The sequence below is a fragment of the Sorghum bicolor genome, chromosome 3 (genome assembly GCF_000003195.3).
Source record: "Sorghum bicolor cultivar BTx623 chromosome 3, Sorghum_bicolor_NCBIv3, whole genome shotgun sequence".
Taxonomy (NCBI): domain Eukaryota; kingdom Viridiplantae; phylum Streptophyta; class Magnoliopsida; order Poales; family Poaceae; genus Sorghum; species Sorghum bicolor.
The window spans coordinates 19,120,295-19,181,242 of NC_012872.2; the positions used below are offsets into that span (position 1 = coordinate 19,120,295).

Genomic DNA, 60,948 nt, shown 5'->3' on the forward strand with positions numbered 1-60,948 from the left:
CTGGAGTTCTAGTGGGTGGCTCGTGTCAAGCTTATGAGCGATTTTGGGCGATTCACCGCGACGGAGTGTCGAAGAATCAGCCCGTAGAGAGCACTTGATCCTTGCGCGGACCAAGGGGGAGCAAGGCCCTTGCGCGGGTGCTCCAACGAGGACTAGTGGAGAGTGGCGACTCTCCGATACCTCAGCAAAACATCACTGCGTTCTTCTTGCTCTCATCATTTACATTCTAGCATTTACTTTGAGCATTTACATTCTTAGAATTGCCATGCTAGAATAGGATTGGAACTAGGTTGTAAAACTTTTATCCGGTAGCTCTCTAGAACACACCTAGGCACAAGGGGTTGAATTGGAGCTTATAGGTTGCTTAAATTTTAAGAGAAGCCCAATTCAACCCCCCCCCCTCTTGGGCATCTTGATCCTTTCATTAATAGTGGTTTTTTTGTATTACGTAACTGTACAATGCCAAGGCGTGGGAAAGCTAGTAAGCCAAGGTAATCTCTTATCATCCTATTTATATTATGTTTTGATTAATGTGCAACACATGAAAATCTAGGTTTAGGGTATAATGTTATTTGGTTTTGGTTATTTGAATGAGAAATGTTTTAATTGTAGCTATGCTCGGACGACCGGGAGTCCTTACATCCTAAAGCCGCTTCCTATCGGTGTTCCAAGACCCATGTGTTTTTGTGGTGATGCTTGCAAGGTAGAAATTTCTGAAGATGAGGAATCCTATAAGCAGAGATATTGGATGTGTTCCAATTTTGCATGGGAGCCTACGCCGCTACAACATCGCAGTAAATTTATTGTGAGATTTTTTTTGTTGTGCATTACGCATATTATGTTATATGAAGCATGATTCTTTTGTAACAATCTTTTTTGTTGCAGACCCCTCCACCGTTGTGTGATTTTGAGCAGAGGATTGACAATGAGATCAAGGAGTCAGACAAGCAGCTTCTACAAGGCCTGAAGGAGTGGGATGCGGAGTGTGCGGAGATATTGGAGAAGAGACGCAGAGAGGAGGCTCTACAGAAGGAGCACAAGGAAGAGGAGGAAAGGAGGCGTGTTGCTGCATACACAGAGGAGAAGGAGAACAAGCTTGAGCGTGTGCGCCGAGCGAAGGCAGTGATGGAGGAGAATCCCGATGCCCAGAGGAAGGAAAAGTGGTCTCGTTGCACTTAGTAGTTACATTACCTGCTAGTTCTATGTTTGGTTCATTAATAGTATTGTTTACTATTGGACTTTGCAATGTGTTACCATGTAATGCATTTTAGGAATGTGTTATTTTATTTCTATCTAGAATGTTATTGGACCTGTCACTTTGGTTAATGGTTTCGTTTTTAGTACTCATTATATTGAGTTGATTATTTTAGAGTCAATGAAATGTATCGAAGTAGTTGAAATGGAAGTTAACGAACTAGCAGACAACATAACTCATAGCACACAACACATGTAATGGCATGTCAAAACATGCACCAAACTAGGGTACAGAGGTCTCTAGACTAAACCAAACATGCCTTAGGTAATTCAAGTAATTAACAAGCACATGAAATGGCATGTGAGAATATGTACCAAACAAGGGTACATAGTTCTTTTAACTAACCCAATCGACGTCATGTGTGGCAGCCATTTCCTTTGCCCTGTCAAGATGTTTCTTAGCTTTAGGTGCCCATTTCTGATTATTACTTCGTAGTGCCAAAGCTTGAGCGTGTCTATAGTTAAACCATGCAACTAACCTATAAAAGGTAAATGATACAATGGCATTGACAGGCATGGCACGTATACCCTTCAGCACGCTGTTAAATGACTCAACCATGTTGCTAGTCTAAAACTCGTACCTCCATCCACCATCGTCATATGCTCTTGTCTATTTCTCTAGTTCTCTCATCAATCCTCTTAGCCACTGCCTACCTTCTGCGTTCGTTACCGTTCGTAGCTGCTCCAACTTCTCCTTGAAGAATTTAACCTCAAGCATGTGGGCAACCTCCTCGAAAAGAGGAAAGTTGTCCTTGGTTCCATCCTTCCGAAGTAAATTCTCTGCAAGGTACCGAGTGCACCAACGGTGGTGCAAAGGTGCATACCTCGGAATCTTCTCTTGTACGGCACTGAGTATGCCTTGGTGTCTATCAGATATGACACCAACCTCCCTATGAGGGCCAACGACATATATCCTAACAAGCCGCATGAACCATCCCCAACTGTCTTTGTTCTCTCTCTCCACAAGAGCAAAAGCTAAAGGAACCAATATGTTGTCCGCATCACAGGAAATGGCTACCAAAAGTGTGCCCATGTACTTGCCAAGCAAAAAAGTACCATCAATGGATAACACTAGACGACAATGCCTGAAGGCCTCAACGCACTAAGGAAAGCACCAAAATGCTCGGAAGAATATCTGCCTCCCGTCCTTCCATTCATTCGGCTTCGGGATATACTCATAGTGCTTGCTTGGATTTGCTACTTTCATTGCATTGAACATTGCTGGCAATTGTTCATACCCCTCCTCCCAGTCCCCATATATCATCTTCCAGGCCCGTTGATTCGCTCTCCATGCCTTACCATGCTTTATGTCATACTTAAAATTTTCCTAGCCATGTCCATAATTGTCCTGACCTTCAAGTTTAGCCGTTCCTTCAAAGTTGTGTACAATGCTCTGGCAATGAGGGTAGAGGTCAACTGCTGGTGCTTCTATTGCAGATCCGTCTGAGCACAAGTGTGTGGACCAACAATTCTGGTGATCTTGAACTTCCCTGTGGCCTTTTGTTTGCGAGCACAGACCCTCCAATTGCAATCTGACATTTCACACACCACCGTGTAACGACGCTCCACATAGGAGTGCCTCATCTTGAAAGGTCTTTTACGTCTCACAGAATAGTCCTGTAACCACCTCCTTAAAGCGGGCAAGTCCTTGAAGACCATGCTCTTCTGAATCTCCACACTATCACCTGGCTCAGGAGCCTCTACCAACTCATCATCTCTTCCTTCACCATAAGCATTTTGTGAATGACTGAGGGAGCTGAACTTAGGAATGAGTGGATCACGATCAGGACAAAAACGTCTAATGAGCTCCATTTCTTGTTCACTCAAATTTGGAACGGGGCGGTCATCATCAGAATGAACGGCCCTTGTTGTGCCATAAGGCTCCTCATCATCCATAATGTCAACATCCACGCTGTTATAGAGGCTATAAACCCTGGGTCCATGTTGGTTGATGGACGAACAGGAGCACAACCATCATTATCAGGATTGTCTCCTGCATTTAAACCTGAAACATGGCTACCATTGAGACAAGGAAAGTAATGAAGAATAAGAAAAAACAAAGTGTTCAGGGTGCACTTATTAGGATGATTCTGGGTCAAAGGAATCTCCTGAGGGGTAGCAAAACCATCATCACGGCTACATGAGGCACGTACACTAGGACATACACCAACCTCATTCGGACCGGATTGAGCATCAGGCACCACAACCACATCCTCCCCATCCACCTTGCGGTTGGCTAACAGAGGCTCACGGATTGGCATATTATCTCATTCTGGCAACAACCCATGTGGGGGTGAATGTCCATTATGGGATGCATACCCATGAATGGAGAGATTATTGGACAACTTCCGCACTACCAGATCCAAACACTGAAAGTCATTCTTCATGACAGTTTTCACATATTTGTCCCACTAAGCCTCTGATGCAATTGGGACCAACCGCCTAAAAATATGGCCCGATTTACCATAGTGAAGTACCCCCTCAACTGAGATGTCATCCTCATTTGCATTGCACTTAAGCTCATCACGAGCACTGCTAAGAACCTCATAAAACAGTGGCTGATCATCGAACATGAGAGGAACCCTTAGCATTCCAACAAAACTAACATTCCAAAATTCATCTTCCTCCACACTTCCTCCATAAAAAAGGTTCACTATGTTGTCCATCTGGTTGGTTTGCAAAACACCAAAGATATTACTGGTCTAATACACTATAATAACTAACTAATATAACTACATAACTATCTAACTACCTACTCTACATTACACTAAAATCAGTTTAATAATACTAGCCTGTACTAACAATCAAACCCAGCTAATATAAAATTGATAGTGACATTGCAAGGCACATGCCATCCACTATGGATTCCACAATATTTCATGTGCTCCATAGAAACATATTTGTAATCCTACTTCCAAACTAATTATGCCTTAAAAATATGGCATACTAAAACTCTTTTTTGCAGGCAATTTCAAAATATTAATGAACTTATTTTGATAACAGTTCTCAAACAAAATTCATAGCTATATATACAAGGCAATTTTCGCAAAATGTACGGTGTCAAATCTTCAAATGCAATTTCTTAAATTCAAAATTTTTACTTAAAAGTTCAATCAATTTACCTGATCAGCTTAAATCAGATGGCAGAAGAGGTTGGGAGATGGCCCAGCGCAAGACCTGGTCATCCACACCGGATGGCCTTGGGGGAGGGGCTGCCGCAAGGCGCAGCCAACGGCGCCCCGTGGCTGGCCGGCGTCCCCGACCCCGCTGCTGGCCGGTGTGCCCAGCTTTTGGGCGCCCCTTGCCGAACGACAACGGCGCGGACAGAACAGAGTCGTATGGATGATTTCGCCCTCTGCACCGCAAGGGCGTGCGGCCAGGCTTCGGGCGACGGTGCCCTGTGCACCGGAGACGGAGAGGAACGCGGGTGGGCTTCGGGTGACTAAGGCAGGGACGCAAGCTCCGGGTGAAGAGAGGAACACGAGCTCCGTGCGGAACAGGGGCGCGAGGGACGGAGAGAGGGACGCGAGCTCCGAGCGGCCTCTGTAGGGGATGCTGGACGAGGGCGCAAGAGCTCGGAGAGAGGGACGCGGCCTCTCGGCAGCGGTGGCAGAATCAGGCGCTGGGATTGGGAATTGCCTGGGCGTTGACCGTTTACGTTCAATAAGTCGGCGCTAAGATCTGTGGCTCTGAGCTCGGCGCCAATATCTGCGCTCCGAGCTACCAGCCACGTCATCGCCACATATGGTGCCAGCTTGTACGCGAGTGAACACCTCGGAGCCAAGATCTACGAGACGTGTAACCTTGGAGCCACATTTCCTGGCGCCGATCCACTGGGTCCAAACATGAATTTAAGTTTCACAGGGAGGCCAAATGTAATTTTTTTTCAAAAAAAGGGGCCAAAAAATAAAAAATTGGGGTAACAGTAACAGTTTTCTTGTTTTTCTTCTTCTCTGCGGTGTGAGGTGTGTTATGTTTTCATTTGTAAAGGTTCGTTTTTTCCTCCCCTTCTAATAGATTTGCTCAGCAATTCTCTTGCTGAGTTTTTGTAAAAAAAAAGTTTTACCCTTTCTCTATTTTCCTAACTAGTTCTTGGCCCACAAAATTTTAGTACTGGCCCATAACTTATGTTTTTTCTAGATATCTCTAATTTATTAACCCTTATTATAATTCTCCGTAAAATTTCTCAAAAAGAAAAGAAAGACCATATTCTATCATAAGCAATTAAGCATGTACTCCATTCCAATTATACAGAGATTTTGGCTTTTTTAGACATAATTTTAATTATGCACTAAGATATATACTATGTCTAGATGCATATCAAAAGCAGTGTATATAGAAAATCCAAAACGTCTTATAAATTGGAATGTGGGAAGTAGCATATAGCACTGTGCCCAATTGCCAGACTCATTGTCATAACAAAATCCAACCAAACAGTGTGAACTGTTGAGAACTCTTTTTATACAAGAAAGCCTCTTGCAAATACAATAATACAGTTATAAAACTAGAGAGGATACAACCATCATGGCTGCTTGTGTTATTCACATAATTCATCAGCAGTTCAATATCGTACTGGACATCCTATCTGATGATAAGACTTCATCGATTAGTTATCAGACGATATTTATTTACCAGACACACAACTCATAAACACAAAAAACGGCTGTACAAGAGCTTGGTTGCCACTTGACAGGAAAGAGAAGGCAAAAAGGATAACTAACTAGGAACTGTTTATGTCAGATTTCGCAGAGAAATTGTCCACAAAAGATCTGCATCAGATTCTACAGTTACCTTCTCCGACTGCACAATGTTGGATGTGCTTATCATGCTCCCAAATCTCATCTTTGATTCACCTGGAAGCGGGGAAAAGAATCAATACTACCTTTGATCTTAGTGGTCCAAATATAAATGAAACAAAACAAAAACCCTACTCTGTTCATGTACATCCCCATGAAAACCGAGAGGAAAACTGATCATTATGGAATTAAATGCTTATGTAAATGTCAGCAAAGAGTATTTCATTTTGCACTAGATTAATATTTCATGAATGAACTTGATAATATATGTACTTCATTTTATTTCGTCCATTAAGTCTTCAGTGTTTCCACACAATATACACTAATTTGATTTGTTAGATAAGTCCACTAATCCGTGCAGTTGAATCCAGAACTTCCACAAGTTTATGACCAACAGAGCACAAAGAAATTTACTTAGATTCCATTTCAGGCCAGTAGTTGTGGTGCTTGTTGATGGTGCTCCAACAGGAAAAAGCCCACAATGAGGTCCTTCAACAGACGACTCAATATAGAGCTCATGGCGATGTGTTCTCGGAAGAAGTCGAATCAAGCAATCATCTGATAGGAGGACAATCCTCATGTCCGAAAACAGATACAGAACATTGATATTTGCCGCCTCATGATCAAACCTACCACCTAGTGCTCCAGTAACAAGAACACAGAGCTACAGTGTTTGATGGAAAAAGTAAGTTCCAGTGCCGATGAATTTTGTACAGATGTGAGTCTAATATTGATAGAAAATATCAACAAGTAGGAAAAAGAAATAAGAGAAGTATCAAGACCAAATAATACGATTGCTACTTACATTGGGTTTTTCATGATCAGGCGTACGATGATGGATACGGGAAATACATTTGTGTAGATCTGTTGTCTCCTGGTTATGTGACTTATCAGAAATTTTGGATCCCTGAAAATAAGAGAAGTTTACCAAAACCATGACATCCTGATAACGCAGTATGACATTTAGAAGCTCATTTCAGTTCAAGTATGCAATAGATAGATAAAATCATTTTTTTGTTTGAACATAGTAATTAGAAAACAGAAAAATTGTTGACATATAACCAAAAGAAATGACATTTCCTCCAGAGTCACCAAGCAGAGGATCCTAAGGTGTACATAACGATAAAACAAGCTTCCATTCAGAGGATTTCAAAGTTCTGCAGTTAATATAGCAATTTGATTGAAGAGTCACTCATTCACAATGACCGATGGGCTCCTTGAGAAGTTAAGGATTAGTATTTTGTTTCCAAATAAGATGCCATCCACATTAGTCAGTTGCCTGGCGCAAAGTTGATTTTAGTTTTTTTTTTTGCTGTCCATGAGTACAATGGTGCATTAAAAGGTGTTACGGTAAGTGATAGTACTACTGCATGTGCAATTCTTACGGGGGTTACCACTAGCTTAACATCCAGTGTGAACTGATTGCAATGCAGAAACCTGACTAGAATGATTGGGTAAACAATGTAGAAAAAGAGAGCGCAAGTAAAGGAACCTGACTGGAGTAGAACAGTTTTACTTCAGGTCTGATAGAATCCATGTCCCCCTCAATTATTTCTGGAATATACCTGGATAATAGAAATTAATTATGATATTAGGTAAGATGAATCCTAAAAAATTAATGTTTTCCTGTTTCACTGGGGAGAGCAGAGAACAAGCATATTGTTATGTGGCAGTTAGGATTGAGAGGGCTGAGATGGGGAAACAGCGGCTAATGGTGTGCTACAGTACCCGCGGGTACTGTTCATGCTGATGTTGTGGTGGTGGCTAGGGCTGCGAGGGCGAGAGAAGGCCGGCCAGGGGCCTTGCCCACGGCTGGGCAAGAGAGAAGGGTTTTATTTTTTAATTCTTGCTTAAAAGGATTGATACATCTCCTCTCCTTATATAGAGAGGTTTAGATGACTTACAAGCAAGGCTTACTTGATCCCTAAGCAAACAACTCTTATCTCTATTTAACCCTAACATTAATGGGCTATGGCACCAGCCCAGGCCCAATAGGTCCCTTACGTACTCTAACACTACACCCCACCAAGACATGCAGCTCGTCCTCGAGCTGCAACCTAACCAACTTATAATGATGACTCGACTTGACACAAACCTAACACTTAAAAACAAGCCTTTTACATCTTGGCTTATTTTATTATTCCTAACCTGAAATGGACTAGGACACTTTATTTGTGACCCCTGCACGTAAGGTGGACACCATCTGCATGCTGGACCTATACGTGTATAACCTGGATCCCATGGACACCATCTGAATGAAAGGGCTGCATGAGTGTGGCCCCCAGGAAGTGGTCGCCACAGCGACCAGCGAAGACGCCCTCGTGGTGGCCGGTAGAGAAATGTGGAAACGCTAGGCAGTGTGCTCCCGCCGGTGACCCCATGCCTTCTCCCCGCTGCATGGCTGCTGGTCTGCATCGTAGAGAGGAGAGTGGAAGGCTTTCGATGGAGAACGACGAGGGGAGTGCCTCTAGTACCGCTGCCGAAAGCTTTGAGTTCGCCACCTGCGTGGCAAACAGCATGCCCACCGCCCGTGGGGACAACCACAGGCCCAAGATCCCCGACACAGCGGACAAGATCAAGGTCCTCTACGCGGTGAAGAGCAACTTGGAAGAGCTGCGAAGGGGTGCAGGGTTGAATCAGTTACAGATCGCACATCACCCACACCCGCCAACGAGCGAGGAGGCCGCGCGTGTTGGTACCCCTTATCCTATAATTGTAAACATCATTTTAATAAATAAAATAAATAGATGGTAGGGCTTTGAACTAACCTTTCCACAAGTTTTGTTGCAAATATCAATTTCAAGTATGACACGTGGAAAGGCGCAAAAGACACGAGAAAACGCACTTCAAGAAAGCATATTCAGAAAAGGCGCAAATCAAAGATAAATGGAAAAGCCCACCGAAACACCGAACTGGATCCATTGGATCCATCCGTAACCACGGGAAGGATCAGGGCCCAGAGACGAACCGACCACGCGAAGGCGGTGGCCAGGGGGGCCCACCAGTGGTGCGGCCGCACCCTGGTGCGGGCGCACCCCCCGTGGCGGCAACTCGGTCCCACCTTTTTCAGGCGGTTGCATGGCAGCATGCATCGGACGGTTTCACCTCCTACCAAATTTAGATCGCCATGAACCGTCCTTGTTGGGCTATAAATAGATGGCTCCACACCATTCAACACACACACCATATTTGGAGCAATACACCTCACATTTCTACACTTGTTCTTTAGTTTAGATTCAGTAGTAGAGCAAGGCAAAGCTAGCAAGGAGAGCTTGTCTCCTTGGAGGATCTTAGAGCTTCTTGGTATGAATACAATTCAGTTCTCCTCCATGAGCAAGTTCTTATCTTATTTATATGATTATGCAATTGAATTAGAGTATAGTTGTGTTCATATCTTGTTCATAGTATATGAACTAGTTCTTAGTTCTTGTGCTATGTTCTTGATGTGTTCATCCTTGTTCTTCATCGTTCATCGAATTAGTATGAATAGACAAAGGATTAAGATTGGGGTAACAGTTCGTTGGGCTCTGATGGCCACTCTTAGCCGAGCCTGTCAATCCGAAGGGTTGGGGTCCCGGGAGGCTAGGAGGCGTTTTCAATTACATGGGCGAGGTGCTCGGGTATGCGGAGATCAGCGGATGCGCGGGTATCTTTCGGGTAGAGGGGTAGGTGGCAGGGTAGTGACAACCCTGTCATCCCTGGTATTCCTCCACGATCAGATATTCCGGTAGGAGTTCTGTAAAGTCCCTATCGGCTGGATGTCCAGCTGTGGGGATCTCCCCAGAGCCTCAGACTTAGTTCTAACTCTGGTTATATTGATTAGATGTTCTACTAACAATTCCTTGCATAGTTATATAAGATCAATGCCGGCTCAAGTAGTTGTTCTTTATTTCTTTTATTTCCTTATTTTCTCTTTATTCCTTGAGGTTGCCCAGATGAGTGTGTCCACTATCCATATTTTAAGAGCCTGTCGTGACCCCTGAATAGACTATGTCTACCTATGCATCTCAATAAGTGATCATGCTACAAACCAAACTAGATGCATTTGTTACACCCTCCTACGGGATTAAATACGATAACCCTTGAATACTCACAGGTTGAAATGCTACAATGATAGTTCTGTTCGCTTGCAGTTTTATTCTTTATATTCATGAACTATTGATTGGCGTACCTAAGTACCGTTACTTAAGATTGTAAACTCTGTGCATTTATCTAGCGCCGTGCTACAGCTTTGCATATCGTAAGTAAGGATGGTTAGGATGGCCAATCCGGCATTCCTAATTATTGTTACCAGATTGCACTGCTAAGGCTGGCGCTGTTAAAGGACTTGGGTTATCTCTCTGACGTAACGATAGTTATGGTATACCAACACCTGACATTTCTGGTGCCATTGCTAATGATGGATTTATAGTCTATCTTTAGTAGTGACGCTAAGAAATGCCAACAACGCGCAGCAGCCTGTAGACGCACCACCACCGACTCCTGGCGGGTAAGCATCTTCCCCGTCGGCTCCATCACGATGTCCGTCCGCTGCTCGATCTGTTGCGACTTCTCGCCCCTGTCCTGGATCTGTTGGACTGGTGGTGCCATGGCCGTGGGCTGAAACGACTAGACCAGCCCCGCCACGGTGGCCTGTATCGCCGCCATGGAAATTTGCATCGCTGCCATGTTGCGCGACAGCTCAGCGACCACCCCCGCAAGAGAGTCAAGCGTAAGCGGTTAGTCGGAAGACGCGGAGGAGAGCTCCAATGAAGCTGAGTGCGGCGGCGCAGCTATGACGGCTGGGGCTACGGAGGAGGCTGGCGGCTGCATGGAAGATGGAAGGGGGGCCTGACATCTCCGATACCAGATGTTATGTGGTTGTTGGGATTGAAAGAAGATTGTTGAGGGGAGCACAGGCGGCTATCGCGCTACAGTACCCACTGCGCCACAGTACCCGCGGGTACTGTTCATGGGCTAGGCCTGTGAGGGCACGAGAGGGCCAGCCGCAAGGCCTTTGCCCACAGCCGGGCAAGAGGGAAGGATTTTTCCTTCTTAATTCTTGCTTGATTAGATTGATACATCTCCTCTCCTTATATAGAGAGCCCTACTTGACTTACAAGCAAGGCTTACTTGACCCCTAAGCAAGCGACCCTTATCTCTAATTAACCCTAACACTAATGGGCTATGGCACCAGCCCAGGCCCAATAGATCCCTTACGTACTCTAACAAATATATAAACAGTTTAGTATACGAACCCTAACTAAAATGACATTAAAGTATGAAAAGCAATCATGTATGCTAGAATCAAGCTAGAGTCATAACATACAGGCTTCCAGAAATAAACACTAATAATCAAAGTTCATTTTCTGCTCTAACCAGTTACCAGAAAATAAAGATGTAGGAAGGCACAGGCGGGGACTGACGGCAAGCAGACGTATCAAATGCTGCCCCCAATGTGCACAGGGTGTAACGTTGGGAGTTGGCATAAGGAAAGAACAGAGATCGTGCAGCACGGGAGGACCGGCGGCGCAGGTTGGAGAGAGCTAGCGCAGGAATTGGGAGAATTACACCTCACACCCATTGAGGGGGGAGGGGGCTGCCTTTGAATACAACTTGGAGAACAAGTAGGATTACAATCATGATCTATGCATATCTCTAAATTCTCTAATAAAAGACTTCAACTTCTGTGCTTCATTAGCGAGGGATCTGCAATCATCTAATAGCACTTGATAGTAGGACGTATGTGTATTTGACATGAAAAATGTATTTAAAAATTCTTGGGATGTACAACTGCCAGTAATGCTTAGGCACTTGGCATATAGATTGAAGGCTTCAAGCAAGAGCCAGAGGTATCTCCCATCTATTCCGCAACAACCCCCATAAAGGTCGCTCCCCACCACATATTCAGCCATTCTGATTCACTGGGACAAGGGAGCCTATGATATCCTTCTTTTTCCTAAATAAATGTTCAATAAGATCTAGAAAGAACTTAACCTGCCACACGACTTAAGCAAACCCAATGAAACTCAACTGTTTAAGAAACAAAATCCATCTAACCATCACAACTCACCATCAAGGCAATAAGATACTAATCCACGCTAGCTATTTTTTGCATAAGGCACAACTATCCAGTGAAGAAACCTATTTCGGAGTAAATGACAACCATTTTTTAACATCAATAAAAATGGCAACATATGGCAGTTCCTATTATAATAAGAAGATCTTAAGAATGTTGAAAACTCAATAAGCACTTCAGTATGAAATGATGGAGAAAAAACTTCACTTATTTCTGGTGCTTTTTTTGTCTTCATCATTGGTCATCTGATACATCTCATCAAAAATATGATTAGCTCCTCCATCAGCACAGATCCTCAAGTTTGCTGTTCTACATCAAAATGCAAAGGTGTTTTAAGGGTACTTTCCTACAAAAAGTATAAAAGGGAAAGACAAATGAGCTATATCTAGTTACCATGATCCCAGAGTCGAGGCATGAATCGTGGAAGTTGCTGGTTTAGAACAACTAAAGCATAGTTCTTGACTGGTTTGTTGACAGGTTGATGCAGTTTCGGAAGAAGGAAACTCGAAGAATGCATTATTACATCCATACTGCGTACTGTGCGCCACAACATCTTGACCTTTGAAGGGGTACCTCAATCAAGGGCAAATCTAACACTGTCTTTGCTGCCAATACCTATGTACGAAAGCCAACTGTCATTGATGCCAATGCCATTATATGACAATCATTTTTTCTTCTGTGCAGTACTGCTCAAAAAAAGGGTCTCTTATGTTTCATAAAAGGGTCTGTCTTGAGATGTGGGACTCTAGGTATTAATAGGTTTTTAGTCAAGTATCCAACAAAACTGCACTGCACAAATTGATTGACTCTGAGGCAACGATAACCACATATTTTAAGCAGTAACATTTAGTTACATCTAGATATTTCATTCCATTATCTAAGAAAAAGAAGAAGAAAAATACGCCTGTGCCCCCAGTTAAGGAATTCAATTGGTGTAGGATTTTTCAGTGTAACAGAATGGGATAGATTCTTGTTGCGCTTACTCATCTTGAGCATTATTCTTTTGTTTATTCCATCATCTAAAAAAAGTTGAGGTAACGTTTGCTTGCACCAAGACCTATGTTCCCATGGCATTCATATAAATAGTTTAGTAATACTAGCTAACTATCGTGACTATACCCTGATTACTCCTTTTGCTTTCGTACTAGCAAATTCAGACTCTGGAGAACTCCACTGCAGAAACGACATCTTCATCAGTACTACCTTACATTCGTTGATTAGAATGCCAAAATCTCCCCAAAAGGAGAACTTCCCTCCGTATTGATGTGGGGATTATTCTTTAGAACACCCAGCCAAAGAATAACCTGAAATTCTGCACCTCCCCGCCCAAATTCGACACCATATGCCTGGAACTACTCCGCAATCCCGGTGAGATCGATTTGACACAGCAGCTGTAACCCCGGCAGGCACCAATATCGATTCGCAAGGACTGGACTCGTCCTTCGGAACCCAGAATCAAAGAAACTCAAGGACAACAGAAGCAGCCCCGAGAAGGAAATGAAAGGAGAGACCTCACGTACGACATCGCAGGCAACCGCAATCGGCGCAGGAAACACAGAGGCGCATGCAGATCTCACCTGAGGACTGACGCAGAGGCGCCGAAGAGGGAGGACGAGGCTCGGCTCGGAGCTGGCCAACCCGCCGCTGTACAGGCAGAGAGACGGAGGAAGAATAAAAACGGCAAAGGTCTCGGCTGCCGGTATGACGGTGCGTCGCTTTCAGAATTCAGAAGTTTGTTGTAGCCGCTCGATGTGCGAGTGTGCGATGGATGGACGTGGACTGTTCTCACGGGCGCCGTCAAGCGGGACCACCACAAAAAGTTAATTAGTACTAGATCCTAACATCAAATGACAAACAATCAGTTATATATCATTTAGTCTTAGACAAAACGATCACTTAAACAGGTAAAATGGTCATTTAAATAGAAGGTTAAACAAAAACACCATACCATTGTTAGTGTTTAGAAGTTGAGTACAACGAGCTAAATGACCGTTTAGAGTTTAGACGAATAATGATAGAAGCATAGGAGATAAGAAAAGATAATAGGAAGACTAATGCTAAATAATATAGATCACATTGTTGGAGATTAATTCAGATGGATTAAACAAGAAAAACGTTGATTTTCAATTAACTAGCTAATTAGAGTGTGTGGTAGGGGACAAACTGATGTTTGATAGGCAATAATAAAAATAAAAGATATGAAGAAAATATTAGAAAGATCTAAATTCTATTTTTATAAAAAACTATTAGAGATTAATATGAAATAAGAATAAAAATCTTGGTACAGATAATATCATTAACTAGCTAATTAGATAATTAAACATCTAATCTATAAGGTGTATTAAGAGAGTTATGGGAAGGTTGGGGGTGCCAGGCCCCCCTCAGCCCCCCCCCTTCCCTCCGCCACTGCCGGGGACAAGGCTCTTTTCAGATCTTGGAAATCTTCAAAGCTCAACTCAACGTCCCTTTTTTATGGAAATCATCATTATTATATGTTGGAGTATTTGGAAGGTGAGAAATGATCTCATTTTTAGAGGTGTGCAAAATTATCTTCAAAAAGACCTTTGGCTTAGGCCCTGTTTAGATACACCCAAAAACCCAAAACTTTACAAGACTCCCCATCACATCGAATCTTGCGGCACATGCATGGAACATTAAATATAGATAAAAAAGATAACTAATTGTACAGTTTACCTGTAAATCACGAGACGAATCTTTTAAGCCTAGTTGCTCCATGATTAGATAATGTTTGTCAAATAAAAACGAAAGTGCTACAGTGTCAAAATCCAAAAAGTTTTTGGATCTAAACAAGGCCTTAGTTACGCTTCGTGCGAAGAAGAAGTACTCACCTCTCATATCTATATGGCTAGAGCTTTTTGTATAATTCTACCCATCTTCTTCCTCTCTTTCTTTCTCTCTTAATTTTCCCCTGTTACTTCTAGTTAGCTGTTAGCTGTTAGCTTTTGCTTTTCTTTTCTTTAAACTTCTCATGTACTCTTTTTGTTCGTTTTTTATAATAAATTTTAGTAGGGGCACAAGTCCCTCCTGTTTCCTCAAAAAAAAATAGGTTCTGTGTTTTTAATAGACGACAATTCACTAGTAAAGAAAAAATATCAAAGGTAACGGCGTTTGTGCTTTTGGTGTGCTTTCGGTGGTAAACGACGTTCTTATTAATAAAAAAATTATCAAATGACTCGAAAAGTGACTTGATGACATGTGCACATTTGTCTATTGTAGTATTATGGAGGCACTTCAGATCTAACACTCACTCGCCTAATTCCTCAGATTCAGTGATCACCCTCAACACTTCAAAGTGCTTTCACTGATGCTGACTGTGCTGGGTGTATAGATGACCGACGATCAATCGGTGGTTTTACAATATTTTTTGAAATATTTTTTGGCCCTAATCTTATTTCATGGAGCTCTCGCAAGCACCCACAATCTCTCTATCATTGACAGAGGTAGAATACAAGACATTGACTAATAGCTAGGATGGCTGAAGCTACTTGGATTCAATCATTGCTCAAAGAGTTGTGCATCTATCAACCAATAAGACCACCCATATTACGGTGTGATAATCTTGGAGCCACCTATCTTAGTGCAAATACGGTCTTTCATGCTCGAGCGAAGCACAATGAAGTGGATTTTCACTTTGTAAGAGAAAAGGTTGCAATAGGGAGCACTAGAAGAAAAATTGATATCCACCGCCAATCAAGTTGTTGACATCTTCACCGAAACCAGCTACAAAACAGTTGATGGAGAGGTGTAGAATAAGCACCGAACCATCAACTGTTTTGTCTCTCCAGCTACAAACCGTAGTAGAAATGATGAGTACGTGGATAAATTTTTTAATGCTTTGCTAAATCGGATGATTGAATTTGAAATGCTTCCATGTAGCGGTTGAGGGATCTAGTCGTTTTCAAGTAGGCAGAGCGGAATGCCAAAGTAAGCGAAAACGATGTCAGAATTTTAAGAAAGGCTATATGGGCACCCTCAATTCGGAAAAGTATTGGCTCAAATTACACCCGATCTCTCCTATGCTCTAATATATAATAGTGAAACAATTGCAACTTCTGTACACGTCACGCATTCATGCTCTCTGCTTTCAGTAGCCTGGGAAAAGCGGCGGCGGCGGTGACTGGTACTTGGTTCCTCGTACTGGTACGATGATAATCGGTGGCGGTGGCGGCGGCGGCGGCGATGCTCTAGGTGGTGGTGGCGGTGATGGCCACCCACATTGTTGGACCCTGGTACAATCTACAGGTTGGCTGACGACTTGTGTACACTCATCTGCACCCCTCTGCATGGGCCTTGATTGTCCCATGCAGTTTCCATCGTCATGAAACGACTTCCCGTCGTCCGCTGTGCTGCTGCACTCGGCGGCCTCGCTCGTGAAGAAGTTGTATGAGACCGAGAGGTTCGCCAACGCCGGCAGCTTGCAGACACCACTGGGCACATCTCCGGTGAACCTGTTACGCGACAGGTCCAGCTGCTCGACCTTGGACAACCCTGCCAGCGTCGGCGGGATCGAGCCTGTGAGAGCGTTGTCGCTCACGTCGAACACCGTGGCATTGGTGAGGAGCCCCGTTTCGACAGGCAGGCAACCAGTGATGCTGTTGTTGATGAAGATGAACTGGTCCAGCGTGGCGGCGGCCTCGCCGATGCTCCGGGGGATGCAGCCGCCGAGCTGGTTGTTGGCGAGCACGATCACCGTCGCCTTCGTCTTGCCGATGGTCTCCGGGATGCCAGAAGTGAACCGGTTGTTGTTGAGGAAGATGGCGTCGTAGGGCTTGAGGAAGAGCTCCGGCGGGATGGGGCCGTCGAAGTCGTTGAACCGGATGTCGAGGTAGCTGAGCTTGCGGACGCCGAGCACGGCGGCGGGGAAAGGACCCACGAAGCGGTTGTTGCTGGCGTCGAGCTCGTAGAGCTCCGTCATGTTCGTGATCTCCTCCGGGATGACCCCGCAGAAGCGGTTGGAGTTGAGGTGGAGCACGGCGAGGTCGGACATGAGGCCGATCTCCTTGGGCAGGTGGCCCGCGACGTCGGCGGCGTTCATGTCGAGCGACGCCACGGCGCTCTCCGACGCGTTGTGCAGCGACGGCACGCAGGAGACGCCGTTGTAGGCGCACACGTCGGGGCCGACCCAGTTGCCGGTGAAGTTGTTTGGGTCGGAGTAGAGCGCCTGCTTCAGCGCGTGCAGCGCCCTGTGCGCCACCAGGAGGCGCGGGTTGTTGATCTTGATGTCGATGGCGATGTCGATGTGGACGTGGTCGTTCGGGTGCGGCTGCTCCTCGAAGGCGGCCAGCTGAGGGTGGGCAATGGCGGCCGCCTCGTCGGTGGTCAGCGACAACGACGACGAGGGGAATAATAGGAGGGTGGCGACGATGAGTGACATGAAACGAATAAGGGTAGTGCCCATCGTCAGAAATGCATGCATGGATCATCAGCCTTGACCGAAGCCAATAATGTCCGGTGGAGGAAGTAAGGAGCAGGAGAGAGAAAATCCATAGCGAAATGTGTGGCAGTGAAGGTTTTTGTATATGCATGAGAATGCTTGCTTAGAGTAGTTTGGATGGTCGGGAGGATTAAGAGGAATGAAAGTCGGTTCTGTTCTGTGTTGCTTATTGGGTTGCCAAAGAAGATAAAACAGCTGATCTTTCTTTTCATTTTGGGACAGTTTTTTTTTTTTTTGAGAACTTGCTTAGCGCGTGTTTCATTAAGGGTGTGTTTAGTTTCCCATAGAATGTAAAATATAAAATAACAAATACTTTAAAATGATGAAATTTTTTGCCAAAATTCACGTCACAATAAAATGGTATTAGTGATGAGGTTGAACATAAATATAAAAGGTACCACAAGCCGGTGGAACGCATGTTGGTTTGATATTTTGGGGTAGCATAGCATAGCATTCAACTTTTAGGTGCAGCCAGAAAGGACGAAAACAGAGAAAGGGTTGCCAAACTAGTTAACTGTGCCCGTGCATTTTGAGAAACACTGAACGCATGAATTCCTAAGGCCTCGTTTAGTTCCCCTAAAATCCAAAAAGTTTTCAAGATTCTCCGTCACATCGAATCTTAATACACATGCATGTAGCATTAAATATAGACGAAAACAAAAACTAATTACACAGTTTGTCTGTAAATTGCGAGACGAATCTTTTGATCCTAGTTAGTTCATGATTGGACAATATTTGTCAAATAAAAACGAAAGTGCTACAGTAGCGAAATCCTAAATTTTTTCACAACTAAACAAGGCCTAAATCAGTTTGTGCATGCCATGATTCGAGAACGTTGGAGCATCATGCCAAAATCGATAACACTTCGGCGAGCTTAGGATTTTGAACAGTTTGTGCAGAAGACGATTCAATAATTTGGAAAGGCGTACCCCCGAAATTTTCAAATGATTTGTTGAGATAGCAGATTTGAATAGTTGAAATTGTCACGAAAGTTGACTGCTGAGACTTGCTGAGTGTGACCCCCGTGAATCCTGAATTGGGCCTTGCCGGAAAGTACCTAAAGCCCACCTGACATCACCTAAAGCTCACCCGACGAGATAGCCCTCCACCGAGGCCGTTGAGCGGCGACGTGGTCATACATACCGCGTGCCACCAACTCCATTGCTGGACTGCAGTTCAGAGTCGAAACAGAAATATGGGTGGAAATGAGGTCAGTTTGCGTGGCCCTTTGTTAGCAAAGCAACCGCTAAGAGTTGTCGTGTTTCTGAATTTGGAACCTCTAGAACCATGGGTCCATGACTATGCTGACTACTGTATGTCAGATTGCTTGGTGAGACTTGAAGGATCGACTTATACTTAGAGAGGAACCCACGTAGCAAGACCGATCAATGCATTAAGCTGCTCATTGTCTTGTTTCCTAGACAGTTTTAGATACTTATTATTATGTGGGCACGTGGCTCAACCTCACTGTCTCTGAGCAGAAAGGAAACCATTTAACTGAACAGACCGAGCTTATCTAAAATCAAACGCGCCCAGCTTTGGGTCCCCGAGTTCCTTGTTGGCTTGCCTGGCCTGTTGCAGTCAGCAATGCGGCAAGACATGATTTGCACCTGACGACGCTACGTGGTTGGTGCCGGTGGATCAGGGTCAGGGGCGTGAAACTGATGAGAGTGTCATCATCGCCGCGCGCGCGTGCAGCTGAGCTGAAAAGCCTGAAACTGAGACTGAGGCTTGTTTAAATACACCCAAAAACCCAAAACTTTACAAGATTTCCCATCACATCGAATCTTACAGCACATGCATGGAACATTAAATATAAATAAAAAAGATAATTAATTGCACAATTTATTTGTAAATCACGAGACGAATCTTTTAAGCCTAGTTGCTACATGATTGGATAATGTTTGTCAAATAAAAACGAAAGTGCTACGGTGTTAAAATCCAAAAAGTTTTTGGATCTAAACAAGGCCCTAAAAGGCCGCGCGGGCGAACTAATGGCAGACAGCCATAAAGCCCGCAACTAAACCACCATCCCATGAACAGTCGTAGTAAGTATCGTGTTGTATTCGTACTATCACGAAAGCGACGGGGGACCAACCGTGCGGCAACCAAGAGTGCTACGGACGAAACCGTAGCAGTGGTAGTTAGTTCCCAACCACCACCATGCTATGCTATGCTATGCTTGCCCAAGTCCGCAAGTTGGAGTCGCCAACGCCCCATCCATTCATGGTGACAATGCACGCCACAGTCGGTCTATATCGTAAAAACCGTTTGTGCTAACGACCGACCATCCTAATCAGAGCCGCCATCAGTTGCTAATCTCCGGGCAGGAACCCTTTCTCTTTATGTGTGTGTGACAGCGAATTTTTATTTTGCAAACGAGACAGGGCCCAACGGTATGTATTTACTGTATACTAGGCGACATGGTGTCGGTGACTCGAGCTTTCCATTCCCTGGCTTTTTATGAACTGTTGTGCTTTGCTCCCTGCTGGTGCTGGCCAATAGGCTCACGGCTCCGTGCTCAGCTGTCAGTAAAGCTAATCCACTATCCTACGGGCCTTGTTTACCTCCCGAAATGAAAATTTTCGTGACACTGTAGCACTTTCGTTTGTTTGTGGTAATTATTGTCCAACCATAGACTAACTAGGCTCAAAAGATTCGTCTCGTCAATTTCGACCAAACTGTGCAATTAGTTTTTATTTTCATTTATATTTAATACTCCATGCATGTGTCTAAAGATTCGATGTGACAGGTAATCTTGAAAAATTTTGCGTTTTTGGGTGGAAGTAAACAAGGCCTGGCTGAACACGGAGAAGGAAAGCGGATTCTTCTCTTTCTCGGCACTATCACCGGCTGCGGCGTTTATCGCTGACCATTTCGTCACGCCTGCTAATCATGCCAGCCGGCTCGGCTGGTGTGGGGGATTGGTTGAGTATCTAGTCGTTAATCCCAGCTGTCTGCGAATATTTTATTATGGGCACATGAACAACAAGTATCTTTATATTTTGCGTAAAATATTCGTCGGGGAAGGAGCAAAATTCAGTAGCCTTGCTGGAGGGCACAAGCTGCGGCGGATGATGTTATGTGTGACGAACGGGAAATGGGTTGCGTGAGCGTGACAGAGGGTTTATGATTTGATTTCATCCTCACCGAGATTGAATGCGCCACCGCCGCCCATGTGGCGAGCCTGGGACTAGGAGAGAATCAATGGCGCGAAGGAGCAGCAAGGACGACGAAACGAAGGATCAAGGAAGATACCCCAAATCGCGTCCTGTCCTACTACTCCATTACGCGGATGTCGTTTGGTGGACCGCCCAATAAACACGCAATAATTCTCCATCCCGTGCATTGCCGCCAATTGCCATACAAGTAGCAGGTACGTACTACTGGCTAGCTCAAAAGAGCTGAAGCAGCTGTAGAACGACCCCCAGTTTATCACTAGACTACAGGGGGAAGGTTGGTTGGTTACTGGTAGTACTGTTTTGTCACAACTCACAAGATACACTTTACAAATCGTAAGTGGAAGTAGAAGCAAATTGCAATGGAAACAAAATCGTAGACCCAACTGGAATTTTTTTCCTGTTTTTTAAAGAAAAGTGAATTATGGTCGGAAGATATGTTTGCAAAATCATTGGGATTTATCTTGAACAACAAAACTTGTTGACCTCGAGTTGAGAGAAAAAATAAAGGAAAAGGAAATAGTCCAAGGACTGTTCTTCTATTCTTCTGCCCGTTTCGAAATGCCTCGGTAATAATAATAATAATAAAAAAAACTCTAGTTGACCTCGCTTCCTCCAAGGCACGATCTATGGCTGACAGCCGGCAGCGCCCAGCACCAAAGCAAAATTGGCAGACACGCAAGCAGGGCAGGGCAACTGGGCAAGGTCTAGAAGAATTGCAACTTGCTACAGACAAAGCAAAGAATCGCTAGCAGTATACTCCTGCTTGTGAGAAAAATTACGAATAAAGAAACATGAAATCACGGAGCTGGTTGCTGCGACTCGGAACGGTGGCTAGCTTACTTGCAGTCACAATCACACAGAAAATTGACGGGGAAATTAAATCATCATCATCAGTTTGTAGATTATACACCAGTTGCTCATAAATCATGGAATTTACAGGACCAGATCGAGCGAGAAAGAGAGAGGCGAATCCGGGTGGAATCGCGTGGGCGCCAACCCGGCCATCATAACCCACAACCACCACCAATCATTCTTTCTCGTTAAAATCAAACGACAAGAGAAATAAGCAATAGTACGTAGCATACAGGTACTAGTAATCGATTAAAGGGACAGGGAGGGGAAGGAGACGAACAATTTTTTTTTTGTTTTTTTTCCTGTCTCAACCAACAATCAACAACGGCGTGGGATTAACGGATATGAACCTCCTCTTCCTCCTCCCGGTGGACGGCGGCGAGATCATCAGCCGCGGCAGCGCGTGATGGCGGAGCAGCCGCGGGAGTAGGGGTTGGCCTGCCCGCCGGGGCGGCAGTTGTAGTAGGAGGCGCCACGGACGGAGCAAGGCACGTTGTCCCTGCGCAGCGCGCCGTAGCTGAGGTAGCCGCCGCCCTGCAGCACCCGGCGCGCCACGGAGTCGCCGCCGCTGGGGAAGCCGAACTCCTCGTCCTCCCCCGCGCCCACCACGCCGAGGTCCCAGCCCAGGGACGCCGCCGCTGGCACGTCGCCCGACGACGCGCGGGCCAGCGCCGCCAGTGCCAGGAGCATGAGGAGCGGGAGCGGGAGCAGGAGCGCGCGCGTCGGCCTCGCCATCGGCGGCGGATGGGGTGGATGGGGAATGGAGGAGGAGGAGCGGGGCAGGGGAGGGGAGGGGAAAGAGGGCTGCGCTCTGCTCTGGCTTTTGCGTCTGTGGGGTTTGGTGCTGCTCTGCTCTGCTGGCTGCTGTTGCGGCTATGGCGAAGGGTGTTTCTCTCTCTTGGTTTCCGTTCCCGTGGTTGGGTTTATAGAGGAGAGAGAAAGGGGGAGTGGGGGAATGCGAATGCGGGAATGCGCGTGACCTGCTCGCTGTGCCGCACGGCCGGTCGGCGCGGCGCAGCCTGCGTGTGCCGGTTTCCGTGACAGGAGGACGCGCCCGGACCGGCAGGTTTGGTTCACGGTGCACGGCGCCACTCCGTCATCGCCACAAGAAGCTGTGAGAACCGTGTACCGTCGCCGTTTCCGTCTACGGCGCTGGAGATCTGGAAAATGGAGGCAGATAGTTTATTCCTTATTACTCCTAACACTACCGGAAGTAATTTTAGCCGTATGGTGTCTCGCATTAGCAACGCCACCATGTGCCGCGTCGACGACTTGCACACTCGAGGCGAAGTCAATTCGCACAATGTACTGTAGTACCTTCCTGAAGCAGTGCTTCCAAGGTCATGTAGTATGCCAGCAGCGGACTCCGCCCGCGCCCTACTTTATAAAACCTTTTGTTTTCTCTTGTCCCTTTTGCATGACAATATTATAATTCTCTCCATTGAGCGTCTTCAACGATAAAAATTTAGGACGTGTTTGCTACAGAACTGTTGTGAGTTGTTTTTTTTAAATACTTAGTTCCAAAACAGTTTTATTGATGAAGTTATTTTTCTTCTCCTCTCACAAAGATATAAGTTGGGATGAAGCTGAAAAAAAGTAGTTTATTGCAATTCTCTCCCTCATTTCTCTCTCTCAGAAGTAGTTGTTGAAGCTATTTTGCCAAACACTTTTCCCAAAACAGCTCAACTTCATCTAGAAAGTCACTCATAAAGCTATTTTCTAAAAAAACATGTTTACTAGTGAAGTTGAGTTGTGCCAAATAAGCCCTTAAAATTGAAATGTGTTTACACTACGGTTAACAACCAATCGGAGTTTATCGCATCTTGTAGTGACACGACATCAAATCGAGCAATCTCAACTCAGCCTACATTGTCATTCCCTACTGCAGAATATATATCCCTGCAGGTTACACACATCAAACCAACGGTGATAATTCATTATCACTATCAGTTATTACAATCTGTAGTGATACTATCTCTATTAGATCTAATTATCAACTGGGCCCACATTATCGCTATCATCCGACGCTAAGAGCAAGTTTAATAATACAGCCCCACTTGCTAGCTGTAAGGTTTCTTGCAGCCTTCTCCCAGCCCACCCATACAATAGTTAGCTATTCACTATTAATACATGACCCACTTGTCTCTCTCACAAAGTTCCTTGGTTTCTGTGCCTAGGCTGGCTGTAAGCTTACAGCCCGCTTCTCCTCTCTCTCCTCTCTTCTCTCCTCCACCTCAGCATTTAGCCAGCTTATAGTCCACTATAATACTTGCTCTAATACATACACTGAAGTAAAATAAATAAATATTGTGACGACTACGAGCAATAAAACACTAGCAATAAAGAACAAGCCACATCTAACTCTAAATAGGGCAAAAGTAAAATAGGTTCTATCTTCGAATATTATTTTGGGTACTTGTTTCCTACAGTATATTTATATTCAAAATGAATTTTGTTATTGTTTTCTAGAGATTTATTCATATTTTTATTATTTTTTAAAAAAATATATAAATAGGTGAAGACCTTTAGATCCAGCTGAGGGTTCGGTTTTATTAATTTTGATGGCCAATGTATCCGGTTTTGGAGTTTGATGGTTGAGGATTTAAGATGATAGCTTAGTAATGGTCAAGAAATAGATTATTTCTTTTGTGCTATCTCTGGTTAATAGAACTTAGACATTTCAGACCTGAGAAACAATTTATTTTGACTGTTTTGCTTGTCCAAAACATCGAAATTTGCTGAGCGAAGCTAGTATGCATGTAGAAGGTAGAGCATCGTTATTATTTCTAGTATAATATATATGTAGTTGTTGGTATACATGGTTTAAACTTTGGCTTAGCTGACAGTTGATTAATTTATATGGTCTTGGTATCTTGAATATAATTCAATCACCTCCGATCCAATGATATCTCTAATCTATTATTACCAGCCTTGCAATAATAATATGCTTCATCAGTTTCATATCCTCTATTTTCAGAATGTAACAACATCTATTTTTTTAGTTTAAACTTCTCTATTCAGAAAAATTTTGATCAAGTTTACAATAAAAATGGGTTAACTTCACCAATTTTGTCACAATCGGTCAAAGTTAAAGAAATTTGTTGAATCACTACAAAGCTAAAATGACTTGCATACAATTTGGATCGAACGGAGCTAGGCCCTGCTTATTTGAGCTTCTTGCCACTTTTAAACTAGATTTTAGGCTTTTCGAAAGCCAAACCGCTCTGATAAGGCAAAAGTCTAAAAGCTTACAATAGTGGGCTTCTAGCTTTTGGTTCTAAAAGCTCTCGGGAAGCCAAACAAACAGATCCTTAATCATGAGAGCTCTCACGCTGAGATGGAGTATATTACTAGTGTAGAGGTTGTTCGTTGGAAGATTGAGAAGTTGCTTGGTCAGGTAGCCTCTCCTAGACGTTGGATTTGATTAGCCGCCTGAGCTAAAGATTTATGTCTGGCTATTTCTCTGCCTAGTAGGCAGCCAAAAAATAGTCTGTAGTCTCTCCACTCTGAAAAAATGAGACAATTATAGCTTTCTATCAAGTTAATATAGCTCAATTTTAACTGAAAAATAGGTATAATTAGATTTATTATGAAATATATTTACGTAGCATATCTCCTTAGAATCATATATATTAATATTATTCTTCATTAACTTAGTGAAACTTAAGAAATTTGAGTGAATCTAAATCAAGAACTACATATGGACAGATGTAGTAACTTACTCTCTCCGTATAGAATTTAGAAGTCGTTTTGGACAAGGTTTGGATGAAACATTTAGAATATAAATCATCAATAACTTTTAAATTATTGAGTTTGCAAATGTAAAAATTATATGAATAGTTTTGTTTTAAAAAATACTTTAATAAAAGTATACATAGATCTTTTTTCCTAAATATTTTTATAAAATAAGAAGTTAAAGTTGTGTTTTGGAGACCATGTCACTGTCCTAAACGACTTCTAAATTCTATACGGATGGAGTATATTATTGTAGAATATAATGGAAATATTTATTTCCTATTTTTTTTTTGCTCGTTGACCAAAGATTGGCTGCGACATCGTTGTAGTTGCACCAAACATTATGCTCCATATTATTCAGCTCCGCATAAGTCCCAGGAAGAAGTATGGGCGCGCGGCGGCCGGCGGTGCAAACGTGAGTAGGTAGGACGACACACATAGCTGGGCCACCCAATCCATCTACATCTATGGCGTTGTTCAGTTCCAATATTTTTGTACTATAGCATTTTTGTTTTTATTTAGCAATTATTGTCTAATTATGAACTAATAGGCTCAAAAGATTCATCTCACGATTTACAGGTAAACTGTATAATTAGTTTTTGTTTTTGTCTATATTTAATGTTCCACGCATATACCCTAAGATTTGACGTGACAGAAAATCTTAAAAATATTTAGTTTTGGAGGTTAACTAAACAAGGCATGGCATGGCGCACTCCCGATCCAGGTACCGGTGCTCCTTGCATCATACTAGGATAGGAGTATTTTGCTTGCTACCGTTCGCATAATAGCTGTTTGATTTCATTTTCATGGATGTAACAGTACGTACGTACGCGCACGTTATAAGTTGTGTATGTACTCTTTTTAGTCGTGGTCCATATGGGCCGTATTGATGGATGATGATAAATGGCGGCATGAAAAAGTTGGTGCGGCGACGGATGACGCAGCAGGACATGAGATTATTCAGCATCAGACAATGGAAATATGCATGCATTGGCGACCGTCCGATCCGTGGCTGCGACTTGCTCTACATACTAGTCCTCTACGCGTATTATTGTGTCCAATTTGGAACATGGAACCCAACCCCGGCAATAGTCAAAAGTCAAAACCTAGCTAACGTCCTTGTCGCGTTGGGCGCTTTCTCGATCGAGCTGTGTTCCATGAGTTCGTAACGTCCTCTTTGGTCAGTCGCAACTGCTCAAAAAAACGCAACTGCTAAAAAAAAAAAAACAACAACTCGATGCCTTCAGTCTTGAGAATAGAACAACGACTCAACCTGCAGCGTGTTGTTATTAGGCTTTTCCCTTTAATTTATGCTATGCTCCTACTCTACCTACTAGTGGCTCGTTTGGTTCCAGCTAATATACCTCCATTTTCGCCGCTGCACCATCAGCGTCAGCCGCCGCCGACTGGACAATTGGATATATCCTTTTCTTGGTGAATTCATGGCTGTCTCGAGGAAGGCATATTTCTGAATTCTGAGATTCTTTTAGGCCTTGTTTAATTCTGAGATTCTTTTAGCTACTGGCGTCATCTCCTTATTATGGAGTATGTATACGTGCTCTGCCCTCGAGCAATCAGTTTTTTTTTCCACCCCAATTTTGTTGTGGTCATTGTTTCCAATTTGAAAGCTCCATATGAAAAAAAAAGAGATTCAACCAATGCCCGTTGCAGCACTATCTTCGATTAACAAAAGGCAAAGTGCGATGGGACCGGCCCGTACGTTTAACGACGTCGACGAACGCCTAACCTGAAAAGAGAGAGAGAGAGAGAGATCTGGGTTTCACAGTGATAAATCGACAGACCTGATCCAAATCCAACGATCGCTTGCTTTGCTTGCATACGCGTGCCGGGAATCTGGTCAGTGAGTCAGTCTCTTTCGTGCGCCCACTTTGGGCACTCCGAAAATGGTGATCCGATCAAGCCAAGCACAAACGAACCGGCTCCGTTTCCGTGAGCTGCGGTGATCCCTTGGCTGGCCCCGTCCATGGTGCCAGACAGATCCTTCTCGGTTGCAACCCCATCAATCTCTCGCCTTGTTTAGATGCAACCAAAAATCTAAAACTTTACAAGATTCCCTATCACATCGAATCTTGCGACACATGTATGGAGTATTAAATATAGATAAAAATAAAAACTAATTACACAGTTTGTCTGTAAATCGCGAGACAAATTTTTTAAGCCTAGTTACTTTATAATTGGACAATGTTTGTAAAATAAAAACAAAAGTGCTACCGTGTCAAAATACAAAAAGTTTTTGGATCTAAACAAGCGCTGTTGCTCTGCTCTGCTTTGCTACGGACTCTGCGCTCTGCAGACTCTTGTCAGCGACCTGTAGCCAAATCCAGGCCTCTGCATTTCCCTTCCCATTCCAGATTTTCAGCAGTAAAACCGAGTGGTGGGCCCGGACAGGACATGAGCTTCCAAAAGATTAAAAAATTTAACTTAAAAGCAACTCTAGAAATTAAAACATTCTGAGAGAGACTGAGGGAGTAGTACCGTTTCGTGGAACACAAGACCAGCAGTGAACGTTTTTTTTAGGGCTTGTTTAGATCCAAAATTTTTTTGAATTTTGACACTGTAGCAATTTCGTTTTTATTTGACAAACATTGTCCAATCATAAAATAACTAGGCTTAAGATATTTGTCTCATGATTTACGGACAAACTGTATAATTAGTTTTTATTTTTATCTATATTTAATACTTCATGCATATGCCGCAAGATTCGATATGATGGGGAATCTTGTAAAATTTTGGGTTTTTTGGTGCATCTAAACAAGACCTTAGATTTTTCATTTCATGGAACACAATCGATTCTAATAAACGTGTCAGGTATATATGCCGCATTTGCACCGGCACAAGACCAACAAGCGCAATTGAAATATACAAATTGATGGACGTGGAGAGAAATGTGAACTTTGTAATGTGGAGAGATAGATGCTCTCATCAAAATAGATCGAGTGCTATAGTAGTTCTAACAACTCCAAGTACGTTTTGTGAAAAGCATATCATCTGCACTGGAGTTCCAGAAACAGGAGAGCATAATGAAACCCCTTGGCAACCTCGCTTCCACATGGTCCATCATAGTAAACTGTTTGTATTCTAATGAGAGGAAAAAAAAAAACTGTAAGCCAGAAGCAATGACTTGTTTAGCTCACATTAAAGCATACGGGATAATATTACGCTCACAAAAACTTGGGAGACCATGTCACCGGGCAAATAACTGAAAATTTCACATGAACGCGCAATTTCTCTAACAATTCTAAACATTTTAGATCATTTACACATATAATACCTGCACTTTGTTCAATGATGTCCACTTTATTACATACAAACGTGCCCTGTTCTAGGGACAATTCTTTGCAAGAAAAAATGGTATAGTTCCCGCACTTCCACCATTCAACTTAAAGATGTCTAACCAAAGCATCTCCCAAGTATCTAAAATCCATTGGTTTAATACTCCAGTTAAGATTAGTATGAAAGGTGTGGTTTCAGAGGTGCTATTATAACTATTAAGACTCAATTTCAGTGTTACGGAGGTTATAAGGCTATAGGATCCACGGATACTCATGTTATGAGAAATAACGGTTTTATGCGCCACGGCAGTATGTTTTATAACATCACTTAAGTAATTCGTTTTGTGCACTATTGTAAACCATCTGAAAATGAATAGTGCTAGTCACAATAAATTTCGTACTTTTTTCCCTTCTGCTCTTAACATTTTGGTTCTTATTTCATCTGACACATAAATCTACTTATTAAAAAGATCATCCTCTATATTGCGGTTAGTAAATGACAGAAGAACTTCGGCAAGATATAAACAAAATAGCAGAATTTCACTATCTTGTACAAGAACTGCAATGGTCCAGTTCAAGTTTCAACAGATATAAGAGCAAGGAGAATGGAATGGAGAAGAGTAATGGTAAAATTTTAGCTGCACCCACACCTTTTTCACCGTTCAAGTTTGCTCATCAGATCTTCAAGTCGTGGCAGTTCCTGTAATATGTCATTCCAGTTTGGCATACCCTATAACAAATATCACATGTACATAGTCAGTTATTATTATTTCCACTATTATGGAAGATAGATTCGATGTCATTTAGACCCTCTTTGTATGGTTCAGCTATGGAATTATATTGCCCTACTTCAGTACTTCTATTACATATACAAGTAATAAATTTCCTTGTACCAAAGTGAAACTGAGAACGGAGAATAATTACTATTCCAGATCTTCTGACACGGCCATCTAGACGAAGGATTATGTAGACATCCTCACCAGGAGTGACACCTTCGGACTCTTGCTGGTCCCGTATCCAACTGAACCATAATAAGTACGAGTACATGTCAAAACTGAGGATAGTAAATTACCACATTCAATTCAAGCATCTAGAACCATGCTAACAATATCAGAAAAGGAACAGGACTGCACTTGAAGTATTTCTGTAGTGGCCCGTAGAAAAAAGAAGTAATGTAAAGGTACAGACTAGAAAAAGGAGTTAAACAAGTAAATATATCTTGAAATTTAGAAAAACTATGGATTTTTCAGTGTCATACTTGAGACACAGATTATTTCTTACCTTAGGTCCTATCTTATGACTATATGTAGATGCAGTAGAAGGGATAGATGCCATATCCGAACCTAAACATATGAATATGTTTTTTCCTGCAATCATACCTATGGCCTATGGGAGGGGAAGAAACAAAGGACACTGTATCTTTTCAATATTTTGTGGTTTTACAGCTAACAATGTCCACTGTAATGCTGCATTGGCCCAAACCCCCCTACCTCTTTACCTGAGTGGGCAATATGGCTTTCGAGTTTCAAGTATGGTGTGTGCTATAGAGGGTGAAGGAGAATATAATTGGTGGAATATTTGATATATTGCATTGGGCCTCATGAGGGGTGAAGGAGAATATAATTGGTGGAATATTTGATATTGCATTGGGCCTAGCTGATTATATAGGTTACATAGGACTAACACCTCAGGGGTTACATAGTGTAGTACTATTCCTATTTACTCTAACAGAGGGGAAGATCAAAATCCTTTACTTGTAAGGTGGACTCTAAGTTCATATGTCTGTCTAATAATTTCTCTTTTTGTGCTGCTACACAGTCTATGTACCTTAATTATGTTATTGTGCTATGTTAAAATAATAAAAAAATGTATTTGTGAAAAAAAGTCTTCTACTTATTGAAGTTAGATATACAGTATAGGACAAAATGCATATACATCAAATAAAATGCACCTTTCCCATTGTTCAGGGGAGACAATATCAGCCTTAAATCGAACCTCAGACTTCAACCGTGACTTTGCTGCAATAGATTCAGTACGCTTTTCGAAGTCACCCTGTCAAAATCAAACATTGCATTAAACTATCAAAGAAAGGGACCAAGTTTTTGGTACAAAACACAAAACTAAAAGGCAGATGAGGTTTTTGGTATTTAGCCAATATGTAAGGTTGGTCTAACCCCAACGGAAGGAACTGATGCAGCTGCTCTTCTTGTACCAAAACCCCTTGGTTTGGTTTGGTCTTTCTGAGAAGCACCAAAGATCACAGGAATTAGAAGAACGCCTCGTTTAAGCAGTTCAGTCCGGTACCTCTCGGCTCTTTGCAATGCCCGAGTAACAGATGCTTTTGAACCTGCCAATATAACCTAAAATACGCCTCAAATGACAAGTGACTAAATAAAGATTTCGGAAATAAATGAAAAAGAGAAATTAGTTTCAGCAAACACACAGTGGACACTAAAAATGAAGAAAGTTATACTAACAGGCCTAGTGATGTCCCGGAGTTGAACAAGTTCAATAATGCGATTGGTTGACAGGCGCACAGGTAATCTTGAAAGGGTTTCATTACGAGAAATTTGTGTGATCTGCTTCTCTTCTTTCTTGTTTTCCCAGAAATACAAAGCTACTAGCACAACGATACCTGCGGCATACTGATTCAAAAATTTATTATTTTTAATTTAATTGAAAGTGTGAGACAGGTAGCATAAAGTTGATACTCTAATCAGGATCAATGAAATTGTAGAAATAGTTATTCAAGATATTTTGGCATAAGAAAACATTGTTGCCATGTGACAGTGGAGCAAAAAAGATATTTCAGGACATGAAGCATGCCAATTTACCTCCAATATTGATGGCAGCATTTCCAGCAGTTTCCAGAAGATCAGGGGCGCCATCACCCCCTCGAACTGCTAGTACAAGTCGGGGAATGGTAAAGAATGTTGAAATTCCAGCTGCGGCTGTCAAAGCTACATAGAAGAATCTTCGGACACCACGAAATGGTGCTTGTACTTCACTAATGAGTTTCAGGTCTCTTCGGAAACCAGAACCAATATCTTCTCCACCACGCAAAGCCTGAAACAAGATATAGAAGATCTTATTGTGGACATTAAATTGGTCAAAATCAGAACTCAAATCGCCCAATCTTCAACTATAATCTGCAGATTACTTCTTCTCCAGCATGCAGTAATGCAGTGAAGTTCAAAGTCACAAACCTCTTCTTGAAGTTCCTTGAATTCCGGTGATGCTCTGAATGGCGCCAAGTCTGGATCGTTAAGTATGGTACCAAATTTGAGATTGTAGTCTCGCAAAGCTTCCCTTAAACATTCTGCAGCTTTTTTGCTTTCTTCTCTGGTCCAAACAGATGCAGAAATTAAACGAACAATAAAAAACCTTAAAATGTTCTGATGGTGGAACAAGAGATTCCAAATGACTCCACCAAAAATCTCTAAAGACCTTGATTTCTGGCTCTTGTAGTTTTGTTGATGGCAGTTAGTATTTATTTACAGTCTGTCACCTAGATACATTAATTTGAAGCATTCCTACACATGGTCTCACTAACAAATAGATGAAACTTCTGATGAGTGGCCTAAATAAGGTGCATGCATAGTGCAAATCTAAGTCCAGTGACCTCAGGAAAGTGCCCTCACCTATATGCATGGCAGCATGCCTTGTTATACAGTGCTGCTTGGGCCTCAACAGGTGTTGGATTCAGCTCTAAGGCATTCTCAAATTGTTCAAGAGCATCCTTCACCTAAACAAGTGCAAATAACAGAATGCATGTAATGATTGTAGACGTCCCTTCAATGAATGATAACAAAGTGAACCTATGAAGACTGTGCTCAAACGTGCAGTCTCTTGAATGAGCCCTATGAAATCTTAAATGCATCCAGCAGTATAACCACGACACTACTGGCTTTTATGTTTACCAGATTACTGATTCTTTATTCACTAGTTAGTGTACTAATTCCAGCATAATGCCAGACAAACACTAAGGCACTGATTGCCAATAGTTTTCAAGTTGGAGACTGTCATAATCTGCCATTTTTACCCTAAGGCAGGCCAATAGTGAAATCACAATACTACACAGAATCCCTTAGTTTCTTGCTTAAAAACCAATCACTTAATTTGGTTCCAACATTTCCTTAAAGGTACATGGTAAAACATTTCTTCGATGCAATAACGCAGGAACTCCTATCAAGCACTCAGCCTCGATAAACTTAGAAAAATCAGTCCCAAACTCAATTAAGCTCCACATACACATGGTGCTAATCTACCCTACAACTCCTATAGTTGAATTCACGAGCTATATGCTAACATGGACAAGTCTTCCCTGTGAGTTGCTTGTGCACCCGAACTGAAACGTTCCCGCAAAAACTGAAAGAAGTTTTATAAGTTCATGATTCAAAATGACTGAATCCTAATGCTAAGCGTGGCGTATCGCTGCAAGAATGCATTACAGCGCCTCGGCGTCGGGCTTCACTTACCCTGCCCTTGGAGAAGAGCTGGAGTCCGAGGTTGACGCAGGACTCAGCTGTTGGCACCACCTCAGCCGCTGCCTCCTTCTCCTGCGACGGCGGCGGAGACGGGGACGACGAGGCGTTGGAGCGGAGCACACAGCGGCGACGGCGGCGTGTGGGGAGGGGGGAGATGAAGGCCAGTGTTTGGAGGGTGAGACTGGAGATTGTGGCGCCACCGCCGCCAGATAGCGGGGAGAGCTGCGGCCGTGGAGCCGCCGCTACGGCCGCCATTGCCGAGCGAGAAGGGAAGTATGAGGTTATCGTTTTTCTCGTTATCCTAACGGGTTCTTCGTTCTCGACCGTGACTGTCTGTCACAAAAACAAAAAGAACACAATATTTGTGCACGGAGTATACGTGAGAGAGAGAGAGGCATGCGTGTGCAGAATATGAGATATTTTTTAGTTCAATTTTTTTCCCTATCATATAAAATTATTGAACGTATATATAAAAATTATTAAATATAGATAAAAAATAATTAATTATATAATTTATATGTAATTTATGAGACGAATTTTTTAAATTTAATTAGTTTATAATTAAATATTAATCGCTAAATAAAATAAAATACTACAATACCCAAATTTTAAATTTTCGTTAATAAACAAAGCCTAACAATAGAGATGACTCGGCGGAGTGGCGAGCCACATGAACTTCAATAGATTTGAGTCCACGCGCGATATGCCATGGCCCATGGTCATCAGCGGATTCCAAAGTCTTCGTGCAAGCCAAAGCCTCTGACACCAATGCATCATGCACTTGTACCCCGCTACCATTTCCTGCAAAGAACTGGACATCTAGAGTGATCTCTTGTGACGAAGTCCTATGCTCCTTGGCTAGTTTCCTTGATGTAGGCGCTTCATATCATGTACTCGACAAAAGATGGATTTTATTTTCAGAGATAGATCAATTTTCCAGTTTACCCGACAAAAGATACGCAATTATTATTTGTAATTCACGAGCTTGTCTAGACTGCTCACTCTTGGTTGGATGGCCGATACAGAATTTTAATCATGGGGATGGACAAAAACGATACAGTTTATCAACATGGACATAACATATTTAGATCACTAAACGATGATAAAATAATTGTGAATGTAGAATATTAAGGTTGTTATATGAGCTAATCATACTAACAATTATATATAATAATATATTATACATGTATATATTATTAAAGGGTATATATACTATATGTTTTCAAGAAATTTTAGGGGATAGCTCTACCTGTAGATCGGCCTCTGGTTCAATCCTACTTTTTTAGGAGAATATATATTATTTCTCTATTTTCTGCAACTATTATATTATGGTGTCCATGCATTATTTAATTGGGTCAGACTAATTAGACTTCAATCAATCAATTATACAAACATAACATCCACATCCACATTGTAGTGTCGTCAGTCACACAAAAAAAAAAAACATTGCAGTGTCGTGATGGAGACTAAAGTTTGGGCTTTTCAGCCTATGCAGTTCGAGCAGGCTAGAGTAAACCAACATATGTCAGCCCAAAACTGTGGCCTGCTAAGCGCGTGCAGGGACAAAACCGTAAAACAAAACGAAAACCCTACTGCCGCAGCTTATAACCTGTCGCCGTGCTCCTTTCGCCTCCCTTCTTCCAGCGGCGGCACCGGCACGAAGCAGAGCGAACCACCAGGCCTCAGCGTGCGGTGGACGGCGAGAGCTCTGGCGCCCTAGCCCGAGCTCGCAACCATGGTGAGAGACGCTCCCTACCGCCCGTTAACTTTCGGCTCTCTCCTAAGTCCTACCGTTTTCCCTACCCGACAATCCGCCCTAGTATTTCTTTGCTTTTGTTTTCCACACTAGCCCTCTGCATATTGTTATTTGATTAAGGGCCTGTTTAGATTGAAGATGAAGTCGGAAAGATGTCGGGAGGGGTTTTTAGAAACTAATAAAAAAATAAATTACTTGTCAGAGAACTGCAAGAGGAATGTATTAAGTATAATTAATATGTCATTAGCACATGTGGGTTACTGTAGCACTTAAGGCTAATCATAGACTAACTAGGCTTAAAAGATTCGTCTCGCGATTTTCAACCAAACTGTGTAATTAGTTTATTTTTTTATCTACATTTAATGTTTCATGCATGTGTCCAAAGATTCGATGGGTTGGATGAAAATTTTTTGGATGGGGAACTAAACAGGCCCTAATAATGTAGCCTGCTGCAAGCAGTAGACAGCATCAGGGATCGTTTGTGTTTAGTGGTTAATGATCTAACGCAAAAGAGCCATCTAGTTGATTTTTCTAGGAAAATTATGTGGCGTGTCCTGCAGATGCCTATGGAGGATTTGAGAATTACACAATCATGGATATGGCCCATGAGCAGTGGCGGAGCTGGTGAATATTGACGTCTAGGGCCACTATGGGATCGCAGAAGTTTGGAACATACAGTATTAAATTATACATGCCCGCGTATAGAGATGTCACAAAAGTCAAGGATAAAAATGCGTAGTTAACATATGGAAATTATACATACTTTATAAGTATCTAACATTTTTTTTGATTTGGTCATCTTCGCCTCAAATTTCATCAACTTTAGTGAACAAAATTGATAAATGGAACACCATAGTTTTCAGCTCCTGGTTGTTTAAAGAGAGACAATAAAAACAATAATGGACTTCTATTTTGTTAGCTCCCACATCTACTTATTCGTAGCTAGCTGGATGCCATTGGCAGTAGAGCATCCCCTAGGGTTTCAGCGCAAGGATGAGAGAGGTAGAGCGTCAGAGCCAAAGGAGAGGAAGAGAGGCGCGGGGAAGGGATGTATTGAGGCATCAGATGTGGGAGATGAAAAACAGACAAAGAAGAGTATTTTGCCAGGCTGTGGGTAAGGAGCAGACAAGTTTTAGCTGGGTGGCTGGGCCACGCATAGGGCCAGATTGATTTGGGCCAAAAAAATTTAAAGGGCATATTCATGATTTTTGGGTCATGCCTAGGCCCATCGACTCCTGTCTATAAGCTGTAACGTTGTCTGAAATGAAACTATAGGAATTAAATTAGGCTTGGACTATTGGTGTTCATCATTGATTTGCCTGCAATGACTACTTTTGTACTCCCTCCCAAATTATAAGATATTTCAAGAATCTTGGATAGTCAGAACATCTCAAGTTTGACCAAATTTATATGATAAAATAATAACATTTATGATGTTAACTAAGTATCATTAAATTTCTCATTAATTATATTTTCATAGGATACTTATTTGATGTCACAAAATCTTAATAATTTTCTCTATAATTTTGGTCAAACTTGAGATTCTTTGACTCTCCAAGATTCTTAGAATGTTTTATAATTTAGAATGGAGGGAGTATCATTTATTCCTTGGTGCTTAATTCCAAGCCATGCAGTCCGTTTTTACAGCTTTCTCTGTTTGTATGCCATAGTATATGTGGGCATGTGGCTTTGTGTTGAACCCTACTCTATCTTTTCATATGTTGTTATTTTCTGAACAGGCGAGGGGATTGAAGAAGCATCTGAAGAGGCTCAATGCACCCAAGCACTGGATGCTAGACAAGCTCGGTGGAGCCTTTGTAAGTTGATGCATTTTGCTTGTGTGCTTTAAATGGTCTACTTTGGTTTTGTTTTCAGTTTTGTGATGCTTCAAATTCATATTGTGCTATGTGCTTGTCAGGCTCCCAAGCCATCATCTGGGCCTCACAAGTCCAGGGAGTGCCTGCCCCTGATTCTGATCATCAGGAACCGGCTCAAGTATGCCTTGACATACCGTGAGGTGATATCCATCTTGATGCAGCGCCATGTGTTGGTTGATGGCAAGGTCAGGACTGACAAGACCTACCCTTCTGGCTTCATGGGTATGCGCAAATGTTTCTTTCTTGGGTATGGCAGTTTAACATTTCTCATTTACTATCGCCTTATATGCAGTTATGTTGTCTATTTGCAGATGTCATTTCCATTCCAAAGACTGGTGAGAACTACAGACTTCTCTATGACACCAAGGGTCGCTTCCGCCTTCACTCTGTTAGGGATGAGGACGCAAAGGTGAGCACTAGCTGAGGACATAATGTAATCTCACACTTCCTTGGCAAGGAATGCATATGGAAATATAAGTTTGAATGCTGTGCTTTGTCAGTTGATGGTTCATTTTGGTGGCTTGGTTATTTGAACAGTTTAATTTTCCTTACATTCTCTGGAGTTCACTTTTGTAAGGATAGCAATATTATTCCTTTAGAAACATAACTCTGATATGTAGTTGACAATGTGTATTCTTAATTGCACTTTTAGTTAGAACTCAATGTGATGTATCAACTGTTGCTATTCTACAAATAATCGTGATTATTATGTTTCTACCTCTTATTTTCGTACAGAATTTTGTATTACCGAGATTGTAAAAAATTGTCTCTTACTGCAGTTCAAGCTTTGCAAGGTCCGTTCTGTCCAGTTTGGTCAGAAGGGCATTCCGTATCTGAACACATATGATGGGCGCACCATCCGCTATCCTGATCCTCTTATTAAGGCAAATGACACAATCAAGATTGATCTGGAGACAAATAAGATCGTTGATTTCATCAAGTTTGACGTGGGCAATGTCGTTATGGTCACTGGAGGGAGGAACACTGGTCGTGTTGGTGTGATAAAGAACAGGGAGAAGCACAAGGGAAGCTTTGAGACCATTCATGTGGAGGATGCCTTGGGCCATGCCTTCGCCACCCGTATGGGCAATGTGTTCACAATTGGCAAGGGCAACAAACCATGGGTGAGTCTCCCCAAGGGCAAGGGTATTAAGCTCAGCATCATTGAGGAGCAGAGAAAGCGGGATGCTGCTGCTCAGGCTGCTGCGAATGCTTAAGTAGTTTGCATAAAGTTTGCTGAAACATTCAATGAAAATATGCCTTGCATCCGAGTTTGGGACTGAAATGTAACCCTTTTAGGCTAGTAGTTATTAGTATTTTGAAATACTCTAGACATCTATCTATCAGGTTAGCATTATCTCATGGCAAGTCATTACAGAATGTTTAATTTGGTTCCATTCTAGATTTTGTTGTGCTATCTTAATTGCGCTGTTCAATTTGCAACTTAGATCAATGAGTTCCAAGGTTTGGTTTTGTTCTTGACAGCTCATTTCGTGACGAAGGAATGAATTTATCTGTTCATGTGGCTTTGTTTGTTGTTGAGAAGAATCCAATGACTGCACTAAACAATGCTCACACAAGTATGTATCAACGTGCACTGTCAATTGGGCTTTGAGCACGAAATAAGCCAGTAACTGCTGCTTGTAACTCGAAATGTATTTGTAGAATCTCGTTTAACCTAGAAGTTATCTTCTCTGCACAAAGCATCACAGCTGTAATCATTTCAAGCACAAAGTTAGCATCGTTTGATTGTATTATTCTTCAGGTTGTTTTGATGTTGCTGGATTTCAAACCGACTATTTTTGTATGTCGATAGCATTACTGCAGAATCGGTCAGCTACTTGTGTCCAACAGCATTACTGCACCATGAAGTTGGACCTTTGGCATGTAGCAGTATCAGCAATTGACAATAGCAACTAGCAATTTTTCATAAACATTAGAGCCATTAGCCCATTACAAGCCAGTCTCTCTGCCGAGCTCACTTAAAAGAAATGCCATACTTGCACTTCATTTGTGAAATGCAAAACTCGTTATGGGGAGATAATAACAACCAAGATGTATATGTATTCCATGGGAAGTAGTTTCAATATCCCAAGTCTGCATCCATTTGATGCGAAAATAATAGTGTTAAATCTCAAGTTTGCCGAACAGAAATGTGAGAATAAATAGTGTTACATCTCATGCTTGTGGAAGTGAAATTTAGGCCCTAGAGGGTGAACATCATAGGAGGAAAAGTAACATTATATACATGATGTTTGGCTGCTGACAGTAAACAAGGCACATCAGTCCCTGCAACAGATAGGTTATGCGATCAGCACTAATAACTCGAGATGATTGTAATCAAGACCCAAGAATTTAAGAAATGTTGATATGGTACTAACCTGTTTATTAACCTTTCTTGTGCTTTGCGTTATTTCCAATTCCAGCTCACTAAGGGCCTGTTTAGATCTCAAATCTTTACATCTCAAAACTTTTGGCTGTAAACTTTACATTCAAATAGGTGTTTAGATGCTTCCCAAATTTTTTGGTCAACAAGACACATGACACGGGTCCCTAAGCAAGTTTACACATTTTTGAAGCTCCAAGGTCCCAAATTCCAAATCTTTACAGCCAAATTTTACAAGCCCCTGTTTAGATCCATTCTTCCAAAAAGTGCTCATTTCTCCAAAAGTTTTGGCTGTATGGCTGCATCTAAATAGGCCCTAATTTCTACAGCTCGCATATTTCCATGTCTTTGGCTTCAGTAGCTTTGCACCTGGTGATAGCTTATGTTAGGATTTGTGCATATAAATTTATAGGAACATGAAAAAGCGTACAGCAAGAACATTCGGGTATAGCATCTTAAAAGTGTATTGCTACTAAGTTGTACAAACTAATTGTCGAATTCTTTCTGGAACGAAAAACAGACATATTACACTTTTGTGCATCCTATCAGTGAAGTTAATGCTATATATTTCCCTGAACTTCAATTAGTCAAATTCCGTCAGCTAGATAGGAGAAATGTTAATTAAACTGACAAGTACAAATCTTCGTTGGCATCTCTGTTGGGAAGGTAACACCAGTCTTGTGTAAAACTACCTCTTTAGTAGTGTTTGCTATTTAGAAAGTCAAAGTAGCATAATTAAGTGACAGAAAAGTATAGGAACTCGTATGAGCTTCAATGGAAATTCAGGGATTAACGACATGAATAGAAAGGCACCACAATCATGTGTGTGTGCTGGACTTTTCTGCAATCAACATTTGTAGATCCAAATAGGTCTACTATGAAAATATATGATGTAATTAAACTAATGATGTTTATTTGATATCATAATATTAGTATTTTTTCATATATATTTGGTCAAAATTGAGATTGTTTGACTTTTCAAAATTTGAGATCAAGACTTATTTTGGGATAAAGGGAGTATTTGCTATGTAGAAAGTCAAAGTGGCATAGTTAATGGAAATTCATGGATTAATGACATGAACAGAAAGGCACCACAATCATTTGTGGTGTCCTGCACTTCTCTCCAATGAAAAACATTAAGCTCATTATATCATTTAATGGTTCTATTAGGAGCAAAGCAAAAATAGCACACTGGTGACTTCATAGTTGATCAGTGAACATTCGACCACACATGTATATTCAAATGATAAATATATCTCAGGACCTAAACAAGATACTGCATGCATGACTAAGGGCTAAGGTAACTGATATATATTTCTAGATAGCGAGTAGCAGCTTGACGAGGACAATACACACGAGCAGACGATTTTACACAATTGATGGTGAAATGGCAAAGTTATAGTTTAGTGGGTACCTTGGTAACGAGCATCCAGATATTTAACATTGTCATCGAGGCTGCCCAGTTGCTGCCGCAGGGACGAAGGGAGCGACTTTATACCTGGGCAGCCTCTAATTGTAACGTAACGAAGATATGTGTGTGCTTGTGGCCTACTGGACAAGAATGGTGCTAGGATTTTGCAATTCCAAAGAAAGAGGCGTTCCAGCATCTGGAGCTCTCCGGAGGTAGATTCCAGTGATCTCAACCTTGGGCACCAACCAATGTCCAGTGTTCGGAGTGCATCCAGCTGGCCCGAGAGGAGTTGTAGTTTGTCGCAATCAAAAATATCTATTTTCCTGAGGGATGGTGGAAGGTTGACAACCTCTGACAAGCTGCCACACTCGTGTATGAATAGGGATTCAAGGCATGGAAGGAAGCGATCCCAGCTGGCCGATGAAGACAGCTCTGGTACAGCAGCCGTGGATGCCATGACGTCAGTGCTAGGCCCTTGATTCCATGTCGGCTTGTCCTGTTGCTTGCCAAATAAGGACTTAAGTTCAGGACACCTCTGAACCTCCATTGTCTTGAGAGATGCGGGCATGTTGAAGATCTCTACCAGACTTTCACAATCCCTTATGTTTAGAGACTCGAGGTTGGGCAGAAGTTGGCTCCTTTCTGATGTTGGTTGGCCAGGAGCAGCTGGTGCGTATCCAATCAGTTTATTGCAGTCCTCAATTTCCAGATTCCTCAAGGACACCAAGCTCTGGAACTCCTCCACTGGCCAGTAGACAAGCGCATCACAGTCCTGAATTCTCAGAACTTGGAGCTGTACAAAAGATGTCCATAGTGCTAGTGCGCTTGAGTGGAAGAGCAAATTGCAGTTGCTTCCTAGCTGCAGACTTGTCAGAGGGGATTTAATACTGCTGCTGTCCGCCAGCTCAAACGCACCAGCTGGTAAGGCGGCTGCTGCTGCATCGTTGAAAGATATCACTAGTTTGGATAGTGAATCAATAACTCTAGGAATTGCTGCTAAGAAGATCTGCTGGTGGCTATCTATTATTTCTAATGAGCTGAGCTTTGTTACCTCAGGTAGAGTTGTCAACCCTAGGCTTTCATAAATATTAGATTTTGGTAGTGCTATTAGATTTTGGCAACTATCAATTGATAAATTTTCAAGGCACGGAAATATTATCTGTTGTCCTTGAGTTTCTTCATCAGCTGCTCCCCATTTCTGAAAGTTCTCTAGCTTTTCCAGTTCAAGTACCTTCAATTCCGGAAATGCTGAGTGCGCCTTTCCATAATCTCCACCACACAATTCATGGAGAAATGGTCCTTCCGGTAGTGCTATCAGATTTCGGCAATAACCAATTGATAAATTTTCAAGGCACGGAAATATTATATGTCGTTGTCCTTGAATTGCTTCATCAGCTGCTCCCCATTTCTGAAATTTATCTAACTTTTTCAACTTTAGCTCCTTCAGTACTGGAAACGCTGAGAGTGCCATTTTATAATGTACCCCACAAAATTCTTCAAGCAGTGGAGCTTCTGGTAGAGCTATCAACTCTTGGCAGCTGCGAATAGATAACTTTTCAAGATGTGGAAACATTATCTGGTGTCCTCGAGTGGCTTTGATCGTCTCCCATCCATGAAAGCTCTCTAGATCTTTTAATTTGAGTATCTTCAATGCTGCAAATGGTGACCATATCTCAGTACAATTCTGACCGCATGATTGTCCGAGTGGTGCTGTTTCTGGCAATGATATCAGCTTTTCACATTTCTTAACGGACAACTTCTCAAGTTGAGGAAACATTACCTGCTCCCCTTGGAGCCAGTTTACTTCGCACCATCTGTCAAAAGCAGGCATTCCAACCAGCACAAGCTCCTTCAGACTAGGAAAACTGAAGAGTGTATCACTACTACACAAGCATTGCAATTCTTCCAATCCTTTTAAACATAAAACTTGCAGACCTGGTACTTGCCACAATGGTTGAAGATTCTTTGACTTCTTACAATCATAAAGATGAAGCTCGACCATGTTTGGCAGCATACTCATCCACGCTGGGAAACTGGTTCCTCGGTAATCATTTATCCTTAGAGCCTTAAGTCCATAAGGAGCTTCTAGACCTTCAAGGACCTTAAGACAGTTTGGTTTCTCCTCCTCGGTAGTTGTCCATCTTAATGACAATGCTGTGAGTTCCTTTTTATTTTCAAGATGGGCCATCTTTGCATCTATTGCTTCTGTCACATTTTCGAGTTGACTAAGCACCAGTGAACCACTAAGGTTATTTAAATGTTGCAGCTCTCCAATACTACTGCAATCAGGCCCTGTACCCACTACAAAATTAGTGAGTGTTTGCAGGGAAGTGAGTTGCCCAAGCTTTGGAGGCAGGCCCTCCAAATTCCCACATCCGTGAGTGTAGAGATGACGGAGTGCAGTCATGTACTTTATTTCCTTTGGAAGCCGGCTAAGATGCCAACAGAAAGAAACATCCAGCGTATGCAGATGATATAAGATGCTTATATCCTTTGGAAATGACTCTATACCACTATATGAAACATTAAGATACCTCAGGTGACGTAGATACTTTGGTTTCAGTAGGAATGTGCCCTTACTTGGAGGGAAATATAAGGCTCACACAGAGCTGTATTTTTCTACATGATGTAGTGAACTTTTGATTCTTGGACATATTACTGTTTGGATAGCTGGAGACCTTGTCTTCAGAGAACTGTTCAAAATGGCCTCTGGCTCATCACACAACAAAGCTATATGGCGACAAGTGTTTTGAAGAAACTCACTCTGCTTTGGATCATTCAATTATGGTAGCAACTTCATTTTCCATGGCAGACAGTGCCACATCATGCATGAGATCATGGATTTTACATGTAGTGCTAGGGCAATACCAATCCACATCACTGATTTCTCACTATCCCCTTTGACTTGCTTCACATCTTGAAAGAATGACCTCGAGACAAGCTCCTCGAAAATGTGTTTACCAGTGGTTTCAAGACGAATGTCTTTTTCTTTGGGAACAAAGCCATTTGCCATCCATAGTTGGATCAGGCGTTCCATGTCAATCTCAGTGTCCTTGGGATACACAGCACAGAAAGCAAAGCACTGCTTCATATATGATGGCAGGTCATCGTAACTGAGCTTGAGAATAGGCAGGATTTTATCTTCCTTGTTATGGGCGATGCTTTTGCTTAGGACAGCCTTCCATTCTTCTGGACTTGTCTTCCCACGTAGCACAGATCCTAGTGCATTGGCGGCCAAGGGAGATCCTCCACATCTCTCCACAATGCCATCAACCAAGACCAGTAGCTCAGTTGGGCTCTTCTCTTGTGAACCAAATGCTTTAGTCTCTATAATTTTCTTTATGACTCCGGCATCCAGAAGTGCAATATCATGGGCTTTAACTGTACCCATTAGTTTCGCAACTCCTTCCTTGCGAGTGGTTGTCAATACGGCACAACCGTTCCCACCATGCTCAAGGCTGGCTTTTAGCTTTTCCCACTTGTCACTGTCCTCATTCCAGACGTAATCCAACACAATAAAATACCTGTGTGACAAATAAGCCTGGCATTAGTGCGTGGAGAACACAACACAAGAGATTGCAAGTTTTCTGCATGTTGGAGAGGGTAGTAGATCCTGCGTGTCCTTTTCAAAAGGAGTGCAATTCTGGGTTTGGACGATTGGACTAAGTCACATTTTATTAAATTTAACTATATTTGTAGCAATCACAAAAACAATAATATCTATAATTATATCTCTGTAAGTTTATACTCCTCCTGTCTCTCGATAAATCAAATTTAAGAAAGTTATCTTAAGTCAACTTTTAAGTTTGAACGAATTTATGAAACCAAATTAATATCATTATATACACCATAAACTATCTTTTCATAATGTGTTCATGTGCTGTCGTAAATATGTGTGCTCTTTTCATTAAATTTGGTCATACATTAGAAAAATGACCTTAGACAACTTTTTTCATTGAGCGAGAATACAACAAGAGAAGCCCCCGCTATAAGATTTTTTTACTAAATAAATAGAGGAAAAAACACCGTACAACTAAACAACAGACACCAAAATCAAAAGAAGCAACAGGTAAAAGGAAGAACTTCAGACAACTTTCTAGAAATTGATCTATACAGAGACGAAGTGAGTAGAAAATACTAGAGAGTTGTCTGATTATTTACGGAGTAATATATTTCATTGTAATAGGTTTGACTTCCTAGTGACGTTGATGCTTTGGTTAATGTGGAAGGAGCAGAACAGGCGTTCTGGGTCTGTTTGGTTACCTGGCTTTCTTGTAGGCTGGCTAGAAAATAAGCCAAGCTAGCCTAGAACTGTCTCTAGCAAGTTAAGATGGACTTGTTTTGTTGTCTACACTATTAAGCCTGGCTTCATAGAAGTCAAAGAAATGCGTTTATTTGTGGGACGGAGGGAGTATGTTTTATTGTAATGGGTTTGACTTCCTAGTGGCGTTGATGCTTTGGTTAATGTGGAAAGAAGCAGAACACGACGTTCTAGACTTCCTAGAGCCTGGTTAGAAGATATAGTCACCCAACTAAACATGCCCTATGTGGCTCTTTATTGCCACGCGCTTTGGCACTAAGGATTATAAAGATGAGGCGCAATGCTAGGTGCAGGCTGTGGATGCCTGTAGTCGTCGTTTGTTCGGTTCTGAACTTCGGATGTACAATTTATCGTTTACAATAGGTTTATTTTGTCTGTTGTTGAGTAAGGTTTTATTTAGATGTGAATTTTTTTAGATTTCCCTACTGTAGCATTTTTGTTTATTTGTGGCAAATATTGTTTAATTATGGACTAACTAGGATCAAAAGATTCGTCTCGTGATTTAAAGGCAAACTGTATAATTAGTTTTTGTTTTCAGCTATATTTAATGCTTCATACATGTGCCACAAGATTCCATGTGGCGGAGAATCTTGAAAACTTTTTAGTTTTTGGGGTGAACTAAACAAGGCAAAATATTGTAAGACCCACTGTTTTCAGGTCGTCCGATTAATCGCGATTAATCGCGATTAATCGTCCTGGTCGGTCAGGAGTGCTCGATTAGGAGGTCTGACCCGACCAGGTCGACCAGAAACCTGGTCGTCCGATTAGTCGTCCACTTATCGCGATTAATCGTCCGATAAGGACATGGACGACCAGGTTGTGTGCTCTGTTTTTGGGCTTTTTTGACTGGGCAGATATGTGGGGGGTATGGAGATGCTGTTGGTTGTCCCAGTTCTCTAGAAATAGTTAAGAAGGAGATGTTGGTTTACATCAAAAAGAGTTGAAGATGAAGAGGAATGTTGGTTTACAGTAATGCAGTCTTGATGCTTCCTTTATTGTGTATAATATAGTGTATATATAGAGGTATATATATAGGTCGACCAGCTGATATGCCTGGACGACCAGGGACGACCAGGGGGACGACCAGGGTCGATTAATCGACCTGGTCGCTGATTAATCGCGATTAATCGCCTGGTCGGTCCCAGGTCGACCAGGATCGACCAGCCGACCAGAAAACATTGGTAAGACCCTACCCGTTCGCTTGTCTTATAAGCCATACTTCTTTTGCCAGCTAACATTGTTATTTTCTTATAATAAATCAGCGAACAATATTTTCAGCATGGCTTTTCAGACCAGCAAACAATACTGTTCCACCCTAAAACTTTTTGCCCTATGGTATCGAATGTGTAGACACATACAGAGAACATTAAATATAAATTAAAAAATAATTAATTATACAATTTATATGTAGTATTTTGCAAGACGAATCTTAAAACTAATTAGTTTATGATTGAACACTAATTGTTATAGTTATAAATATACTATAATACTCAAAAACTTTTATTTTCATAAACTAGGCTATATTCGTGCAATCCAAGGTAACTAATAGTGAATAGTTGTTTCGTAGCAATGTAGTGTTTGTGTAGTGGATCGCACGGATTGCAGGTGCTATAGCTGACGCTAAGTTCCAGTAGCAGAGTATTAAAAATAATCATTTTTTAGGATACGTCAATACTAATATCATGTTAATTCTAAAAAAATACTGATATCCTGTTTTCTTGAATAATTTAAAGTTTTTAGTTAAATATTATATTTTAATGACATGAAACCACATAGAACCATATAAATGAATAAGGTATTAAGGTATAAAGAAGGCACGTGGGGACAAATTGCCATTAAGTTCTCGTATCAGTTTAAAATGATACGATTAATCATGCTATCATCCTTTATGATCGATTGATCATACAAATTACCATCTTAGTATTTTATTACCCATGGAACCGTCCACATCATCATTTGAATCATCAACACAGTAAAATAGCAGACATGCGTGTGGTCGCATGTTTCCTTATATTTATTAATTAAATGTTTGCTCAGCCACATCCATGAATAAATATATCTCCAAATATATAAGTTTGCTCTGAAAATATATTCCATGGTTCAGTACCAAAAGGATTAGTGTTTGTTATACATTTGGTTAAATTTAAAAACTAGAATTTGATACTTTTTTAGAACAAAGGGTGCAAGTTTTAGAAACATTATTCTCTACAAAAAAATGTTTGAGAAATATATGAGAGAGAATCCACTTTACCTCTTTCCTTTAAGTTCATTCTGGAGCGTCTTCTGTGCCTCTTCAAGGTTCTTCTCAGATTTGTTGCAGATCTTGTTTGCAAGCTTAGGGTCTGTTTAGATTGGGAACGAAAATTTTTTGGGTGTCACATCGAATGTGTCGGAAGGATGTCGGGAGGGGTTTTTAGAAACTAATAAAAAAACAAATTACATAGCTCGTCAGGAAACTGCAAGACAAATTTATTAAGCATAATTAATCTATCATTAGCATATGTGGGTTACTGTAGCACTTAAGGCTAATCATGGAGTAACTAGGCTTAAAAGATTCGTCTCGCGATTCTCAACTAAACTGTGTAATTAGTTTATTTTTTTATCTACATTTAATGTTTCATGTATGTGTCCAAAGATTCGATGGGATGGATGAAAAAATTTTGGGTGGGGAACTAAACGGGGCCTTAAAAACATCAAACTCATCTGACACACAGACCCACTTGCATAGTTCAAAATGCTTCTTGACATCAGGGTCGTTGTAGATGAGCTGAGCTAGGGTAGTCTTGCCCAACCCACCCATTCCAACAATAGGAAGGACAGTGAGCTCTACAAAGTTAGCTCTATCAATCAGCATCTTAACAATCTTCTGCGTCTCTGCATCTCTTGATTTGGCAGCAATATTCTCGGAGTCAACAAGGCTGGAATCAGTCTCACGCCACTGCTTTGGTGCTGGTGCTTGGTTTTGATAGTTGAATCCAAATGTATTCATTTCAGTCACAAGAACTTCAATGGTCTGCACAATCTTGTTAAGCTTGTTGCCCATCTTCTTACGGAATGCAACACGGTTGTGAGTAGGAAAGAGCTTCACTCCCTCGAAGCCAAGCTTGCGGATGTGCCCCTTCTCCTTGGCTTCTCGACGGAGCGCCCCATAGTTGAACTCATCAAAAGCTTCATTTGCCTCGTACGCCACCGCCTTGACCTCCTTGAGCCATGCCTTCGCTCCTTCTCGGTGGGTCGCCTTCTCCTCAGCGTCGGCGATGACGTCAAGGATGGCAGGCAGCTTGCGCATCAGGATCTTGTGCTGCTCCTCCATGCCCTCCATCACCTTGTACTGCTCCAGGAGGTAGCTCGACGCCTTCTCCTTCACCAGGGACAGCAGTGGCCCGACCACCATGCTGACCACCAGCTCCGCCATTGCAGTAGTCGGAGCTCACAAGAACACACACTCAGAACAAGGTCAGGGAATAGCACACAACCGCCGGAGTCGAGGAGGCATGGAGGGGATGGAGAGAGCCAGAAAGGTTGAAGAGGAGATAATATGGTGGGGAAGGAGGACAGTGGTAGATGAAACTCCAACGGTGCATTGAACACAGGATCATCGATTGGTCCCTCACACTAAAGGATAGCTAGCTGTGCCTATCATTCATATTATGTGAACTGGCCCACAAACATTGTCGTGACTGATAACATTCACTCTTTCAGTGTGTGAAGAAATTTTGGCACCACTTGTCGATGCGTACTGTGTGATGTGGATGAGACAACGAGGCTGCACAATTTGCAGTGGCATGATTACTCTCCCACGTACCAGGCTCATTAACCATACTGATAACCCCAGCCATTCGTTATGAAAGCACGTCAGAGTGTACTTCTAATTTGCAACTGAGGCACCATGATAAAATGAAGACGGTACTAGTTGTTTATTAGGGAAGAGAGCACATGTATATTATATTTCTTGATTTCAATTGGCTTCCACTGTGTTTGAAATCATGTGAGTTCAGGCTACGGTTTCCATCCAATGACGAAGATGTATCAAGAGATTGTGAAGTAGCTAAAGTTCAGTCCTACCAGGCTACGACCATTTCTCTTAGTAATTATTTATCGATTTTGGTCTACTGTATCTGCAAGCAGCAATGTAAACTGTTCATGAATGAGGTATGTATGTCCATGCCGGAGCAATTGGGTCACTCTGCATGCTGGATTAGTCTAGATATATTCTTGCTCTTTTCCGGCAACAACTTGAAATTATGAACGTTACCATACCAGGAAGGATCGGAGGAGCAGGATCGTTTCAAAAAGGAGATACTTGAATTACCCAAGGCATTACAAGTACGTATACTGGGTCCGGGAATCATATTGGAAAAGAAGATTCAAAATGAGGCGGAGTCACTGAAACATCCCATGGTTATGTGTGTGGATAATAACAATCTCAAGTACTCTGAGTCTGTGTTTTTTTGGGGGGCAAAAGTAACCTTTGTTAGGATGCAAGCTTGATTTAGTCACACGTACGACCAAGCATTAGGAAGGAGCAAAGAAGACCCAATTTAATCTATAAACTTCTCTCAGGACTCGTCCTCTCCTAATTCATCGTATCTTCAGGGCAGTGAGTATTTAACCACAAATGATGGTCTAAAGGACTTTAACACCCCCAACACCAACGTCTCGATCTGAGGTGTTTCTGAGTAAGGACTTAACCACTATCGTATCTTCCAATACAGTCACAAGGACTTGCTGCGTGCGTTGTCGACGGCAGTAAAACACTGCCGAGGCGTCAGTGTGCAAGGACAATTATGTTTGCTGCCAGCTGTACTAGACTCCAATGAGGTCGTGCATGAGGGACCAAGTCTCTTAAGGCTGATGGTTACTGCTCATGACCATGGCGCCGGGTTAATAATGATGACAAGGACAGAGGCTCCGGCACCAGATAAGCACTCAGCAAGCAAAATCAACCAACCTGTGTGCAAGAAATTCATACCTGGCTGCCGTTCACTCCTACCGGGGGGCGCAAAACGTCGAGTAGCTAGCGTGCATCCTCCCCTGCACGCCGTCCTCTCGCCGCACCCGGCTCGGGTAAGCGACCGCAGAGGGAGCTTCTGTGAAACCTCCCCGTGGAGGCCCCTCTTAGCTCCACGAATGGCCGCCCTCCGCCTCCTGACGCTGCACTCCGCCGAAGGTCCGGCCGGCGGTGCCCAGACCTCCCGAGGACAGCACGGGGGACCTTCAGCCACCGCAGCGTCGAGCTCCCCTCGCTCCGTCGAGCCCCGTGGAATCCCCATCCCTTCGCCACACGATCGTTTCCGCCCACCAACTACGCCGGAGACGACCCCACCGGCCTCGCCGGGAGGGCGTGGCGGAGGAGAACGCAATCGCCTGCTTAGTTGCCTGTCGAGACACCCGTGGATGTCCTGGGCTAATCAGCGCAGAAGGCGCCACCAACACGGCCTGACCCTCCACGCTCCGTCGCTCCGCACTCGCGGACTTGCAGCACCGGACTGCCGGTGCCGTGGACGGTGGCTGAACTGAAGCAACTCCGCTCGGAGCCTCCGACGCCTGGCGAAAACGCGACCGGAGAGCCCCTGCACCAGGACGTCTGGCTTCCTACTGAAGCACGCCGCGGTGTGAAAAGAGTAAATCCTATTTTCCAACCTTCAACGATCATGCTAGTCCGATTCAGTCCTAAACTCAGCGGCGGAGGAAGGATTTAAATTGAGTTGTGACGAGTATCGAAATAGCTAATATAGGTAGCATATAATTTAAAAGTAAAGTGATTTCTATACAAATGCAAAATTATTAAATTCTATTCATCAAGTACAAAACATATAAGAACTACATATATATATATATATATATGGAAGAAATCGAATATTAAGATAAAATATTGAAAAAAGATGCGAATGAATTCAATGAACAAACCGAGTGCTGAAGCTTCAGTTACGAGACCTAGGTAATTGCATTTTCCTATCTTTCTACTTTTGAACTGCATTCTTAATTTTCTCAAGATCAATTCCTTTGAATCTCTGTCTCAATGTACTAGTGTTAATCGTGTGTTTTAATAAATGTATTGCCGGCCTGTGCACATACAGTCAAGCCCACAAGCTAGAAGAGATCAAGAGTTCAAGACCCCAAGTATGTTCAGATAGAAGCATTCAGCCTTCAATGAGGCTTCTTCAGAGTATTCAAAGCAGCAGTTTAGAGTAAAAGAAATCAATCTACTAGAAGCGCTAATGGGCAGGAAGTAATTTAGGAGAGAGTGGCTCAGAAATTGAGATATGGCAAGAGCCATACCTTGCCATATGGGTGGCTCCGCCCATGCCTAAACTACGAAGGCAAACACATTCCCTTATCATAGAAACTATGTAAAACGTATAACCTCATAGCAATTTTTCTTGATTTCATCACACATGCCGCTTGCGTAGAGCGGTTTTGATACAAAAATCTATTATTTGTACAAAAATCTTTTGAGAATTTATTCAGAGTTATCCTAAGTAAAAGATTTTTACATTTGACAACCAATATTTGTAATAGTAAGATTACAAGCTAGTAGTAGTCTCTCTACCAAGCTCACTTACAAAGAAATGCAGAACACATCAACTCATGGGAAGGTAACAGCGAAGGTGAGTGTATTCCAATATATCCCAGTCTCCGTATCCATTTGATGCGAGAATAAATAGTGTCACATCTCTTGGTTATTAAGGAGAAATATCAGGTATAAAATTCTATTCTCTTCCACAACTTGCATCTGTGTCTATATGGTAATTTAGCCCTGGAAAGTGAACACCATACCAGAGGAGGAAAAGTATGATTATCCACATGGTGGTTTGGACGCTGACAGTAAACAAGGTACACCATGAGACCTGTCCCTAAGATAGATAAGATATGCAATCAGCACTAATAACTCGAGATGATTGTAATTAAGACCCAATAATTTAAGAAACATTGATGCTCCTAACCAATTTATCAACCTTTCAGGTACTTGGCGTTACTTCCGTCTCACTAACTGCTACAGCTGGCATATTTCCATGTCTTTGGCTTCAGTAGCTTTGCACCTGGTGATAGGTGATGTTAGGATTTGTACATAGAAATATAGAGTAAATGAAAAGGCATACAACAAAATGATTTGAGAGTATGGCATCTTAAAAAGGGACTATATATTGCTATTCAATTGTACCGAGTAATTTCCCAATTCTTTCTAAAACGAAAGGCATACAGTGCCATACTGTTGACACCGTTTTTTGACACGTGTCTCTGGATACGCATCTGGAGTTAATGAAGCGTAGATCGGCAGATTAGGCGATGGTGGCTAATCTACAGGGAGGTTGCCGATGGAGGATGGTGCCGATGGAGAAACAATTGAATATGACTAAGTCCAGGGGTGGTGATGCCGATGACCAGTGCCGGTGTTTACCGATGGATGCAACAGGCAGTCTGCCGATGACTCTGAAGAAAAGCGCGGTGGTTACCGATTGATTCGTGGCGGTGTCCCGATCAGTTACGGGGGATAGTTTAATGTTTTCCTTAGTAATTAGAATTCGTTTTGTGTACGACTTCTATTTAATTTGGAATTTGAGTCCTAGTCGTGTCTGGTTGTAATTCTTCGGACAGGGTATAAAGGTAGACCCTAGGGCAATGTAATGAGACAATCTATCAATCAATCAAACACAAGTTTTTACTCATATTCCAGCATCTACTTTTTCGACGACTTCGTCACATTTTCTTTTTATTACGAGTTCTTAGGAATTCGTCGAGTTAAACTCGGCGTGTTCTCAAGTTCCGCGTGATCACCTCTTGGCCGTGACATCCGGGCGTATCGCTGTTGTCGGGACCAAAGTGGTCGAGTTACCACCTTTGTCGATTGTAAGGTCAAATCGGCTGGCACGTCTTAACGTTTGAATCGGGTATTAGCCCTTTGTGTTTGCAGATCAGCTTTTGCACCAACACATCTTTTGGCATGCCCAGTGGGACAGATTCAAGATCAAGATCAACATGTCGAACACCGATTTCGACTTGGAGAACGTCATCCCCGTGACGGAAGCCAATCTCAGAGATGAGCAGAAGCAAGCTATTGCAAAAGCTATGGAGGACTACAAGCAGCAATGCTTGAAATCCTTTAGTATCAACAGGAGCGGCGATGTGATCCAAAAGAAAGCATTGTCGGCACCTCGGCAGATTACTTTTGAAGCCAATCATGGTAAACTCCAAGACATGGTTGACAGTGCTATTAACCGCGCCTTGATCAATCAAGCTGGTGTGCTGTCCAACACAGTGTTCAATGCGGTGGCTAGAACTTTCAAGGAAGGTCAATTACCACCAAATTATGTGGGTCCTGCCCATCATCAGCCAGGGTCACCAGTGGTCACAGCTCCATCGGCTACTACGGCCGCTGCGGGCGTAGAAGCTACTTCTCCTCCAAGCACATTAGGGGTCACTAATGTGCAATCTACACCAATGACGACCAATCCATCAACATCAGACGGGCAAATCAAGCTTGCCACAGATCTATTGGCATCGGCAATGTCGGGATCTGTTCCTCCTAACTGGTGGGGTTATGGTATGCCCCCAGAGATGATGTTGAAGACTCCTAGAACGTCTCAAGTGGCTGATATGACAGGCAAGGCTCCTATGGCATCGGCACCTCCAAATCTGCCGATGAATCAGAGTCTCCAGTATACTACAACTACTACTGCAAGACCTTACACTGGAAATTCTCAAGCTCCAACGTTCCAGATGCCTAACGCATCGGCAGATTCAATGCCGACGCAACAAAGGTTTATGACACAGCCAGGGTACGTCAATTCAATGATGATGCCCAATTACCAGTCATTAGCAGGGCTTATGCCGATGAATGCTAACAGTGGATGGACAGGACAGTTAGTCTTTCCACATATGCATCAGCAGAATCATCAGGCTGCAGGGTTTCAACAGGGACAAATCCAACCTGGGTTTCAGAATCAAGGGTTGGTCAACCAGCCGATGAATCTTGGTCAGCAGATTGGTGGTCAGATGATTAACCCAATGTTCCATGCAGATCGTGCACCTCAGAGACACGTGGAAGCTTATTAGCAGGCGCTAGATCCACAACCGCCTCATCGGCAAGATGCCGATGCCTATTGGGCCGATAAGATAGCTGAAGTAATGAGAGACCAATTTGGGATAAAGCCCAAAGTCAACACTTACTCTTATCGGACACTGTATCCTCCTGCATACGATTTAATTCCACTTCCAAATCGGTACAAGGTACCAGATTTCACTAAGTTTTCTAGACAGGATGATACATCGACTATGGAGCATGTCAACAGGTTCATCATTCAATGTGGGGAAGCTGCTAACAGAGATGAGTTAAGGGTTTGTTTGTTTTCATCATCTTTGTCTGGATCGGTTTTTACCTGGTTTATTTCGTTACCTCCCAACTCAGTAATTACTTGGGCCGATCTAGAGAAGCAATTCCATAAATACTTCTTTTCTGGGGTCCATGAGAAGAAGATCACCAATTTAGTCAGGTTGAAGCAACGTAATGATGAATCGGTTGAAAGCTTTGTGCAGAGGTTGCGAGAAGTTAAGAACAAGTGCTATAGTCTGGTTCTGGACGATCGGCAGCTAGCCGATTTGGCTTTCCAGGGTTTGTTGCCACATATCAGAGACAAGTATGCTTCTCAAGAGTTCGAGAGTCTAAGTCACTTGGTGCAGAGGATTTCTGACCAGGATATCGAACCCTTTGAGCCTAAGAGAGCATGGAACAAAAAGGTGTCATTTGTTGATGAGGCAGCAAGCTCAGATTCTGATGAGGAGCCAGTCATCGGCTTGGCAGAATGGGTGAAAAATAAGAAGCCAATGTCTTGCCCTTTTGGGCATAAAGAACCAGAGAAGTTTGCATTTGATATCACTAAAGCCGATAGGATATTTGATTTTCTACTTCAGGAAGGGCAAATCAAGTTGTCTCCCAATCATGTGATTCCATCGGCTGAAGAATTAAAGAAGATGAAATACTGCAAGTGGCACAATGCAACATCCCACAGCACAAATGAGTGCAAGGTTTTCAGACAGCTGCTGCAATCGGCTATAGAATCTGGGAGGATCAAGTTTGATAATTCTAAAGCTCAGAAGCCGATGAAGATTGATCAACATCCTTTCCCAACAAATATGTTGGATGCTAAGGGAAAAACCAAGGTCTTGACATCAGAAGCAGCTGAAAGAAGTGCATCGGTGGATCCTCAGCATCAGATTACTACTGTCGATGCTAAAGGAAAAGGTTTGATCCAGGAAGGAACTAACTCAGGAAGACCTCCCCGATCTGGCATTGTGATAACTCATAGAAGGCATCGGGAGACTTGGCAGCAACGTGAAGATCGGTATCGGCATCAACAAGAAAGATTATCGTCGGGAAGAAGAGAGGCGCCGACAGGAGTGGAATCGGCATAAAGATCACTAGAACTGCCCGTTCTTTATCCATTGCTGTGAGCAGAACATTAAATTGCCCACTGTTAGAGATTTCTCTGAATGCAATGGTTATGATCGGTATGATAGACCTGATCGGCACTACCAAAATGACGATCGACAATTTAACGGACCGATTAGGGGGAGAGCTTCAGTTCATGACCGGCTAGGGGGAAAACTCAGTGTGCATGACAGACTTGGTGACCGTGTCAAATATTTTCCCAGAAACCAAGAGGATCTTGAAGAAATGGCCAATGCACGGGTTCCCGATGGGTTCATATTTTGTGGGATGCTAACACCTATCGAGTGGAGTCAAGGGAAGCTCGTCGCCCGTCGGCAAGGCAGCCACAACTTCCTCCGTGGTGTCTAGAAGGATTGACTAGGACACAGAAAAGAAGGCTGTAGCGTGAAAGACGAGAAGACTTGAACATGGGAGAGAATTCTGGCAAGTCCGAAGATCAGCAGCAGCTGGATCCTAAAGGAAAAAGGCCATCGGTAGAAGTCAACATGGTATTTATGTTGCCGATGGAGTTCCTTGCGCCGTCCAGTGATGATGAGGAGCTGGATTTTTCCGACCAGATAGCTTAGTTGGCTCTGGATCCGATGACGACTATCTTTGAAAAGCCTGTTGACAATGAAAGGCAGCATCTTAAAGCTTTGTTCGTCAAAGGAAGAGTCGATGGACAGCCGATGACCAAAATATTGGTTGATGGTGGGGCTGCTATCAATATTATGCCATATGCAGTCTATCGGAAGCTTGGGAAGGGAGATCAAGATTTGACCAAAACCGATATGATGCTAAAGGACTTTGAAGGAAATGTGTCTCCAGTTAAGGGGGCAATATGCGTCGAGTTGACCATCGGCAGCAAGACCTTGCCGACAACTTTCTTTGTGATCAGTGGAAAAGGTGCTTATAATCTGCTACTAGAGAGAGATTGGATCCATGCCAATTGTTGCATCTCATCAACAATGCACCAGTGCTTGGTTCAGTGGGTAGGTGACAAGATTGAGATTGTCCCGGGAGATTCTTCTTATGTCATTGCATCGGCAGAGGCGGATACTTATGAAAGGACCAGGTGTATCTCGGGAGAAATTTGGGAAAAGGATTTCCTCAAAGTTGTCGATTATGAAATTCCACCGATCCAAGCAGTTGGTTCTGATGAGGAGTTTTAATGGATAGGTTTGCCGATGATGGAAAATTAGGCCGGGGGTTCACATCGGCCGATGATTTAGTAGAGGTAGATATAGGTAGTGGAGATAAGCCTAGACCTACTTTCATTAGTGCTAAGTTAGATTCTGAGTGTAAGCAACATTTAACCGATTTTTTAAAGGAATATAAAGATTGCTTTGCTTGGGATTATACCGAAATGCCTGGTTTAGACCGATCAATTGTTGAACATCGGTTGCCTATCAAGTCTGGGTTTCGGCCACATCAGCAGCCAGCTAGCCGATGTAATCCTAATATTCTTCCTGATATTAAGGCCGAAATAACCAAACTTATCGAAGCTAAATTTATTCGGCAGTGTCGGTATGCCGAGTGGATTTTCAATGTTGTTCCAGTTTACAAGAAAAACAGGAAGCTTCGGGTCTGCATTGATTTTAGAAATCTTAACAAAGCTACGCCGATGGATGGCTACCCAATGCCAGTTGCCGATTTGCTAGTTGATGCTGCAGCAGGACATCGAATTATTAGCTTTATGGATGGCAATGCAGGATATAATCAGATATTCATGGCTGAGGAAGATATTCTGAAGACTGCATTTAGATGTCCTGGTCATGTTGGGCTGTTTGAATGGATAGTCATGACCTTTGGCTTGAAAAATGCTGGTGCTACCTCTCAAAGAGCTATGAATTTTATCTTTCATGAGTTTATCGGCAAGCTGGTAGAAATTTATATTGATGATGTGGTAGTCAAGTCTGGGGATTTCACAAAGCATCTTGCCGATCTGCGAAAAGTGTTGGAGTGCACAAGAAAACATGGTTTAAAGATGAATCCTAATAAGTGTGCATTTGGTGTTGAAGATTGATTGACGCTGAAACCAGGTATTCGGCCATTGAAAAATTATGTTTATGCCTATATTTTTCTTGCACTAAATTGAGGCACTATTTGCTATCGGTCGAATGCACTATTATATGCAAAGATGATGTGGTCCGATATATGCTATATATGCCGATTATGAGTGGTAGAATCGGTAAGTGGATTTTGGCACTGTCAGAATTTGATCTACGTTACGAATCGGCTAAAGCGGTTAAAGGGCATGGCCGATTTTGTGACTCAACATTGCGGTGTAGTGGAGACTTTGGAAATTGTGCCTTGGACGCTCTTCTTTGATGGATCCACGTGTGACCGGGGGGCAGGAATCGGCATAGTGTTAATTTCCCCTCAGGGAAGGAAGTATGAGTTCTGTTTGCCGATTGTTGCCACGTCAACAAATAATCAAGCCAAGTATCAAGCTTTAATCAAGGGGTTGGAGTTGTTGAAAGAAGTTCATGCTGATGCTGTTGAAATCTTCGGGGATTCTATGCTGGTTATAAATCAATTGGCTGGAAGCTATGAATGCCGAAGCGAAGTCCTGATAACTTATTACGAAAAGAGTATACAACTATTATGGGAATTCAAAGATTTCCGATTAGAGCATGTTCCTCGGTTACATAATGAGGAGGCTAATCGGTTGGCTCAGCATGCCTCGGGGTATCAACCCATATTGAACACGTTATCGGCAATCAGTGCTGATGATTGGAGAAAAGAAATCATTGATTATTTAAGGGATCCATCTAAGAAGGTTGAGAGGCGTGTTCGGTTTCAAGCTACCAAGTATGTGCTCCTCGAGGATGAATTATATTATCGAACGATCGATGGAGTTCTTCTCAAGTGCTTAGGTGATGATGAAGCTAAAAGTTTGATGAGAGAGATCCATGAAGGAGTGTGTGGAGCACATCAGTCGGCTTTTAAGATGAAATGGATGATCAGGAGAAATGGGTATTATTGGCCAACTATACTTGAGGATTGTTTTAAGTATTTCAAAGGGTGTCAAGGATGTCAGAAATTTGGCAATATTCAAAGGGCGCCCGCATCGGCCATGAATCCCATTGTTAAACCTTGGCCGTTCAGGGGATGGGCTATTGATTTGATCGGCCAGATTTATCCACCATCTAGCAAAGGGCATAAATTCATCTTAGTTGCTACTGATTATTTCACCAAGTGGGTTGAAGCTATTCCTTTGAAGAAAGTTACATCGGCCAATATGATTGATTTTGTGAAATAGCATATTATTTACCGATTTGGTATTCCTCAAACAATTACTACCGATCAGGGTACTATGTTTACATCGGGTGAGTTTGATGAATTCGCAATCGGTATGGGAATTAAAGTGTTAAATTCTTCTCCTTATTATGCTCAAGCTAATGGGCAGGCCAGTGGCGGATCTAGGGGTATTCCCTAGTATTCCCGGAAATACCCAACTATTTTGGTACACTTCTATGTAAATATGTGTATACACTTATATATATAAATGTATAATGCTATAATATATAGTATTTTGCACATTTGAGTTCAAAACATATAAAAAAACTAGCATTTCAATTAGAAGTCTATATTCTAGAAAGCAAATATTAGTTTAAAGTTGCTAACTTGCAGTATAATTGACTATATTTTCAACCTATAGATTAACTTTGTGAAAGTAGGAATACCCAAGTTTAAAATTCTGGCTCCGCCACTGGGGCAGGCCGAGGCATCTAACAAAGGAATTATCAAACTTATCAAACGGAAGATTGAAGAAAATCCTAGGAGGTGGCATACATTGTTGAATGAAGCTTTATGGTCATATCGGATGGCTTGTCATGGGTCGACCAAAGTTTCACCTTATCAGTTGGTGTACGGGCACGATGCAGTACTACCATGGGAGATTAAGACTGGGTCTAGGCGGCTATTTTTCTAAGATCAGCTGGCTGCCGATGACTATGCTACTTTAATGAAAGATGAATTAGATGGTTTAACAGGGCATCGGCTGAGGGCTTTGGTAAGTATAGAGGAAAATAAAAAGAGAGTTGTCAGGTGGTATGATAAAAAGGTAAAAGCTAAGGAGTTTACCGATGGTGATTTGGTATGGAAGCTGATATTACCGGTTGGGACTAAAAGTTCAAAGTTTGGCAAGTGGTCTCCCAATTGGGAAGGTTCTTATCGGATAAGTCGGTCTCCTCCTGGTAATGCCTATATTCTGGAAACTCTCGAAGGAGTTGAATTTCCCAGAGCATTGAATGGAAAATATTTGAAGAAGTATTACCCAAGCATATGGGTCGACACATAAAAAGTTTAAGTGCCGATAACACTCCTATCGGCTGGATTGAAATGTATCTGGGACTCAATACGATGTTTTAAAAGATGTCGATAACAGTCCTATTGGCTAGACCAAAATAATCAGGAGTTTTTAAAAGAAAAGAGCAAAACACGCCATCGATGAAGAGTTCATACGTTTAACAGAGCTTGGATCGCCTGAAAGGACCTGATTGGCCTAGAGGGGGGTGAATAGGCCTTTTGATAGAATCTGAAACTCACAAACTTGAACTTGCGAAAGTTAGTAACCAGACCGGAAGTTCCGGTAGTCTGGATCGGAAGTTTCGGTCGGCTTGATCAGAACTTCCGGTGTAGACTTCCTGAGCTTCCGGTTACCTAAGGATACTGCAAAATCTGAGAAAAGACAAGGGGGAGTTCAGATCTAGTGTCACCACACACTCCTAGAGATTGTTGAAGTTGGTGTTGAACTTCACCGACTTCTTTTCACTCCTAGTTGCGGATCCAAGAATATCACCCTGTGAAATAGGAGGAGGAAAGGACAGACAACAACTCACAAAGCAAGAGGGTGGTCGAAGCCACCGCCACAGTAGGACAAGAGATTTAATCCGAGGTTCGGCAATCTCCACTAAGGAGTTCCTATGTCCTCGTTGTTGAGGTGACCACTAAGATCTGACCACGAAGGTCTCCTCTCTCAAGCAACCACACAGGTTAACTTAAGATATCCACTAAGAGTCAAGAGGTAGTTACAAACACTTCGGGGTGCCCTCACTAGTAAATCAACACGGGCAACCATGAAGAACGCCTAGCCGGCTAGGGTTCAGAGAACCCAAGAGTAATAAACACAAAACCAGCCTGCAAGAAGGGGAAACCAAGTGCTCAAGTCGTAGATCTATGCTCCAACTCTCTAATCTCACTTCCCTAGCTCAAACAATCTGGATTGAGATTCGGAGACATAGGGGGAGAGAGAGTAGGTGAGTCACAGCTTAGACAGGATGGAAGGCTCAGCTAGAGAGTTGTTCTGATATCTCTAACGGTTAGAAAGAGATAAGGATATATATAAAGGAAGGTACCGGAACTTCCGGTAACAGGTACCAGAACTTCCGGTTTACTCAAGACTAACGGAAAGTGCCAATACAGGCACACCGGAACTTTCGCTCACTGACCGGAAGTGAAAAACGAAACGCGAGACGTTTCGCAGAAAACTTACATCGCGGACTTCCGGTCCTGGACCGGAACTTCCGGTCCGTACCGGGACTTCCGGTCAGCCACCGGAAGTGAAAGCTGAGACGCGAGACGGTCCGCAGAAAACTTACAGCGCGGACTTCCGGTCCCGGACCGGAACTTCCGATCCGTACCGAGACTT

At 42.6% G+C, this 60,948-nt stretch overlaps 5 protein-coding genes, 1 long non-coding RNA gene and 1 pseudogene across 8 annotated transcripts; 2 read left to right on the top strand and 5 right to left on the bottom strand.

Moving 5' to 3' along the window:
- Window positions 5,689-13,833, bottom strand: LOC8075346 (thiamine pyrophosphokinase 2). 2 transcript variants are annotated; one of them, XM_002457772.2, is made up of 7 exons: window positions 13,686-13,833; window positions 12,502-12,723; window positions 12,316-12,412; window positions 7,543-7,615; window positions 6,856-6,957; window positions 6,465-6,714; window positions 5,689-6,107 (listed from the first exon to the last, which is right to left on the bottom strand). In XM_002457772.2, the coding sequence occupies exons 2-7, from the start codon at window positions 12,659-12,661 to the stop codon at window positions 5,986-5,988; spliced, it is 804 nt and encodes a 267-aa protein (XP_002457817.1). In that variant the 5' UTR covers window positions 12,662-12,723; window positions 13,686-13,833; the 3' UTR covers window positions 5,689-5,985. The 2 variants fall into 2 exon arrangements, with proteins under 2 accessions (XP_002457817.1, XP_021313050.1); XM_021457375.1 differs by having other exon boundaries at window positions 12,316-12,417; window positions 13,686-13,751.
- On the bottom strand, window positions 15,791-17,527 carry LOC8075347 (pollen-specific leucine-rich repeat extensin-like protein 1). The gene is made up of 2 exons (XM_002457773.2): window positions 16,393-17,527; window positions 15,791-15,849 (listed from the first exon to the last, which is right to left on the bottom strand). The coding sequence occupies exons 1-2, from the start codon at window positions 17,525-17,527 to the stop codon at window positions 15,791-15,793; spliced, it is 1,194 nt and encodes a 397-aa protein (XP_002457818.2).
- Window positions 21,610-22,510, bottom strand: LOC8075348 (rapid alkalinization factor). Its single transcript, XM_002457774.2, has one exon. It carries the CDS (start codon window positions 22,330-22,332, stop codon window positions 21,985-21,987), a length of 348 nt encoding a protein of 115 aa, XP_002457819.1. The 5' UTR covers window positions 22,333-22,510; the 3' UTR covers window positions 21,610-21,984.
- LOC110434116 (protein LOW PSII ACCUMULATION 1, chloroplastic) lies at window positions 28,144-33,458 on the bottom strand. Of its 2 annotated transcripts, XM_021457846.1 has the most exons (10): window positions 33,104-33,457; window positions 32,267-32,370; window positions 31,832-31,967; window positions 31,460-31,691; window positions 31,103-31,260; window positions 30,800-30,985; window positions 30,577-30,677; window positions 29,550-29,646; window positions 29,276-29,355; window positions 28,144-28,431 (listed from the first exon to the last, which is right to left on the bottom strand). In XM_021457846.1, the coding sequence occupies exons 1-9, from the start codon at window positions 33,365-33,367 to the stop codon at window positions 29,281-29,283; spliced, it is 1,353 nt and encodes a 450-aa protein (XP_021313521.1). In that variant the 5' UTR covers window positions 33,368-33,457; the 3' UTR covers window positions 28,144-28,431; window positions 29,276-29,280. The 2 variants fall into 2 exon arrangements, with proteins under 2 accessions (XP_021313521.1, XP_021313522.1); XM_021457847.1 differs by lacking the exon at window positions 31,103-31,260 and having other exon boundaries at window positions 30,800-30,972; window positions 33,104-33,458.
- On the top strand, window positions 34,666-38,266 carry LOC8075349 (40S ribosomal protein S4). Its single transcript, XM_002455569.2, has 5 exons — window positions 34,666-34,850; window positions 36,608-36,685; window positions 36,787-36,967; window positions 37,057-37,154; window positions 37,525-38,266. Exons 1-5 carry the CDS (start codon window positions 34,848-34,850, stop codon window positions 37,960-37,962), a joined length of 798 nt encoding a protein of 265 aa, XP_002455614.1. The 5' UTR covers window positions 34,666-34,847; the 3' UTR covers window positions 37,963-38,266.
- On the bottom strand, window positions 38,728-49,828 carry LOC8086350 (annotated as a pseudogene).
- Window positions 50,148-52,096, top strand: LOC110434002. Its single transcript, XR_002451448.1, has 2 exons — window positions 50,148-51,700; window positions 51,830-52,096. It is a non-coding gene; the product is annotated as an uncharacterized LOC110434002 (long non-coding RNA).

Excerpts from the sequence above, each read along its gene's own strand:
- LOC8075347 (XM_002457773.2), bottom strand. The coding sequence starts at position 17,527 with ATGGGCACTACCCTTATTCGTTTCATGTCACTCATCGTCGCCACCCTC. Across the intron at positions 15,850-16,392 it reads GCAGAGGGGTGCAGATGAGT|CTGGTTTCGGTGAAGATGTC; the intron begins GTACACAAGTCG and ends ACTGTTTTGTAG.
- LOC110434116 (XM_021457846.1), bottom strand. The coding sequence starts at position 33,367 with ATGGCGGCCGTAGCGGCGGCTCCACGGCCGCAGCTCTCCCCGCTATCT. Across the intron at positions 31,692-31,831 it reads TCAAGGAACTTCAAGAAGAG|GCTTTGCGTGGTGGAGAAGA; the intron begins GTTTGTGACTTT and ends ATCTTGTTTCAG. Across the intron at positions 31,261-31,459 it reads TGCTGCCATCAATATTGGAG|GTATCGTTGTGCTAGTAGCT; the intron begins GTAAATTGGCAT and ends AGTATGCCGCAG.
- LOC8075349 (XM_002455569.2), top strand. Across the intron at positions 36,686-36,786 it reads ACAAGCTCGGTGGAGCCTTT|GCTCCCAAGCCATCATCTGG; the intron begins GTAAGTTGATGC and ends TGTGCTTGTCAG. Across the intron at positions 36,968-37,056 it reads CTACCCTTCTGGCTTCATGG|ATGTCATTTCCATTCCAAAG; the intron begins GTATGCGCAAAT and ends GTCTATTTGCAG.
- LOC8075346 (XM_002457772.2), bottom strand. The coding sequence starts at position 12,661 with ATGTTGTGGCGCACAGTACGCAGTATGGATGTAATAATGCATTCTTCG. Across the intron at positions 7,616-12,315 it reads AAAAAAAGCACCAGAAATAA|GTATATTCCAGAAATAATTG; the intron begins GTGAAGTTTTTT and ends TCTATTATCCAG. Across the intron at positions 6,958-7,542 it reads AACTGTTCTACTCCAGTCAG|GGATCCAAAATTTCTGATAA; the intron begins GTTCCTTTACTT and ends TCTTATTTTCAG.
- LOC8075348 (XM_002457774.2), bottom strand. The coding sequence starts at position 22,332 with ATGGCGAGGCCGACGCGCGCGCTCCTGCTCCCGCTCCCGCTCCTCATG.